General features: G+C 44.5%; 1 protein-coding gene across 1 annotated transcript; it reads right to left on the bottom strand.

The window, feature by feature from the left end:
• Positions 1-35933: 35933 nt before the first annotated feature.
• LOC106596505 (reticulocalbin-1) lies at positions 35934-54032 on the bottom strand. The gene is made up of 6 exons (XM_045708267.1): positions 53509-54032; positions 52172-52365; positions 50783-50961; positions 39075-39135; positions 38169-38368; positions 35934-37368 (listed from the first exon to the last, which is right to left on the bottom strand). Exons 1-6 carry the CDS (start codon positions 53733-53735, stop codon positions 37261-37263), a joined length of 969 nt encoding a protein of 322 aa, XP_045564223.1. The 5' UTR covers positions 53736-54032; the 3' UTR covers positions 35934-37260.
• Positions 54033-72089: the final 18057 nt, after the last annotated feature.

Below are 72089 nucleotides of genomic sequence, written 5' to 3' on the forward strand. Positions count from 1 at the left end.
TGTATGGCTCTGTGTGGGTTAACGATGAGGGCTGCTGTATGGCTCTGTAGGGGTTAATGATGAGGGCTGCTGTATGACTCTGTGTGGGTTAATGATGAGGGCTGCTGTATGGCTCTGTGTGGGTTAATGATGAGGGCTGTTGTATGACCCTGTGTGGGTTAATGATGAGGGCTGCTGTATGGCTTTGTGTGGGTTAATGATGAAGGCTGCTGTATGACTCTGTGTGGGTTAATGATGAGGGCTGCTGTATGGCTCTGTGTGGGTTAATGATGAGGGCTGCTGTATGGCTCTGTGTGGGTTAATGATGAGGGCTGCTGTATGGCTCTGTGTGGGTTAATGATGAGGGCTGCTGTATGGCTTTGTGTGGGTTAATGATGAGGGCTGCTGTATGGCTCTGTGTGGGTTAACGATGAGGGCTGCTGTATGGCTCTGTGTGGGTTAATGATGAGGGCTGCTGTATGGCTCTGTGTGGGTTAATGATGAGGGCTGCTGTATGGCTCTGTGTGGGTTAACGATGAGGGCTGCTGTATGGCTCTGTGGGGGTTAATGATGAGGGCTGCTGTATGGCTCTGTGTGGGTTAACGATGAGGGCTGCTGTATGGCTCTGTGTGGGTTAATGATGAGGGCTGCTGTATGGCTCTGTGTGGGTTAATGATGAGGGCTGCTGTATGGCTCTGTGTGGGTTAATGATGAGGGCTGCTGTATGGCTCTGTGTGGGTTAATGATAAGGGCTGCTGTATGGCTCTGTGTGGGTTAATGATGAGGGCTGCTGTATGGCTCTGTGTGGGTTAATGATGAGGGCTGCTGTATGGCTCTGTGTGGGTTAATGATGAGGGCTGCTGTATGGCTCTGTGTGGGTTAACGATGAGGGCTGCTGTATGGCTCTGTGTGGGTTAATGATGAGGGCTGCTGTATGGCTGTGTGTGGGTTAATGATGAAGGCTGCTGTATGGCTCTGTGTGGGTTAATGATGAGGGCTGCTGTATGGCTCTGTGTGGGTTAACGATGAGGGCTGCTGTATGGCTCTGTGTGGGTTAATGATGAGGGCTGCTGTATGGCTCTGTGTGGGTTAATGATGAGGGCTGCTGTATGGCTCTGTGTGGGTTAATGATGAGGGCTGCTGTATGGCTCTGTGTGGGTTAATGATGAGGGCTGCTGTATGGCTCTGTGTGGGTTAATGATGAGGGCTGCTGTATGGCTCTGTGTGGGTTAACGATGAGGGCTGCTGTATGGCTCTGTGTGGGTTAATGATGAGGGCTGCTGTATGGCTCTGTGTGGGTTAATGATGAGGGCTGCTGTATGGCTCTGTGTGGGTTAATGATGAGGGCTGCTGTATGACTCTGTGTGGGTTAATGATGAGGGCTGCTGTATGGCTTTGTGTGGGTTAATGATGAGGGCTGCTGTATGACTCTGTGTGGGTTAATGATGAGGGCTGCTGTATGACTCTGTGTGGGTTAATGATGAGGGCTGCTGTATGGCTCTGTGTGGGTTAATGATGAGGGCTGCTGTATGGCTCTGTGTGGGTTAATGATGAGGGCTGCTGTATGGCTCTGTGTGGGTTAATGATGAGGGCTGCTGTATGACTCTGTGGGGGTTAATGATGAGGGCTGCTGTACGGCTCTGTGGGGGTTAATGATGAGGGCTGCTGTACGGCTCTGTGGGGGTTAATGATGAGGGCTGCTGTATGGCTCTGTGGGGGTTAATGATGAGGGCTGCTGTACGGCTCTGTGGGGGTTAATGGTGAGGGCTGCTGTATGGCTCTGTGTGGGTTAATGATGAGGGCTGCTGTATGGCACTGTGTGGGTTAACGATGAGGGCTGCTGTATGGCTCTGTGGGGGTTAATGATGAGGGCTGCTGTATGACTCTGTGTGGGTTAATGATGAGGGCTGCTGTATGGCTCTGTGTGGGTTAATGATGAGGGCTGTTGTATGACCCTGTGTGGGTTAATGATGAGGGCTGCTGTATGGCTTTGTGTGGGTTAATGATGAAGGCTGCTGTATGACTCTGTGTGGGTTAATGATGAGGGCTGCTGTATGGCTCTGTGTGGGTTAACGATGAGGGCTGCTGTATGGCTCTGTGTGGGTTAATGATGAGGGCTGCTGTATGGCTCTGTGTGGGTTAATGATGAGGGCTGCTGTATGGCTCTGTGTGGGTTAACGATGAGGGCTGCTGTATGGCTCTGTGGGGGGTTAATGATGAGGGCTGCTGTATGGCTCTGTGTGGGTTAACGATGAGGGCTGCTGTATGGCTCTGTGTGGGTTAATGATGAGGGCTGCTGTATGGCTCTGTGTGGGTTAATGATGAGGGCTGCTGTATGGCTCTGTGTGGGTTAATGATGAGGGCTGCTGTATGGCTCTGTGTGGGTTAATGATAAGGGCTGCTGTATGGCTCTGTGTGGGTTAATGATGAGGGCTGCTGTATGGCTCTGTGTGGGTTAATGATGAGGGCTGCTGTATGGCTCTGTGTGGGTTAATGATGAGGGCTGCTGTATGGCTCTGTGTGGGTTAACGATGAGGGCTGCTGTATGGCTCTGTGTGGGTTAATGATGAGGGCTGCTGTATGGCTTTGTGTGGGTTAATGATGAAGGCTGCTGTATGACTCTGTGTGGGTTAATGATGAGGGCTGCTGTATGGCTCTGTGTGGGTTAACGATGAGGGCTGCTGTATGGCTCTGTGTGGGTTAATGATGAGGGCTGCTGTATGGCTCTGTGTGGGTTAACGATGAGGGCTGCTGTACGGCTCTGTGTGGGTTAATGATGAGGGCTGCTGTATGGCTCTGTGTGGGTTAATGATGAGGGCTGCTGTACGGCTCTGTGTGGGTTAATGATGAGGGCTGCTGTATGGCTCTGTGTGGGTTAATGATGAGGGCTGCTGTATGGCTCTGTGTGGGTTAATGATGAGGGCTGCTGTATGACTCTGTGTGGGTTAATGATGAGGGCTGCTGTATGGCTCTGTGTGGGTTAATGATGAGGGCTGCTGTATGGCTCTGTGGGGGTTAATGATGAGGGCTGCTGTATGGCTCTGTGTGGGTTAATGATGAGGGCTGCTGTATGGCTCTGTGTGGGTTAACGATGAGGGCTGCTGTATGGCTCTGTGTGGGTTAATGATGAGGGCTGCTGTATGGCTCTGTGTGGGTTAACGATGAGGGCTGCTGTACGACTCTGTGGGGGTTAATGATGAGGGCTGCTGTATGGCTTTGTGTGGGTTAATGATGAGGGCTGCTGTACGGCTCTGTGTGGGTTAATGATGAGGGCTGCTGTATGGCTCTGTGTGGGTTAATGATGAGGGCTGCTGTATGACTCTGTGTGGGTTAATGATGAGGGCTGCTGTATGACTCTGTGTGGGTTAATGATGAGGGCTGCTGTATGGCTCTGTGTGGGTTAATGATGAGGGCTGCTGTATGGCTCTGTGGGGGTTAATGATGAGGGCTGCTGTATGGCTCTGTGTGGGTTAATGATGAGGGCTGCTGTATGGCTCTGTGTGGGTTAATGATGAGGGCTGCTGTATGGCTCTGTGTGGGTTAATGATGAGGGCTGCTGTATGGCTCTGTGTGGGTTAATGATGAGGGCTGCTGTATGACTCTGTGTGGGTTAATGATGAGGGCTGCTGTATGGCTCTGTGTGGGTTAATGATGAGGGCTGCTGTATGGCTCTGTGTGGGTTAATGATGAGGGCTGCTGTATGGCTCTGTGTGGGTTAATGATGAGGGCTTTTGCCCTCAGAAGAGCCTGAATTCGTCAGGACATGGACTCTAGAAGGTATCAAAAGCGTTCCAAAGGGATGCTGGTCCATTTTGACTCCAATGCTTCCCACAGTTGTGTCATGTTGGCTGGATGTCCTTTGAGTGGTGGACCATTCTTGATACACATGGGAAACTGTTGAGCGTGAAATACCCAGCAGCGTTGCAGTTCTGTTACAAACCAGTGCGCCTGGCACCTACTACCATACCCTGTTCAAAGACACTTAAATCTTTTGTCTTCCCCATTCACCCTCTGAATGGCACACACACAATCCATATCTCAAGTGTCTCAAGGCTTAAAAATCCTTCTTTAACCTGTCTCCTCCCATTCATCTACACTGATTGAAGTGGATTTAACAAGTGACATCAATAAGGGATAATATCTTTGAGCTGTATTCACCTGGTCAGTCTATTTCATGGAAAGAGCAGGTGTTCATAATGTTTTGTCCACTCAGTGTATATACTGGCTTATAATTGTAATAACTCTTAAAACCTGGCCATCAGGCTGATTACATGGTACAGACAGAAACACACACACGTACACAGGCACACACACACACACACACACACATTCTTTACACAACTCCACCGCCTGAATCATTTCTGAGATGGACATGGATACACGCCAAACTAAACTAGAAATATTAAAATGGCAGCCTTCTATGTCTGGGTCATGGGTCAGTCATTTGAAGCCGGGGCTGGTGTGATCTGGGTTAATATCTCTGGGGGGGTTTCTCTCTGCTAATCCCACTGTACTCTGATTAAGCAGTGCTTCTCTTTGGTCTGTCTCTGTGGGGGTACCAGTATGGAGGGAGAGATCAGAAGAAGACAGAGGAGTCTAGAGTTTTACCAAGTTTTATCCAGTCCAATACACCCCCAGCAGGAGACTGACTGCAGGGAGCAGAGAGGCTCCAATACACCCCCAGCAGGAGACTGATGCAGGGAGCAGAGAGGCTCCAATACACCCCCAGCAGGAGACTGATGCAGGGAGCAGAGAGGCTCCAATACACCCCCAGCAGGAGACTGATGCAGGGAGCAGAGAGGCTCCAATACACCCCCAGCAGGAGACTGATGCAGGAAGCAAAGAGGCTCCAATACACCCCCAGCAGGAGACTGACTACAGGGAGCAGAGAGGCTCCAATACACACCCAGCAGGAGACTGACTACAGGGAGCAGAGAGGCTCCAATACACCCCAAGCAGGAGACTGACTAAAAGGAGCAGAGAGGCTCCAATACACCCCCAGCAGGAGACTGATGCAGGGAGCAGAGAGGCTCCAATACACCCCCAGCAGGAGACTGACTGCAGGGAGCAGAGAGGCTCCAATACACCTCCAGCAGGAGACTGATGCAGGGAGCAGAGAGGCTCCAATACACCCCCAGCAGGAGACTGATGCAGGGAGCAGAGAGGCTCCAATACACCCCCAGCAGGAGACTGATGCAGGGAGCAGAGAGGCTCCAATACACCCCCAGCAGGAGACTGATGCAGGGAGCAGAGAGGCTCCAATACACCCCCAGCAGGAGACTGATTGCAGGGAGCAGAGAGGCTCCAATACACCCCCAGCAGGAGACTGATGCAGGGAGCAGAGAGGCTCCAATACACCCCCAGCAGGAGACTGCCTGCAGGGAGCAGAGAGGCTCCAATACACCTCCAGCAGGAGACTGACTAAAAGGAGCAGAGAGGCTCCAATACACCCCCAGCAGGAGACTGCCTGCAGGGAGCAGAGAGGCTCCAATACACCCCCAGCAGGAGACTGCCTGCAGGGAGCAGAGAGGCTCCAATACACCCCCAGCAGGAGACTGCCTGCAGGGAGCAGAGAGGCTCCAATACACCTCCAGCAGGAGACTGATGCAGGGAGCAGAGAGGCTCCAATACACCCCCAGTAGGAGACTGACGCAGGGAGCAGAGAGGCTCCAATACACCCCCAGCAGGAGACTGATGCAGGGAACAGAGAGGCTCCAATACACCCCCAGCAGGAGACTGATGCAGGGAACAGAGAGGCTCCAATACACCCCCAGCAGGAGACTGATGCAGGGAGCAGAGAGGCTCCAATACACCCCCAGCAGGAGACTGACTGCAGGGAGCAGAGAGGCTCCAATACAACCCCAGCAGGAGACTGATGCAGGGAGCAGAGAGGATCCAATTCACCCCCAGCAGGAGACTGATGCAGGGAGCAGAGAGGCTCCAATACACCCCCAGCAGGAGACTGATTGCAGGGAGCAGAGAGGCTCCAATACACCCCCAGCAGGAGACTGATTGCAGGGAGCAGAGAGGCTCCAATACACCCCCAGCAGGAGACTGATGCAGGAAGCAGAGAGGCTCCAATACACCCCCAGCAGGAGACTCACTGCAGGGAGCAGAGAGGCTCCAATACACCCCAAGCAGGAGACTGACTAAAAGGAGCAGAGAGGCTCCAATACACCCCCAGCAGGAGACTGATGCAGGGAGCAGAGAGGCTCCAATACACCCCCAGCAGGAGACTGACTGCAGGGAGCAGAGAGGCTCAAATACACCCCCAGCAGGAGACTGATGCAGGGAGCAGAGAGGCTCCAATACACCCCCAGCAGTAGACTGATGCAGGGAGCAGAGAGGCTCCAATACACCCCCAGCAGGAGACTGATGCAGGGAGCAGAGAGGCTCCAATACACCCCCAGCAGGAGACTGATGCAGGGAGCAGAGAGGCTCCAATACACCCCCAGCAGGAGACTGACTGCAGGGAGCAGAGAGGCTCCAATACACCCCCAGCAGGAGACTGACTGCAGGGAGCAGATAGGCTCCAATACACCCCCAGCAGGAGGCTGATGCAGGGAGCAGAGAGGCTCCAATAGACCCCCAGCAGGAGACTGATGCAGGGAGCAGAGAGGCTCCAATACACCCCCAGCAGGAGACTGATGCAGGGAGCAGAGAGGCTCCAATACACCCCCAGCAGGAGACTGACTGCAGGGAGCAGAGAGGCTCCAATACACCCCCAGCAGGAGAATGATGCAGGGAGCAGAGAGGCTCCAATACACCCCCAGCAGGAGACTGATGCAGGGAGCAGAGAGGCTACAATACACCCCCAGCAGGAGACTGACTGCAGGGACCAGAGAGGCTCCAATACACCCCCAGCAGGAGACTGACGCAGGGAGCAGAGAGGCTCCAATACACCCCCAGCAGGAGACTGATGCAGGGAGCAGAGAGGCTCCAATACACCCCCAGCAGGAGACTGACTACAGGGAGCAGAGAGGCTCCAATACACCCCAAGCAGGAGACTGATGCAGGGAGCAGAGAGGCTCCAATACACCCCCAGCAGGAGACTGATGCCGGGAGCAGAGAGGCTCCAATACACCTCCAGCAGGAGACTGCCTGCAGGGAGCAGAGAGGCTCCAATACACCCCCAGCAGGAGACTGATGCAGGGAGCAGAGAGGCTCCAATACACCCCCAGCAGGAGACTGATACAGGGAGCAGAGAGGCTCCAATACACCCCCAGCAGGAGACTGATGCAGGGAGCAGAGAGGCTCCAATACACCCCCAGCAGGAGACTGATGCAGGGAGCAGAGAGGCTCCAATACACCCCCAGCAGGAGACTGATGCAGGGAGCAGAGAGGCTCCAATACACCCCCAGCAGTAGACTGACTGCAGGGAGCAGAGAGGCTCCAATACACCCCCAGCAGGAGACTGATGCAGGGAGCAGAGAGGCTCCAATACACCCCCAGCAGGAGACTGCCTGCAGGGAGCAGAGAGGCTCCAATACACCCCCAGCAGGAGACTGATGCAGGAAGCAGAGAGGCTCCAATACACCCCCAGCAGGAGACTGATGCAGGGAGCAGAGAGGCTCCAATACACCCCCAGCAGGAGACTGATGCAGGGAGCAGAGAGGCTACAATACACCCCCAGCAGGAGACTGACTGCAGCGACCAGAGACGCTCCAATACACCCCCAGCAAGAGACTGATGCAGGGAGCAGAGAGGCTCCAATACACCCCAAGCAGGAGACTGATGCAGGGAGCAGAGAGGCTCCAATACACCCCCAGCAGGAGACTGATGCAGGGAGCAGAGAGGCTCCAATACACCCCCAGCAGGAGACTGACTACAGGGAGCAGAGAGGCTCCAATACACCCCCAGCAGGAGACTGATGCCGGCGAGCAGAGAGGCTCCAATACACCCCCAGCAGGATACTGACTGCAGGGAGCAGAGAGGCTCCAATACACCCCCAGCAGGAGACTGATGCAGGGAGCAGAGAGGCTCCAATACACCCCCAGCAGGAGACTGATGCAGGGAGCAGAGAGGCTCCAATACACCCCCAGCAGGATACTGACTGCAGGGAGCAGAGAGGCTCCAATACACCCCCAGCAGGAGACTGATGCAGGGAGCAGAGAGGCTCCAATACACCCCCAGCAGGAGACTGATGCAGGGAGCAGAGAGGCTCCAATACACCCCCAGCAGGAGACTGATGCAGGGAGCAGAGAGGCTCCAATACACCCCCAGCAGGAGACTGATGCAGGGAGCAGAGAGGCTCCAATACACCCCCAGCAGGAGACTGATGCAGGGAGCAGAGAGGCTCCAATACACCCCCAGCAGGAGACTGATGCAGGGAGCAGAGAGGCTCCAATACACCCCCAGCAGGAGACTGATGCAGGGAGCAGAGAGGCTCCAATACACCCCCAGCAGGAGACTGATGCAGGGAGCAGAGAGGCTCCAATACTCCCCCCAGCAGGAGACTGATGCAGGGAGCAGAGAGGCTCCAATACACCCCCAGCAGGAGACTGATGCAGGGAGCAGAGAGGCTCCAATACACCCCCAGCAGGAGACTGATGCAGGGAGCAGAGAGGCTCCAATACACCCCCAGCAGGAGACTGATGCAGGGAGCAGAGAGGCTCCAATACACCCCCAGCAGGAGACTGATGCAGGGAGCAGAGAGGCTCCAATACACCCCCAGCAGGAGACTGATGCAGGGAGCAGAGAGGCTCCAATACACCCCCAGCAGGAGACTGATGCAGGGAGCAGAGAGGCTCCAATACACCCCCAGCAGGAGACTGATGCAGGGAGCAGAGAGGCTCCAATACTCCTCCAGCAGGAGACTGATGCAGGGAGCAGAGAGGCTCCAATACACCCCCAGCAGGAGACTGATGCAGGGAGCAGAGAGGCTCCAACACACCCCCAGCAGGAGACTGATGCAGGGAGCAGAGAGGCTCCAATACACCCCCCAGCAGGAGACTGATGCAGGGAGCAGAGAGGCTCCAATACACCCCCAGCAGGAGACTGACTGCAGGGAGCAGAGAGGCTCCAATACACCCCCAGCAGGAGACTGATGCAGGGAGCAGAGAGGCTCCAATACACCCCCAGCAGGAGACTGACTGCAGGGAGCAGAGAGGCTCCAATACACCCCCAGCAGGAGACTGATGCAGGGAGCAGAGAGGCTCCAATACACCCCCAGCAGGAGACTGATTGCAGGGAGCAGAGAGGCTCCAATACACCCCCAGCAGGAGACTGACTACAGGGAGCAGAGAGGCTCCAATACACCCCCAGCAGGAGACTGATGCAGGGAGCAGAGAGGCTCCAATACACCCCCAGCAGGAGACTGATGCAGGGAGCAGAGAGGCTCCAATACACCCCCAGCAGGAGACTGCCTGCAGGGAGCAGAGAGGCTCCAATACACCTCCAGCAGGAGACTGATGCAGGGAGCAGAGAGGCTCCAATACACCCCCAGCAGGAGACTGATGCAGGGAGCAGAGAGGCCCCAATACACCCCCAGCAGGAGACTGATGCAGGGAGCAGAGAGGCTCCAATACACCCCCAGCAGGAGACTGATGCAGGGAGCAGAGAGGCTCCAATACACCCCCAGCAGGAGACTGATGCAGGGAGCAGAGAGGCTCCAATACACCCCCAGCAGGAGACTGACTGCAGGGAGCAGAGAGGCTCCAATACACCCCCAGCAGGAGACTGATGCAGGGAGCAGAGAGGCTCCAATACACCCCCAGCAGGAGACTGACTGCAGGGAGCAGAGAGGCTCCAATACACACCCAGCAGGAGACTGATGCAGGGAGCAGAGAGGCTCCAATACACCCCCAGCATTAGACTGATGCAGGGAGCAGAGAGGCTCCAATACACCCGCAGCAGGAGACTGATGCAGGGAGCAGAGAGGCTCCAATACACCCCCAGTAGGAGACTGATGCAGGGAGCAGAGAGGCTACAATACACCCCCAGCAGGAGACTGACTGCAGGGACCAGAGAGGCTCCAATACACCCCCAGCAGGAGACTGATGCAGGGAGCAGAGAGGCTCCAATACACCCCCAGCAGGAGACTGATGCAGGGAGCAGAGAGGCTCCAATACACCCCCAGCAGGAGACTGATGCAGGGAGCAGAGAGGCTCCAATACACCCCCAGCAGGAGACTGATGCAGGGAGCAGAGAGGCTCAGATACACCCCCAGCAGGAGACTGATGCAGGGAGCAGAGAGGCTCCAATACACCCCCAGCAGGAGACTGATGCTGGGAGCAGAGAGGCTCCAATACACCCCCAGCAGGAGACTGATGCAGGGAGCAGAGAGGCTCCAATACACCCCCAGCAGGAGACTGATGCAGGGAGCAGAGAGGCTCCAATACACCCCCAGCAGGAGACTGATGCAGGGAGCAGAGAGGCTCCAATACACCCCCAGCAGGAGACTGATGCAGGGAGCAGAGAGGCTCCAATACACCCCCAGCAGGAGACTGATGCAGGGAGCAAAGAGGCTCCAATACAGCATCAGCAGGAGACTGATGCAGGGAGCAGAGAGGCTCCAATACACCCCCAGCAGGAGACTGACTACAGGGAGCAGAGAGGCTCCAATACACCCCCAGCAGGAGACTGACTGCAGGGAGCAGAGAGGCTCCAATACACCCTCAGCAGGAGACTGATGCAGGGAGCAGAGAGGCTCCAATACACCCCCAGCAGTAGACTGATGCAGGGAGCAGAGAGGCTCCAATACACCCCCAGCAGGAGACTGATGCAGGGAGCAGAGAGGTACTACACCAGGTGTAATTTACTATTGAGAGTAGTACACCAGGTGTAGTTTACTATTGAGAGTAGTACACCAGGTGTAATTTACTACTGAGAGTCGTACACCAGGTGTAATTTACTACTGAGAGTAGTACACCAGGTTTAATTTACTACTGAGAGTAGTACACCAGGTGTAATTTACTACTGAGATTAGTACACCAGGTGTAATTTACTACTGAGAGCAGTACACCAGGTGTAATTTACTATTGAGAGTAGTACACCAGGTGTAATTTACTACTGAGAGCAGTACACCAGGTGTAATTTACTACTGAGAGTAGTACACCAGGTGTAATTTACTACTGAGAGTAGTACACCAGGTGTAATTTACTACTGAGAGTAGTACACCAGGTGTAATTTACTACTGAGAGTAGTACACCAGGTGTAATTTACTACTGAGAGTAGTACACCAGGTGTAATTTACTACTGAGAGTAGTACACCAGGTGTAATTTACTATTGAGAGTAGTACACCAGTTGTAATTTACTACTGAGAGTAGTACACCAGGTGTAATTTACTATTGAGAGTAGTACACCAGGTGTAATTTACTACTGAGAGTAGTACACCAGGTGTAATTTACTACTGAGAGTAGTACACCAGGTGTAATTTACTACTGAGAGTAGTACACCAGGTGTAATTTACTATTGAGAGTAGTACACCAGGTGTAATTTACTACTGAGAGTAGTACACCAGGTTTAATTTACTACTGAGAGTAGTACACCAGGTGTAATTTACTATTGAGAGTAGTACACCAGGTGTAATTTACTACTGAGAGTAGTACACCAGGTGTAATTTACTACTGAGAGTAGTACACCAGGTGTAATTTACTACTGAGAGTAGTACACCAGGTGTAATTTACTACTGAGAGTAGTACACCAGGTGTAATTTACTACTGAGAGTAGTACACCAGGTGTAATTTACTACTGAGAGTAGTACACCAGGTGTAATTTACTACTGAGAGTAGTACACCAGGTGTAATTTACTACTGAGAGTAGTACACCAGGTGTAATTTACTACTGAGAGTAGTACACCAGGTGTAATTTACTACTGAGAGTAGTACACCAGGTGTAATTTACTACTGAGAGTAGTACACCAGGTGTAATTTACTACTGAGAGTAGTACACCAGGTGTAATTTACTACTGAGAGTAGTACACCAGGTGTAATTTACTACTGAGAGTAGTACACCAGGTGTAATTTACTACTGAGAGTAGTACACCAGGTGTAATTTACTACTGAGAGTAGTACACCAGGTGTAATTTACTACTGAGAGTAGTACACCAGGTGTAATTTACTACTGAGAGTAGTACACCAGGTGTAATTTACTACTGAGAGTAGTACACCAGGTGTAATTTACTACTGAGAGTAGTACACCAGGTGTAATTTACTACTGAGAGTAGTACACCAGGTTTAATTTACTACTGAGAGTCGTACACCAGGTGTAATTTACTACTGAGAGTAGTACACCAGGTGTAATTTACTACTGAGAATAGTACACCAGGTGTAATTTCTAATTGTGGTTGTGCATCGTTCATCAGTTTTTCTCTTGTTCTGTCAGTCACTGACAGTCACTGAATTAGCCATATCAGCTCACAATGTTTTGATAGTCTAGCCAGCTATCTAAACTTGTAGTAATCATGGCTGAATACCGCTGGGGCACACAGCCGACGTGCCCAGGGCCGCTGACCTCCAGGGGGCCCCATTGATTTCGTTAGTCATTCTCACTCAGATATCAAAGTAGCATGGCATAATTCATGGTAAAATGTGTAGAATTGCGAGAAGAAATTGCTTTAACATTTCAAAAATGTCTATCTGCCCCATGGCAAAATGAGTTGAATTGCATGAAATGTGTTATAAAATTGTAACATTTGTTCTCCTCCCTATGGCAAAAATGTGTAGAATTGCAAAAAAAATGCTTTAAAAATGCAACATTATTCTACACCCCATGGCAAAATCTTGGTTAGTGCCCTCAAAAGGCCCTGATCACACACACCGTAAAAGACATGGACCTTAACCTTCTTCCATTGATCCAGCTATTTTCCAGTCGACTGGAATGTCAGTGGGTTGAGGAGCAGAGCAGGTCCTGGTGTAAATCAGAGGTTATAGAACTGAACCAGTCGACTGGAATGTCAGTGGGTTGAGGAGCAGAGCAGGTCCTGGTGTAAATCAGAGGTTATAGAACTGAACCAGCCGACTGGAATGTCAGTGGGTTGAGGAGCAGAGCAGGTCCTGGTATAAATCAGAGGTTATAGAACTGAACCAGTCGACTGGAATGTCAGTGGGTCGAGGAGCAGAGCAGGTTCTGGTGTAAATCAGAGGTTTTAGAACTGATCTATTGACAACACTGTTCTCAATGAGGCGACAAGAAGCCTAGCGGTTAAGAGCGTTGGGCCAGTAACCGAATGGTTTCTAGTTCGAATCCCCGACTAGGTAAACAATCTTTCTATGTGTGTTTGAGCAAGGCACTTAACCCTAATTGCTCCTGTAAGTTCGCTCTGGATATGTAAAATGTCTTCAGTAGGTTTTGCACCCAGACTGACAACATGACCATTTCCGACAGGTAATACTGTATAACATGTACCTGATCTTAATGTATACTGTACTTAATGTATACTGTACTTCATGTATACTGTACTTCATGTATACTGTACTTAAATGTATACTGTACTGAATGTATACTGTACTTCATGCATACTGTACTTCATGTATACTGTACTTCAACTGTGACATAGCGAAGTGCAATTCCATGGAAATTTGCAAAGAGAAATCTGGTATGAACATCCTGCTGATGATCAAGTACAGTCCCCAGTATCCCTTTTTGCATATACAGTTGAAGTTGGAAGTTTACATACACCTTAGCCAAATACATTTAAACTCAGTTTTTCACAATTCCTGACATTTAATCCTAGTAAAACTTTCCTGTCTTAGGTCAGTTAGGATCACCACTATATTTTAAGAAAGTGAAATGTCAGAATAATAGTAGAGAGAATGATTTATTTCAGCTTTTATTTCTTTCATCACATTCCCAGTGGGTCAGAAGTTTACATACACTCAATTAGTATTTGGTAGCATTGCCTTTAAATTGTTTAACTTGGGTCAAATGTTTCAGGTAGCCTTCCACAAGCTTCCCACAATAAGTTGGGTGAATTTTGGCCCATCCCTCCTGACAGAGCTGGTGTAACTGAGTCAGGTTTGTAGGCCTCCTTGCTCGCACACGCTTTTTCAGTTCTGCCCAAAAATGTTCTATGGGATTGAGGTCAGAGCTTTGTGATGGCCACTCCAATACCTTGACTTTGTTGTCCTTAAACCATTTTGCCACAACTTGGAAGTATGCTTGGTGTTACGGCCCCTCCTCTGCAGTGCAGGGGCGGTTCCTCCTGCAGGCAGAGGAGGGTCGTTAGTGATTGGCGCCACCTGGGCTCAGGGTATTTAAACTGCTTCACTAACCAATCTTCTCTCTCTCTCTCTGCTCCTCCAGGTATGATCCTGTTTTGTTTGTGCCTTTGTAGTTTTACGTAGTTTCCACTCAGTCATATCCACACACACAGATTCATGCATCCCTGCACTTTACATACACCCTACATTATGACATTTCCACACCTCATTCCTTTTTCTTTGTTTAAAGTTATAGTTTTTGGTTTATAATAAAGAACCTTTTTGATTGGCCTATACCTGTTGTTCGTGTCCCCTCATTTTTGCCACAGGCTATGAGCCGGCCTGTGTCATGTGGGGGCTCGTCCGTAAGTTAAAGTTAATTGTACTTCAGTCTTACTTTAGTATTTTAGTTCACTTTAACATTTTGTCATAGTTGGTTAAGGTTTTGTCTAGATTGTCTTTGCTTTATTGTTGATATGTTTGTTTATTTGTAATTTGGCTTATTTGACTATTGTTTTATAGTTAACTTGGGTTAGTTTAGTTCAGACTGCCATTTTTTTTTTTGAGGGGATTGTTTTGGTTGGGCCAATATTGTTGGAGAGAGTGTTGAGAGCCATGTGTTCTTTTGGTTCAGTTAGCTTGGTAGTTAAATTTGGTTAGCAATTCACTCTGGGTTTTTCTGGGTTTTTGTTCAAGTGGGAGTCCTCTCCTGTTCAGGCTTATCAGCGAGTGTCAATCGGAGGCTCGTGGTGTTTTTGTATTAGGTGGCAGTGAACGTGGGTAGAGCTTCCCTTTTCCCCTACATCGGCTCGGGAGCACCTCCGTGGTTATGGGGGGGCCGCCAGGTTTGGTTGTCTTTTCCACTCCACTGGTTTTGTGTGCATAAAACCCCACCACATGTGACTGCACGAAGACCAGGGCCAGTTAGTTAGTTGTTTTTGGAGGATAGTGGGGTGTGGCTCCTGTCCTTGACCCAGACTGACAGCAGGTGAGTTGTGTATTTTTGTAATAGTTGTATTGGTTGAGGAAAATGTCTTCCATTCTGAGTAGTTTTGTTCAAGCTCCTTCAGAGGTAGCCTTAGAGTTGTCTACTAAGGAGCAGTTAATTGAAATTGCTGAACATTATCAGATTGAGATTGTTGATAAAAAAATGTAAGAGACTGTTAAAGCTAAATTAAAGCAGGGTCTTAAGAAAATAGGTGTTTTTTGGGGGTCAGTCTGCTAGTCGTGCGGGTACAAGTTTTTAGTCTAGCCCTTCATTAACTTTTGAGCAGCAGAGGGAGCTGTTGCAAATGCAGTTGGAGATAGCGAGATTGAGAAATGCTAATAGACCAGAAGGACTACCACAGTTTGATGTTTCACAGAATCTTCGTTTCTTGCCTAAATTTGATGAGTCAGATCCAGACACATACTTTGTTTTATTTGAGCGTATTGCGGAAGCTAGAGCTTGGTCTGATTTGGACATGACTATGTTGTTGCAATGTGTACTTACATGTAAAGCACGTGAGGCTTTTGCAGCACTGAGTGTAGCTGACAGTAAAGTGTATGCTAAAGTTAAATTGGGCAGTTCTGAATGTCTACTAACTTGTGACAGAGGCATATCGTCAACGTTTTCGTTACAGGAAAAAGTTAGATTCACAAACCTATTCTGAGTTTGTTCGTGATTTGACTTCTGCATTTAATCGTTGGTGTACAGCTTCTGAAGTTAGTACTTTTGAGGGTCTATCTAATTTGATTGTGTTAGAAGAGTTCAAAGATTCTGTGTGACCAGGTTGCTACATACATGAATGAACGTAAAGTTAAGTCTCCAAGTGATGCAGCAGTCCTTACAAACGAGTACAGGCTAACACATAAAAGCCATTTTGAGTCAAACAGTGACATGTACCATAAAAATAACTTTACTTCTAGGAATAGTAGGTCACCTTTTTTGGAGCTTCTTTCCAAAGGCCTCAGCAGAAGTTTGGGTCTGGAGGACTTAAAGCACCGGTTAATGCTAATACCTGTCGCTACTGTTTAGTTGAAGGACATTGGAAGAAAGATTGTCCTCTACTTAAATCAAAAAAGTCAAGTTAAACCTGCTGTGATGGCAGCTCCTGTTACAGCCTCTGATCACCAGGGTGAGCTTTTTCAGCCACTAGTTGAGTTTGATTCTCAGTCTTCTCACTGTGATTTTTCAGCCTTTATTTCAGATGGTGTAGTGTCCCTGGTAGATGGCAACCGAAATGTTTCAATCAAGATCTTAAGAGACACTGGAGTTTTAGATTATTTTATTCTGGAATCTGTTTTGCCGTTCTCTAAGGAGTCTGATACTGGCAGTTGTGTAATGGTACGTGGTATGGGTTTAGTTCCATTCTCTTCTCCTTTACATGAAGTTACCCTAAAATGTGGTCTGGTAGAGGGTGATGTAGATGTTGGGGTTAGACCCCAGTTGCCAGTAGAGGGAGTCCACATGATTTTGGGGAATGACTTGGCAGGTAGTAAGGTGTGGGCAGATGGCAAACTAAACATCTTTACGAAGCAACCTTCAGTGTCCCCAGCAAGGGTATCTCCATATCGCAACTGTGTGTCTCCTGAGGTATTTCCAGTTTGTGCTGTTACCTGCGCTGCCTCTCGTAATAAGGTTGAGAGTAAGCCAGAAAGTCTTGAGTTGCCAGTCAAACTTCAGACAGAACAGTTGACTAGTTCTAGAGATTCATTGATGGCTGAGCAAAAGGCTGATACTACCTTGGCTACTCTGTTTGATAAAGTTGTTCCTGATACAGTGGTGAGGAATAGTGCTCAGTGTTATTTTCTTCTTGATGGGCTGTTGGTTAGGAAATGGGTTCCACACTATGATCAGGGTCTAGAGGAACCAGTCTTTCAAATAGTTGTACCTACTACTTTGCGAAATAAAGTGTTGCAAACTTCACATGGTGATGTGGCAGGTCATATGGGTGTTCGTAAAACTTGCGATCGCATACTCTGTTATTTTTTTCTGGCCACGTTTAAAGCGGGATGTAGCTCAGTTTATTAAAACTTGTCATACGTGTCAGCGCACAAGCAAGCCAAACCAGGTTGTAAAGCCAGCACCTTTGTATCCAATACCAGCCGTAGGGCAACCTTTTGAGCATCTTATTATTGATTGTGTTGGGCCTTTACCAAGGTCCAAGTCAGGTCATGGCTACTTATTAACTTTTGTGTAAAGCAACTAGATATCCGGCAGCTTTTTCCTTGCGTACCGTAACTTCAAAATCAGTAGTTAAAACGTTAACTCAATTTATTTCAACATTTGGGATTCCAAACATCATCCAGTCAGATCAGGGGTCTAACTTTACCTCCCATTTATTTGCTCAGGTTCTCAAACAGCTTAAAGTTAAACACAATAAGTCTACTGCATTCCATGCCCAGAGTCAGGGAGCTTTGGAACGTTTTCATCAAACTTTAAAATCCTTGCTTCGTGCATACTGTACAGAACTGTCTGCAGATTGGGAGGAGGGGTTACCTTGGCTGTTACTAGCTGCTCGTGAAGTAGTGCAGGAAAGCACAGGGTTTAGCCCAAATGACTTAGTGTTTGGTCATAAGGTGCGTGGGCCTTCAGAGTGCTGCAGGATGGTTGTTTGCCTGAGGAACCACCTCCGAACCTTATTGACTATGTAAATGGTTTTAGGTTGAAGTTGTATAGGGCTGGTGAACTGGCGAAAGAAACTAACATTTTCTCAACAGAAAATGAAACTGAAGTATGACGGACAGGCTGAGCTGCATGAGTTTTGTCTCGGTGATCGTGTACTTGCTCTTCTGCCTTTTGTAAGTTCACCTTTTCAAGAGGTCCTTTACTCTGGTCCTTTCACTGTGTTGCGCAAAGTGTCAGATTTGAACTATCTTATTGAAACCCATGGTCATAGGAAGTCCTCTAAATTATGTGATGTGAACCTGTTAAAATGTTATCACTCCCGTGATCTAAGCAAAGTGGAAGGCACTCCAGCAGTGAGGTCAGCATTGACTGCTGCTCCAGTCACTGCATCTTGTGGCTTTAACTTTGTGGAGGGGGGAGAAGAGGAGGTAGTTAGGGTTTCGGATGAGGTCTTACAAGGTCGGTTGAAAAACTCCCAGACTTTGCAAAACCTTGGGGTTTTGGTAGATCATTTAGACTCTGAGAAATGTGATGACATGGTAGCTCTTATTAGAAACTACCCTGTTTTGTTTTCTGACACTCTATTGAAAACCCATTTAATTGAGCATGACATAGACATCGGAGATGCTAAGCCTATCAAACAGAGATTTTATCGTGTATCTGAGGAGAAGAGACTGCAATTGGAAACAGAGGTGCAGTATATGTTGGACAATGGTATTGCGGAGCCATGTTGTTCAAATTGGGCTTCACCCTGTCATCTGGTCAAAAAGTCTGATTCCACTTTCAGCACTGATTATAGAAAAGTTAACAATGTTACGAAAGCAGACCTTTACCCTCTTCCTAGGATGGAGGACTGTATTGATCAAGTTGGGTCAGCAAAGTATGTTAGCAAATTTGATCTTTTAAAGGGATATTGGCAAGTACCCCTTACCAAAAGAGCTTGTGAGATTGCTGCCTTTCATAACTCCATCTGGTTTGTTCTCTTATAAAGTGATGCCTTTCGGCTTGCGGAATGCGCCAGCCACCTTACAGAGGCTGATGAATCGGGTGGTCTCAGGTCTGGAAGGGTGTGCCGGGTATTTGGACGACGTGGTCGTCTACTCAGACTCCTGGGAGGAGCATCCGCAGTAGACTTGTCACAGGCCGGCTCATAGCCTGTGGCAAAAATGAGGGGACACGAACAACCGGTATAGGCCAATCAAAAAGGTTCTTTATTATAAACCAAAAACTATAACTTTAAAGAAAGAAAAAGGAATGAGGTGTGGAAATGTCATAATGTAGGGTGTATGTAAAGTGCAGGGATGCATGAATCTGTGTGTGAATATGACTGAGTGGAAACTACGTAAAACTACAAAGTAACAAACAAAACAGGATCATACCTGGAGGAGCAGAGAGAGAGAGAAGATTGGTTAGTGAAGCAGTTTAAATACCCTGAGCCCAGGTGGCGCCAATCACTAACGACCCTCCTCTGCCTGCAGGAGGAATCGCCCCTGCACTGCAGAGGGGCCGTGACATTGGGGTCATTGTCCATTTGGAAGACCCCTTTGCGACCCAGCTTAACTTTCTGACTGATGTCTTGAGATATTGCTTCAATATATCCACAGAATTTTCTTTCCTCATGATGCCATCTATTTTGTGAAGTGCACCAGTCCCTCCTGCAGCAAAGCACCCCCAAAACATGATGCTTCCACCCCGGTTGGGATGGTGTTCTTCAGCTTGCAAGCCTCTCCCCTTTTCCACCAAACATAATGACGGTCATTATGGCCAAACAGTTCTATTTTTGTTTCATCAGACCAGAGGACATTTCTCCAAAAAGTACGATCTTTGTCCCCATGTGCAGTTGCAAACCGTAGTCTGGCTTTTTTATGCCAGTTTTGGAGCAGTGGCTTCTTCCTTGCAGGTTATGTCGATATAGGACTCGTTTTACTGTGGATATAGATACTTTTGTACTGGTTTCCTCCAGCATCTTCACAAAGTCCTTTGCTGTTGTTCTGGGATTGATTTGCACTTTTCGCACCAAAGTACGTTCATCTCTAGGAGACAGAATGCGTCTCCTTCCTGAGCGGTATGATGGCTGCGTGCTCCCATGGTGTTTATACTTGCGTACTATTGTTTGTACAGATGAACGTGGTACCTTCAGGCATTTGGAAATTGCTTCCAAGGATGAACCAGACTTGTGGAGGTCTACAATTCTTTTTCTGGGGTCTTGGCTGATTTCTTTTGATTTTCCCATGATGTCAAGCAAAGAGGCACTGAGTTTGAAGGTAGGCCTTGAAATGCATCCACAGGTACAACTTCAAATGACTCAAATGATGTCAATTAGCCTATCAGAAGCTTCTAAAGCAGTGACATAATTTTCTGGAATTTTCCAAGCTGTTTAAAGGCACAGTTAACTTAGTGTATGTAAACTTCTGACCCACTGGAATTGTGATACAGTGAAGTAATCTGTCTGTAAACAATTGTTGGAAAAATTACTTGTGTCATGCACAAAGTAGATGTCCTAACCGACTTGCCCAAACTATAGTTTGTTAACAAGAAATTTGTGGAGTGGTTGAAAAACGCGTTTTAATGACTCCAACCTAAGTGTATGTAAACTTCCAACTTCAACTATAGGTACCATAAATGAGTGTGTTAGATGAGAGCTGTGGCAGATGGTTCCCTATGTCCTGCTACCATTGGCCAATGGGGGGCTGATAAGGCATAGTTAGTTAGATTACCTTTAACACGGACAGTTATTCTCAACATTAAATATTCTGTTTTCTGAAACGGACAGTAATTCTCTCACAACCAATCTAAACAAAAGTATAACCACCATTTAAATGAATTGATGTTTTAATTATTCACCACATGAATTCAGAAGCACGCTGCATGGTGATAATAAATCCATAAGTCATTGGAATAACAATGATTGAAGACTCCCTTAAATTCTGCCTTGAATTTTCTAAGAATAAGGTATCAGTGCTCAGGTTAAGGATCCGGTTTATTTTGATTTGAATTTCACAGCAGATTTGAATGCCTCCCATTTGGCATTTTTCACCTTCTCTTTGACCTTGTGATCCTTCGCTTTCACCTTATCCTTGGCGTTTTCATCTCTTAATCTTCTTCTTCTTCGGTCCATCATCCCTTCTTCCAGGGTCCTCTTCCTGCTCTCCGTCCATCTGTGTGTCCCCTCCTCCAAGCTCCATAGCTCGTGAAAAACAGAGGACAGTGTCTAAATATGACATACTTTCAGAAGATCAGTGTTCAGACTGGGACAATGGAGTGGTAAATCCTCTCAGAAGATCAGTGTTCAGACTGGGACAATGGAGTGGTAAATCCTCTCGGAAGATCAGTGTTCAGACTGGAACAATGGAGTGGGACGATTTCAGGGCAATGAAGAAACACTCAAACTTTAGCACGCTGTATTATTCTATACAGACACAGAACAAAAGAAGGCTTCTGAAGTTTATAATTTCCACTCTGAATTCAGACCTGATTTTCCCTTATGAAAAATATATCAACACGTACACAAATGTCCATTAATTATAATCCACATAATAATGCACATTTCCTGTTGCTGCAGAATTATTAAAAATGTAATCTTGTAGCAAACTGGCTCAAATTAAGATCCTACATCTGTACACACCAAGACAGTTGTGAAGAGGGCACGACAAAGCCCATTCCCCCTGAGGGAACTAAATAGATTTGGCATGGGTCCTGAGATCCTCAAAAGGTTCCACAGCTGCAACATCGAGAGCATCCTGACAGGTTGCATCACTGAAAAGTACGGCAATTGCTCGGCCTCCGACCGCAAGGCACTACAGAGGGTAGTGCGTACGGCCCAGTACATCACTGGGGCAAAGCTGCCTGCCATTCAGGACCTCTACACCAGGCGGTGTCAGAGGAAGGCCCTAAAAATTGTCAAAGACCCCACCCACCCCAGTCATAGACTGTTCTCTCTACAACCGCATGGCAAGCGGTACCGGAGTACCAAATCTAGGACAAAAAAGGCTTCTCAACATTTTCTACCCCCAAGCCACAAGACTCCTGAACAGGAAACCAAATGGTTACCTGGACTATCTGCATTGTGTGCCCCCCCCCAACCCCTCTTTTACGCTGCTGCTACTCTCTGTTTATCATATATGCATAGTCACTGTAACTACACATTCATGTACATACTACCTCAATCAGCCTGACTAACCGGTCTCTGGATATAACCTTGGTACTGTTATTTTCAAATGTCTTTTTACTGTTTTATTTCTTTGCTTACACACACACACACACACACACACCTTTTTTTCACACTATTGGTTAGAGCCTGTAAGTAAGCATTTCACTGTTGTATTCGGCGCACGTGACAAATAAACTTTGATTGGATATGTGTATGCAAAATGCCATCCTTCAGATTATGCCCAGACACATGCAGAGCTACACCAACAGAAGGCACTATCAAGAGCTGTCTCCATGCTCACTGAAGCATTAGTTGTATTCCCAGACACGTTTCCCCCTCTGGGCTGGCTCCCCTGTGCTGGGCTGCTGCTCCATAGTCTGAAGGCCTGGGGGGCGCTTGGTATTCCCTATGGTAGACTGGGGAACCTGAGGGGCTATTGGGGCTTTGGGACTGTAGGGTCAGATGCAGCCTGGGAGGGTTACATTCTCACACAGGGAGGAGAGATGGGGGAGGGATGGAGGGAAGACAGGAGAGGAAATCACCTTGAGTCTGTCGCAGAAAAAAGGAACAATGGGATGGACCCTAGAGAGAGGGCACAGATACATATACACACACAAACAAACGCACGCTCACACACACACACACACACACACACACACACACAAACACTATTACATTCTGATATATGGCACTCTTTTCTCTCCTTTCTCATCTTGCCTCCTCTCGTCTCCTCTCATCTCGTCTTCTCCTTTCTCCTCCTCGTCTTCTCTCATCTCGCCTTCTCATCTCGTCTTCTCTCCTTTCTCCTCTCGTCTTCTCTCCTTTCTCCTCTCGTCTTCTCTCCTTTCTCCTCTCGTCTTCTCTCCTTTCTCCTCTCGTCTTCTCTCCTTCCTCCTCTCGTCTTCTCTCCTTTCTCCTCTCGTCTTCTCTCCTTTCTCCTCTCGTCTTTCATTTCTCCTCCTCTCGTCTCGTCTTTCATTTCTCCTCATCTCGCCTCTTGTGGAGGATGCTAGGCTGAAATAAGATTAGATGTGTTTCCATCATGTGAGACATCAGATCACAGGACCCTGCTTCCTGAAGATGGAGGGAGGGATGGAAAACGAGACATTGGGCTGGATTCAATCCGTATCGTGGAAGTTCCGCGTTGAAGCCTGATTCACATTTAAAGGAAATATTCCTGTGTTAGTGGAGACCTCATTCGGGGTAAAAGCTGCATATGTCGGCTCAATCGGATAGAGGGATTAGAGTGATGGAGGGATAGAAAGATAGCGTGATTGAGCAAGAGGAGGGATAGATAGATGGAGGGATAGATGGATGGAGGGATAGAAGGATGAGGGATGGAGGGAGGAAGAGGAGGGATGGAGGGATATGGATAGAGGGATGGAGGGATAGAGGGATGGAGGGATCGAAGAATGGAGGGCATCCTATAGTAAGGCTATAAGGCCATAAGAAGAAAATGCTCACCCAGAAGAAGCGCTCCTGGCGGCCGGGGACTTTAATGCAAGCAAACAAATCAGTTTTACCAAATTTTTACCAGCATGTCACATGTGCAAGCAGGGGGAAAAAAATCCTAGACCACCTTCACTCCACACACACAGAGATGCATACAAAGCTCTACCCCGCCCTCCATTTGGCAAATCTGACCATAATTCTATCCTCCTGATTCCTGCTTACAAGCAAAAACTAAAGCAGGAAGTACCAGTGACTCGCTCAATACGGAAGTGGTCAAATGAAGCGGATGCTACACTACAGGACCGTTTTGCTAGCACAGACTGTAATATGTTCCGGGATTCATCCAGTGGCATTGAGGAATACATCACCTCAGTCATCGGCTTCATCAATAAGTGCATCGATGACGTCGTCCCCACAGTGACTGTACATACATATCCCAACCAGAAGCCATGGATTACAGGCAACATCCGCATCGAGCTAAAGGCTAGAGCTGCCGCTTTCAAGGAGCGGGAGACTGCCCTCAGATGAACCATCAAACAAGCAAAACGTCAATACAGGATTATGATTGAATCCTACTGCACCAGCTCAGCATTCAACACCATAGTGCCCACGAAGCTCATCACTAAGCTAAGGACTCTGGGAGTAAACACCTCCCTCTGCAACTGGATCCTGGACTTCCTGACAGGCCACCCCCAGGTGGTATGAGTAGGCAACAACACATCTGCCACGGCGGGCCGAACAGGCCCCCATTAACATCGACGGGGCTGTAGTGGAGCGGGTCGAGAGTTTCAAGTTCCTTGGTGTCCACATCACCAACAAACTATCATGGTCCAAACATACCAAGACAGTCATGAAGAGGGCACGACAAAACCTTTTCCCCCTCAGAAGACTGAAAAGATTTGGCATACAGTGCCTTGCGAAAGTATTCGGCCCCCCTTGAACTTTTTGACCTTTTGCCACATTTCAGGCTTCAAACATAAAGATATAAAACTGTAATTTTTTGTGAAGAATCAACAACAAGTGGGACACAATTATGAAGTGGAACGAAATTTATTGGATATTTCAAACTTATTTAACAAATAAAAACTGAAAAATTGGGCGTGCAAAATTATTTAGCCCCTTTACTTTCAGTGCAGCAAACTCTCTCCAGAAGTTCAGTGAGGATCTCTGTATGATCCAATGTTGACCTAACTGACTAATGATGATAAATAGAATCCACCTGTGTGTAATCAAGTCTCCGTATAAATGCACCTGCTCTGTGATAGTCTCAGAGGTCCGTTTAAAGTGCAGAGAGCATCATGAAGAACAAGGAACACACCAGGCAGGTCCGAGATACTGTTGTGGAGAAGTTTAAAGCCGGATTTGGATACAAAAAGATTTCCCAAGCTTTAAACATCCCAAGGAGCACTGTGCAAGCGATAATATTGAAATGGAAGGAGTATCAGACCACTGCAAATCTACGAAGACCCGGCCGTCCCTCTAAACTTTCAGCTCATACAAGGAGAAGACTGATCAGAAATGCAGCCAAGAGGCCCATGATCACTCTGGATGAACTGCAGAGATCTACAGCTGAGGTGGGAGACTCTGTCCATAGGACAACAATCAGTCGTATACTGCACAAATCTGGCCTTTATGGAAGAGTGGCAAGAAGAAAGCCATTTCTTAAAGATATCCATAAAAAGTGTCGTTTAAAGTTTGCCACTAGCCACCTGGGAGACACACCAAACATGTGGAAGAAGGTGCTCTGGTCAGATGAAACCAAAATCGAACTTTTTGGCAACAATGCAAAACGTTATGTTTGGCGTAAAAGCAACACAGCTCCTCACCCTGAGCACACCATCCCCACTGTCAAACATGGTGGTGGCAGCATCATGGTTTGGGCCTGCTTTTCTTCAGCAGGGGCAGGGAAGATGGTTAAAATTGATGGGAAGATGGATGGAGCCAAATACAGGACCATTCTGGAAGAAAATCTGATGGAGTCTGCAAAAGACCTGAGACTGGGACGGAGATTTGTCTTCCAACAAGACAATGATCCAAAACATAAAGCAAAATCTACAATGGAATGGTTCACAAATAAACATATTCAGGCGTTAGAATGGCCAAGTCAAAGTCCAGACCTGAATCCAATCGAGAATCTGTGGAAAGAACTGAAAACTGCTGTTCACAAACGCTCTCCATCCAACCTCACTGAGCTCGAGCTGTTTTGCAAGGAGGAATGGGCAAAAATTTCAGTCTCTCGATGTGCAAAACTGATAGAGACATACCCCAAGCGACTTACAGCTGTAATCGCAGAAAAAGGTGGCGCTACAAAGTATGAACTTAAGGGGGCTGAATAATTTAGCACGCCCAATTTTTCTGTTTTTTATTTGTTAAAAAAGTTTGAAATATCCAATAAATTTCGTTCCACTTCATGATTGTGTCCCACTTGTTGTTGATTCTTCACAAAAAATACAGTTTTATAGCTTTATGTTTGAAGCCTGAAATGTGGCAAAAGGTCGAAAAGTTCAAGGGGGCCGAATACTTTCGCAAGGCACTGTAGGTCCCCAGATCCTCAAAAGGTTCTACAGCTGCACCATCGAGAGCATCCTGACTGGTTGCATCACCGCCTGGTAAGGCAACTGCTCGGCATCCGATTGTAAGGCCCTACAGAGGGTAGTGCATATGGCCCAATACATCACTGGGGCCAAGCTTCCTGCCATCCAGGACCTATATAATAGGCGGCGTCAGAGGAAAGCCCATAAAATTGTCAGAGACTACAGTCACCGGAGTTATAGAATGTTTTCTCTGCTACCGCACGGCAAGCGGTACCGGAGCGCCAAGTCTAGGACCAAAAGGCTCCTCAACAGCTTCTACCCCCAAGCCATAAGACTGCTGAAAAATTCATAAAATTGCCACCGGACAATTTACATTGAACCCCCCCTTTTGTACACTCACTGTTTGTTTGTTACCTATGCATAGTCACTTCGTCCCCACCTACATGTACAGATTACCTCAAATAACCTGTACCCCCGCAAACTGACTTGGACCGGTGCCCCTGTATATAGCCTCGTTATTGTTATTCTTATTGTGTTACTTTTTATTTTATCCTACTTGGTAAATATTTTCTTCTTCTTGAACTGCACTGTTGGTTAAGGGCTTGTAAATAAGCGTTTCACTGCAAAGTCTACACTTGTTGTATTTGGCGCATGTGGCAAATCAAATTAGATTTGATAGAGGGATGGATGGATAGAGGGATGGATGGATAGAGGGATGGATGGATAGAGGGAGGGATGGAGGGATGGAGGGATGGAGGGATAGAGAGTGTGAGGGATAGAGAGTGTGAGGGATAGAGAGTGTGAGGGATAGAGAGTGTGAGGGATAGAGAGAGTGAGGGATAGAGAGAGTGAGGAGAGATGGAAGGATGGAAGGATAGAGGGATAGAGGGATTGAGGGATAGATGAGGGATGGAGGGATATAGGGATGAGGGATGGAGGGATGGAGGGATGAGGGATGAGGGATGGAGGGATATAGGGATGGAGGGATGGAGGGAAAGAGGGATGGAGGGATAGAGAGATGGAGGGATAGAGAGATGGAGGGATGGAGGGAAAGAGGGATGGAGAGATGAGGGATAGAGGAAGATGTGGATTGTCCAAAAAGGTCTAGACAAAGTTTCTCTCTCATACAGAAATAGATTTGATATGATTTTTATTTTGCAATGTTTTCCAACCAAACAAACTAACTTATGTATCCTGATCACATGCTTTTGGAATCTAATCATGCACTTCTGTAGTTAGATCATGTGCAAGGAAAGTTTCAGTGTTATCCTCCTAGGTAATAAGTGAAGAACGGAGTTAGAGGGAATAAATGAATAAGTGGGGTAGAAGCTTTATGAACTGAACCCAAGTCCCTCTGAACAAGGTCTAAAATGACTTCATTTCTCCACAGCCAGACAGAAATAATTAATACCAACTCACTGGGTTTATGGCTTCTACATGGAAATGTTTTGCCACTAAAGTTCCTCTCCCTAATTGTGCAGTCATTATTGGAGGAGTCCCTATCTACACAGCCTTGATGGCCACATAACAACTCATGATGTATAGACAGGGCTTTCCATAATAGGCGGGGGTGTTAAACTCATGATGTACAGACGGGTAAAATTGTAAGACAGGCTGAGATGCACTTCCATATTTTCTCCACTAGATGGAGTAAAGTCCTATAATGGTACAGGGTCATTCTGAGTAAAGTCCTATAAGGGAGAGATACAGGGTCATTCTGACTAAAGTCCTATAAGGGAGAGATACAGGGTCATTCTGACTAAAGCCCTATAAGGGAGAGATACAGGGTCATTCTGAGTAAAGTCCTATAAGGGAGAGATACAGGGTCATTCTGAGTAAAGTCCTATAATGGAGAGATACAGGGTCATTCTGAGTAAAGTCCTATAAGTCCTGAGTAAAGTCCTATAAGGGAGAGATACAGGGTCATTCTGACTAAAGTCCTATAAGGGAGAGATACAGGGTCATTCTGACTTCTCTCAGTATTGAGATCTCTCCACAAGTGACATAAAGGATTGATACCTCCACTTCAGACTTTGACGTCAAAAACTTAAAACACGCAAACCCAAGATTTGACGGAACATGGCCCCGTCCATCGTCCCTTTGATACGGTGATGTTGTCCTGTCCCCTTAGCAGAAAAACACCCCCTAAGCATAATGTTTCCACCTCCATGTTTGACGGTGGGGATGGTGTTCTTGGGGTCATAGGCAGCATTCCTCCTCCTCCAAACACAGCAAGTTGAGTTGATGCCAAAGAGCTCCATTTTGGTCTCATCTGACCACAACACTTTCACCCAGTTCTCCTCTGAATCATTCAGATGTTCATTGGCAAACTTCAGACGTGCTTTCTTGAGCAGGGGGACCTTGCGGGCGCTGCAGGATTTCAGTCCTTCACGGCGTAGTGTGTTACCAATTATTTTCTTGGTGACCATGGTCCTAGCTGCCTTGAGATCGTTGACAAGATCCTCCCGTGTAGTTCTGGGCTGATTCCTCACCGTTCTCATGATCATTGCAACTCCACGAGGTGAGATCTTGCATGGAGCCCCAGGGAGATTGACAGTTCTTTTGCGTTTTCTTCCATTTGCGAATAATCGCACCAACTGTTGTCACCTTCTCACCAAGCTGCTTGGCGATGGTCTTGTAGCCCATTCCAGCCTTGTGTAGGTCTACAATCTTGTCCCTGACATCCTTGGAGAGTTCTTTGGTCTCGGCCATGGTGGAGAGTTTGGAATCTGATTGATTGATTGCTTCTGTGGATAGGTATCTTTTACACAGGTAACAAACTGAGATTAGGAGCACTCCCTTTAAGAGTGTGCTCCTAATGTCAGCTCATTACCTGTATAAAAGACACCTGGGAGCCAGAAATCTTTCTGATTGAGAGGGGGTCAAATACTTATTTACCTCATTAAAATGCAAATCAACTTATAACATTTTTTACATGCGTTTTTCTGGATTTTCTTGTTATTCTGTCTCTCACTGTTCAAATAAACCTACCATTAAAATGATAGACTGATCATTTCTTTGTCAGTGGGCAAACGTACAAAATCAGCAGGAGATCAAATACTTTTTTCCCTCACTGTATGGTTCACTGTGGCTTCGATTCAGCATGAACCATTATTTGGCCTGGAGCTAGCGCCAAGACTGAGGTTCTCTCATCTGTCTCTTCACTGAGGAGCTTAACCTTATTTAATACAGCCTATATGACACATACAACGTCTTGACCAAATAACTTGATATATAATGGAAAGATAAAACGTGTATTCTTGCTTGTGAGTTTGAGGGGCTGACAGCATTAATATGCCCATTACCCCCCTCCTCCACCTCACCCACAGTGCTCAATATCATCACTGGAGAAGGGCTGTTCCATAAAGACACTCATATGAGAGCCCTCTGAGAGCATGCCTGTACACACACACACAGTGTGAATGATTAGGGACTTCTTTCAAACAGCAGGCTGTTAAACATAACTGCGAGGTGAGCGTACAAAGAAACATGTGAATATACCAAACAACATATTGAACTACTTAGTATTTTCATACCGTGATGATTTAAATACTGACTCCAGACCTCAAATGATTTATTAAATCACAGAAAAACCAACCATTACAAAGTGTAATGTCTCTCTTTATGAAGACCCAGGAGGAGGTAGGACATTCAGATATCACTCCAGGGACTTATATTTGTTCCTATTTCCATATTCCACAGTGGCAGGTAGCCTAGCAGTTAAGAGTGTTGGGCCAGTAGCCGAAAGGTTGCTGGTTTGAATCCCTGAGCCGACTAGGTGAAAAATCTGTCGATATGTCCTTGACCAAGGCACTTATCCAGAGCGATTTACAGGAGCAATTAGGGTTAAGTGTCTTAAGTGTCTAAAATATATTTTAAAAAAAATACAATTACTCAAAATTGGTCTGTAATGTCAGACATTCAACTGTATCCCTAAACTAATCTCACCTAGCTACCACAATATGAAACTAACGGCGTCACCTAGCTACCACAATATGAAACTAACGGCGTCACCTAGCTACCACAATATGAAACTAACGGCGTCACGTAGCTACCACAATATGAAACTAACGGCGTCACGTAGCTACCACAATATGAAACTAACCATGTCACCTAGCTACCACAATATGAAACTAACGGCGTCACCTAGCTACCACAATATGAAACTAACGGCGTCACCTGGCTACCACAATATGAAACTAACGGCGTCACCTAGCTACCACAATATGAAACTAACGGCGTCACCTAGCTACCACAATATGAAACTAACGGCGTCACCTAGCTACCACAATATGAAACTAACCGCGTCACCTAGCTACCACAATATGAAACTAACCGCGTCACCTAGCTACCACAATATGAAACTAACCATGTCACCTAGCTACCACAATATGAAACTAACGGCGTCACCTAGCTACCACAATATGAAACTAACGGCGTCACCTAGCTACCACAATATGAAACTAACCATGTCACCTAGCTACCACAATATAAAACTAACCGCGTCACCTAGCTACCACAATATGAAACTAACCATGTCACCTAGCTACCACAATATGAAACTAACCACGGCGTCACCTAGCTACCACAATATGAAACTAACGCCGTCACCTAGCTACCACAATATGAAACTAACCCCGCGCGTCACCTAGCTACCACAATATGAAACTAACCACTGTCACCTAGCTACCACAATATGAAACTAACCGCGTCACCTAGCTACCACAATATGAAACTAACCGCGTCACCTAGCTACCAGAATATTAAAAACTAACCATGTCACCTAGCTACCACAATATGAAACTAACGGCGTCACCTAGCTACCACAATATGAAACTAACCATGTCACCTAGCTACCACAATATGAAACTAACGGCATCACCTAGCTACCACAATATGAAACTAACCATGTCACCTAGCTACCACAATATGAAACTAACCATGTCACCTAGCTACCACAATATGAAACTAACCATGTCACCTAGCTACCACAATATGAAACTAACCATGTCACCTAGCTACCACAATATGAAACTAACCCCGTCACCTAGCTACCACAATATGAAACTAACCGCGTCACCTAGCTACCACAATATGAAACTAACCATGTCACCTAGCTACCACAATATGAAACTAACCCCGTCACCTAGCTACCACAATATTAAAAAGTAACCATGTCACCTAGCTACCACAATATGAAACTAACCACGTCACCTAGCTACCACAATATGAAACTAACCGTGTCACCTAGCTTCCACAATATGAAACTAAACCACCACCTCGAGACACCTAGCTTCCACAATATGAAACTAAACCACCACCTCGAGACACCTAGCTTCCACAATATGAAACTAAACCACCACCTCGAGACACCTAGCTTCCACAATATTAAACTAAACCACCACCTCCAGACACCTAGCTTCCACAATATGAAACTAAACCACCACCTCGAGACACCTAGCTTCCACAATATTAAACTAAACCACCACCTCCAGACACCTAGCTTCCACAATATGAAACTAAACCACCACCTCGAGACACCTAGCTTCCACAATATTAAACTAAACCACCACCTCGATACACCTAGCTTCCACAATATTAAACTAAACCACCACCGAGACACCTAGCTTCCACAATATTAAACTAAACCACCACCTTAACATACCTAGCTTCCACAATATGAAACTAAACCACCACCTCGAGACACCTAGCTTCCACAATATTAAACTAAACCACCACCTCGAGACACCTAGCTTCCACAATATGAAACTAAACCACCACCTCCAGACACCTAGCTTCCACAATATTAAACTAAACCACCACCTCCAGACACCTAGCTTCCACAATATTAAACTAAACCACCACCTCGAGACACCTAGCTTCCACAATATTAAACTAAACCACCACCTCGAGACACCTAGCTTCCACAATATTAAACTAAACCACCACCTCGAGACACCTAGCTTCCACAATATTAAACTAAACCACCACCTCGAGACACCTAGCTTCCACAATATTAAACTAAACCACCACCTTAACATACCTAGCTTCCACAATATGAAACTAAACCACCACCTTAAGATACCTAGCTTCCACAATATGAAACTAAACCACCACCTTAAGATACCTAGCTTCCACAATATGAAACTAAACCACCACCTCGAGACACCTAGCTTCCACAATATGAAACTAAACCACCACCTTAAGATACCTAGCTTCCACAATATTAAACTAAACCACCACCTCCAGACACCTAGCTTCCACAATATTAAACTAAACCACCACCTTAACATACCTAGCTTCCACAATATGAAACTAAACCACCACCTCGAGACACCTAGCTTCCACAATATGAAACTAAACCACCACCTCGAGATACCTAGCTTCCACAATATGAAACTAAACCACCACCTCGAGATACCTAGCTTCCACAATATGAAACTAAACCACCACCTCGAGATACCTAGCTTCCACAATATTAAACTAAACCACCACCTCGACACCTAGCTTCCACAATATTAAACTAAACCACCACCTCCAGACACCTAGCTTCCACAATATGAAACTAAACCACCACCTCGAGACACCTAGCTTCCACAATATTAAACTAAACCACCACCTCCAGACACCTAGCTTCCACAATATTAAACTAAACCACCACCTCGAGACACCTAGCTTCCACAATATGAAACTAAACCACCACCTCCAGACACCTAGCTTCCACAATATGAAACTAAACCACCACCTCGAGACACCTAGCTTCCACAATATTAAACTAAACCACCACCTCCAGACACCTAGCTTCCACAATATGAAACTAAACCACCACCTCCAGACACCTAGCTTCCACAATATTAAACTAAACCACCACCTCCAGACACCTAGCTTCCACAATATTAAACTAAACCACCACCTCGAGACACCTAGCTTCCACAATATGAAACTAAACCACCACCTCGAGACACCTAGCTTCCACAATATTAAACTAAACCACCACCTCCAGACACCTAGCTTCCACAATATGAAACTAAACCACCACCTCCAGACACCTAGCTTCCACAATATTAAACTAAACCACCACCTCCAGACACCTAGCTTCCACAATATGAAACTAAACCACCACCTCGAGACACCTAGCTTCCACAATATTAAACTAAACCACCACCTCCAGACACCTAGCTTCCACAATATGAAACTAAACCACCACCGAGACACCTAGCTTCCACAATATTAAACTAAACCACCACCTCCAGACACCTAGCTTCCACAATATGAAACTAAACCACCACCTCCGAGACACCTAGCTTCCACAATATTAAACTAAACCACCACCTCAAGACACCTAGCTTCCACAATATGAAACTAAACCACCACCTCCAGACACCTAGCTTCCACAATATTAAACTAAACCACCACCTCAAGACACCTAGCTTCCACAATATGAAACTAAACCACCACCTCGAGACACCTAGCTTCCACAATATTAAACTAAACCACCACCTCCAGACACCTAGCTTCCACAATATTAAACTAAACCACCACCTCGAGACACCTAGCTTCCACAATATTAAACTAAACCACCACCTCGAGACACCTAGCTTCCACAATATTAAACTAAACCACCACCTCGAGACACCTAGCTTCCACAATATGAAACTAAACCACCACCTCCAGACACCTAGCTTCCACAATATTAAACTAAACCACCACCTCCAGACAACTAGCTTCAACAATATTAAACCTCCTCAAAGACATTCAGTGCCTTATCCCCATTCCAGAGTGCCTGGTAAGAAATGCTATCATACAAGATTACTTGTTATTCTATGGCGTTCTATAGAATCTGCAACAAGGCCCTCTATTAAAACAGAATGACAGCCTAACACACACAGTACACAGCCATCTCTAGTTCCTAATGAGCTTCATCACATTGGTCCCGCTCCACTTGTCATGCTAACGGACACACATGTATCCATCCGTATATTCCACATGAGAGGACAGAGGGGACAGACCATGCTGGGTGGCTTTCTCAGTTACATTGGAGAGTTCCACAGGAACAGCCAGGAGCAACTGTACTCAGATTCACCCTATCCCTGCTAACAGTGTGTGTGTGTTTCAATTAGTCAGTGACAGTGTCAACAGAATACCCGTATGCCTCGCGTTTTAACACTCACTCACTCAGTCAAATAGACAGACGTACAAATATTAGTGGAGGCGTGCCAACGAACCGGCAAGCACGCGCACACACACACACACACACACACACACACACACACACACACACACACACACACACACACACACACACACACACACACACACACACACACACACACACACACACACACACACACACACACACACACACACTTCAGTGACCTGTAGTGGAAAATCAGTTAGCAAGTCAGTGGCCCTGTGGACAGTTTGGCCTGTAGCCAAGCAGTAGCAGCCAGTAAGCTGGTTGGTCTCACACACAAGGACTGATATTTAACAGGTACACCTGTAGCTACAGGCTAAGGGTCTTAACAGGCCTCCAGTAGCTGTAATGGTGGGAAATGACAGGCTGTTTGAGTCATCCAAGTCAATAGAATGACTTGTTAAGCTTTGATCCACAGCTGTGCTGAGTGCTCGCCTGTGTCAGAGAGAAATAGAAAGTGTGAGAGTAAGACTAAGAACAAGAGGAGAGAAAGAAAATAGTGTGAGTGAGACTAAGAACAAGAGGAGAGAAAGAAAATAGTGTGAGTGAGACTAAGAACAAGAGGAGAGAAAGAAAATAGTGTGAGTGAGACTAAGAACAAGAGGAGAGAAAGAAAATAGCGTGAGAGTGAGACTAACTGCTAGTGGTGTTTATACACCAGAGAGAGACAGAGAGAGAGACAGAGAGAGACAGAGAGAAAGAGACACACTGACAGAGAGACACAGACAGACAGAGACACACTGACAGAGAGACACAGACAGAGAAAGACGCAGACAGACAGAAAGACAGAGAGAAAGACAGACAGACAGAGAAAAAACTTAAAGCCTATTTTGTGTGTGGGATGTGAAAGGTGTTTAAATTGGTGTTTGTTTCTCTGTGTGTTTGTCCTGCTTGAAATGATACCCAATCTCTCCAGCTCTCTGCCAGACCGTGTTCATGACTGTACCCTTTCCCAGGCCCTAAACTCAAACAAGAGGTACCAATCCTACAACTGAGCTTAGCAGAGACCTAAATGGAACAACTTGTAACAGCAGATCTTCCTGTCTGGGTTGGCGCCCCCCCTTGGGTTGTGCCGTGGCGGAGATCTTTGTGGGCTATACTCGGCCTTGTCTCAGGATGGTAAGTTGGTGGTTGTAGACATCCCTCTAGTGGTGTGGGGGCTGTGCTTTAGCAAAGTGGGTGGGGTTATATCCTGCCATCGGATGTGGCCAGTGTCTCCTGACCCCTCCTGTCTCAGCCTCCAGTATTTATGCTGCAGTAGTTTATGCGTCAGGGGGCTAGGGTCAGTCTGTTATATCTGGAGTATTTCTCCTGTCTTATCCGGTGTCCTGTGTGAATTTAAGTATGCTCTCTCTCTTTCTCTCTCTTGGAGGACCTGAGCCCTAGGACCATGCCTCAGGACTACCTGGCCTGATGACTCCTTGCTGTCCCCAGTCCACCTGGCCGTGCTGCTGCTCCAGTTTCAACTGTTCTGCCTGCGGCTATGGAACCCTGACCTGTTCACCGGACGTGCTACCTGTCCCAGACCTGCCGTTTTCAACTCTCTAGAGACAGCAGGAGCGGTAGAGATACTCTCATTGATTGGCTATGAAAAGCCAACTGCCATTTACTCCTGAGGTGCTGACCTGTTGCACCCTCGACAACTACTGTGATTATTATTTGACCATGCTCTGTTATAATCTCCACCCGGCACAGCCAGAAGAGGACTGGCCACCCCTCATAGCCTGGTTCCTCTCTAGGTTTCTTCCTAGGTTTTTGCCTTTCTAGGGAGTTTTTCCTAGCCACCGTGCTTCTACACCTGCATTGCTTGCTGTTTGGGGTTTTAGGCTGGGTTTCTGTACAGCCCTTTGAGATACCAGCTGATGTAAGAAGGGCTTTATAAATTAATTTAATTTGAGAAAAACCTTGGCTTAACTTCTTATACAGAGAAAAAAAAGGTACATAGAAAAAAAGATGTGGGTCATCATATAATTACAAATTAGACAAGAATGGGAAAATGTGTTTCTTTTTCTAAAACATTAATATACACAAGGGAGTACATTTGGCATGGTACAAGAGGAAGTGATCTAACAGGAAGTCCTATCTTACAACGTGAACAATAGTGTCAATATGAGAAGCAGCTTTGAGGTAACGGAGGACACACATACAGTACACTGGAACCCCTCTTCTCCTGCGTTTCAAGTCATTTTACATCACTCTAAAACTCCCATTTCCATAACAATGAAAAGGCAAAAATTACATTTTCATCATGACAATAGCCTGGTTATTTTGCATGTAACTCATATTACATTTTCACACAGGCAGGCCTTTAGTGTATAAAAACAAACAAGCGAACAAAGCAAAAGTGAATAAAATGAATGTTCACAGACTGTATTGGGAAAAGATGCGTGCAAAGAGCATATCATTAAGATGGGTGTTAGTAACAGATCCTAAAACATTTTACAACAGAAAGCTCGCAAATCCAAGAGCACTTCAAAAAATATGTCATTTATAAAAATAGTCTTTACTGGCCAGCAAAACAACATCTGTGTCCACTGTATAAAAACAAAGTGTGTAGTGATATCTGACAAGTTAAACAAGTAGGCAGCCTTCATAAACGCTATAAACACCCATTGACCTCTGTCTAACTATTATACCTCCCAGGCTTCTTCGCCTCCTCAAGTTAAATGACTAAATAAATAGAATTTGAGTAAGTATTCTAGGCTGTGCTTTGTTTTCACATTGGAACCACAATCAAATATTCCTGACGATCAACCCTATGTTCTCATCTCCGCTAAAATCATGTAAGGTTTAAAGAAAAGACAATATAAGGGAAATGATCAAACGGTCAAAGATGGTCATGTGATGATGGCTGTGTATAGAGATGTAAAAGGACGCTAAGCCAGATGGGAGTCTGGCTGATTAGCAACGTCAACGGCAGTCGCACAGAGGTTGGGTGTGGTAAATCTCTGTTCCTAAATGTCAGAAACAGGACCAAACCCGGTCCAGCCGCTCAGGAGGACCTCGTCCGTCAGTGGTAGGAACAGACCATTCCTTGGCCCCTCCCCTCGGGGGGGTACTGCAGTGTTGGAACTATGTTTGTGTTCAACTGATGACATTTAGCAGGATAAGGCTGAGGACCAGACAAGTTTGTGGTCGAGGTTGACGATGCTCAGTTGAGGTCCGACCGACCTGCCACAAACACAACAATAAACTCTGCTCAGAGTTCATCATGGTTCTTGGTCAGATCTTCTCCATAGTTGGTGGCCTGACTTCCTACAAACATGTTCCAGTTCTCCAGGATCTCCTCCTTGGTCAGCATTGTGTCCTGAGGAGAGAGAACCCAGTCAGGTTTACATAGTTCTTTAGTAGTAGGATATCTTATAGACTAACACTTGAATTTCAATTCCTCCATTTTGACAGCTAAGACATGATAAAAAAGTATTAACTCAGGCTCTTTATCTTACATATTATTACCAGCCAGAAAATTGGTAAAGAGGAGTGAAAACTTAAACAATCGTTGGGAATCATATTGGTCTGACTCGTAGACTAGGATATAGGATCAGTACCCTGTCCTGGTCTGACTCGTAGACTAGGATATAGGATCAGTACCCTGTCCTGGTCTGACTCGTAGACTAGGATATAGGATCAGTACCCTGTCCTGGTCTGACTCGTAGACTAGGATATAGGATCAGTACCCTGTCCTGGTCTGACTCGTAGACTAGGTTATAGGATCAGTACCTTGTCCTGGTCTGACTCGTAGACTAGGTTATAGGATCAGTACCCTGTCCTGGTCTGACTCGTAGACTAGGATATAGGATCAGTACCCTGTCCTGGTCTGACTCGTAGACTAGGATATAGGATCAGTACCCTGTCCTGGTCTGACTCGTAGACTAGGTTATAGGATCAGTACCCTGTCCTGGTCTGACTCGTAGACTACGTTATAGGATCAGTACCTTGTCCTGGTCTGATTCGTAGACTAGGTTATAGGATCAGTACCTTGTCCTGGTCTGACTCGTAGACTAGGTTATAGGATCAGTACCTTGTCCTGGTCTGATTCGTAGACTAGGTTATAGGATCAGTACCCTGTCCTGGTCTGATTCGTAGACTACGTTATAGGATCAGTACCTTGTCCTGGTCTGATTCGTAGACCAGGTGTCGGGCCTCTGCCATGGCGTGATCGTAGTCCTGGGGCAGGATCCAGTGGCGAATCTCTGCCACGTCCATCTTTCCGTCCTTGTTCAGGTCCCTGAAGTCAGAGAACTGGTCCCGCTCCGTTCTGACCCAGTCTGGTTCTGGACCCCCCTCCTCATGGGAAAACATGTCCGCTGCAATGACACAGGAACATATAGGATGACATACTCAAAGAAGGTCAAAAAGTGAACACTTTGTTTAAAAGTATGCTTATAAACCGTAACTAAATAGTTTGTTAACCATTAGTAAAAATGTTGTAAATCATCGTTCGTTCATGTGCTCATTTGCATTCCCTGTATAAGCCATTTACTATAAGGACCTGTAATCAAAACTCTATAGAACTAATGGTTACCAAGCAAGCTATGTAATGTTTCTAAGCAGTTTCTATGTGGATATTCCTTCAAAAACGCAACCAAAAATGAACAGTGAAATCCTAGAATAGGCAGACGGAGACTAAGTCAGCAGACTGCAGCGTCATAGCAGAGCTTTCCCAAAGCAACCAACAAACAGGCCTTTGATTCCTAATCAGGTCACAGAGCTCATGGGGTTGCCTACATCTTGTGTTAGGAACTCTTCCTCTAGACTAGAAGACCCAGGAGGATACTAACACCAAACCTTGTAAACACTTCCAATATACCATAAGAACATGATATAGTTTGTGAAGAAAATAATTACAAATTGGTTAAAAATAGTTTTGCATTAAAATGAGGGTAAAAAAAAAGGAAATTCCGCTGAAAAAGGAGAGAAAAATGAAGTGAGTGAAAATGACCTGTAACCGGTGTTCATGAAGGGTTAGTCTTCTGATGCAGTGTTAACCCCAGTCACGCCTCCCCAACTCACCAATATACTCATCCTCGTCCACATGTCCGTCTCCATTCTTATCAATGTCCTCCAGGGTCTCCTGCACGCAAACACAGGCAATGATGTCATAAAAGGGGGACACAGAGGTCAACAGCAGTGGGACTCTCACTACTGACAGTAATAAAAGATAAAACACACAGCCCCAGGCAGTATGAGTCGAGCTACGAGGCTCTGCTTACAGATCAGCTAACTGCCTGGATTGGAGACGATGTCGGTTTTCAGAGATGAGATTTTAGCCACTTCTTTAAGAGCAATCTATGGTTGCTTTACTTGTGCAATTTTAGATATATCTAACCATCTGTTTATCTGGAGGAATGGATTGTATATACAGTGCATTAGGAAAGTATTCAGACCCCTTGACTTTTTCCACATTTTGTTACTTTACAGCCTTATTCTAAAATGGACTAAATAGTTGTTTTCCCCCCACAACCAATCTACACGCAATAACCCATAATGACAAACCAAAAACAAGTTTTTAGAAATTTTAGCAAATGTATAAAAAAAAAACGAAACAAAAAATAACAAATATTACATTTACATAAGTATTCAGACCATTTACTCTGTACTTTGTTGAAGCACCTTTAGCAGCAATTACAGCCTCAAGTCTTCTTGGGTATGATGCTACAAGCTTGGCACACCTGTATTTGGGGAGTTTCTCCCATTCTTCTCTGCAGATCCTCTCAAGCTGTGTCAGGTTGGATGGGGAGCGTCACTGCACAGCTATTTTCAGGTCTCTCAAGAGATGTTCGATCGGGTTCAAGTCCGGGCTCTGGCTGGGCCACTCAAGAACATTGAGACTTGTCCCAAAGCCACTCCTGTGTTGTCTTGGCTGTGTGCTTCGGGTCGTTGTCCTGTTGGAAGGTGAACCCTCGACCCAGTGAGGTCCGCTCTGGAGCAGGTTTTCATCAAGAATCTCTCTGTATTTTGCTCCGTTCATCTTTCCTTCGATCCTGGCTAGTCTCCCAGTCCCTGCCGCTGAAAAACATCCCCACAGCATGATGCTGCCACCACCGAGCTTCACCGTAGGGATGGTACCAGGATTCCTCCAGACGTGACACTTGGCATTCAGGCCAAAGAGTTCAATCTCCAAGCAGGCTGTCATGTGCCTTTTACTGAGGAGTGGCTTCCGTCTGGCCACTCAACCATAAATGCATGATTGGTGGAGTGCTGCAGAGATGGTAGTCCTTCTGGAAGGTTCTCCCATCTCCAAAGAGGAACTCTGGAGCTCTGTCAGAGCGACCATTGGGTTCTTGGTCACCTCCCTGACCAAGGCCATTCTCCCCTGATTGCTCAGTTTGGCTGGGTGGCCAGCTCTAGGAAGAGTCTTGGTGGTTCCAAACTTCTTCCATTTAAGAATGATGGAGGACACTGTGTTCTTGGGGATGTTCAATGCTGCTGACATTTTTTGGTACCCTTCCCCAGATTTGTACCTCGACACAATCCTGTCTCGGAGCGCTACGGCAATTCCTTCCACCTCATGGCTTGGTTTTTGCTCTGATATGCACTGTCAACTGTGGGACCTTATATAGACGTGTGTGTGCCCTTCCAAATCATGTTCAAATCAATTGAATTTACCCCAGGTGGACTCCATTCAAGTTGTAGAAAATCTCAAGGATGATCAATGGAAACAGGATGCACCTGAGCTCAATTTCAAGTCTTATAGCAAAGGTTCTGAATGCTTACGTAAATAAGGAATCTGTTTTTGGTTTTTTTTTAATATACATTTGCTAAAATTTCTAAAAACCTATTTTTGCTTTGTCATTATGGTTTATTATGTGTAGATTGATGAGGAACCTTTTTTATTGAATCCATTTTAGAATAAGGCTGTAACGTAACAAAATGTGGAAAAAGTAGAGGTCTGAATACTTTCTGAATGCATTGTATGGTGTAGATGATTTTAAAGTTGTGTGCCATCCCTATACAGTCTCTTAGGTGTGTTTACAGAGCCTCAACTCATCTTGTCAACACTGCACAATCGTTGTGTTCCCTCGTTTGGGATTTAACTTATGACTGTCTCTCTAAGGTTGTAGCAGTTGTTAAGAGAAACAGACGCCTCACAAGTCCTCAGCAGTCGCACTACGCTTCGCTCCACAGGTAATATTACACTTCATTACAACGGTTTGATTTGTTTGATCTGAGCAATTTTTCTTAGCTAGCTACATAGCCGTCTTTGTATCAAAGATAATTGTGTAGTTTAGAGTAATTATCGAGGTTAGCTATCTTCGTCCTCCTAACGTAGTCATCACTGCTAGCTAGCTAGTCAACACTGCTAGCTAGCCAACCAGCCAACTTCTACCGACTAGCAGCACTGTAGAAACTATTACATTACAACGGAACGACTTGATTAGTGTAGTGTTAGTGTTAGTTAGCCAGCTACATAGTTATCTTTACGGTCTTTGCATCGAAGATAATTGTGTAGTTAGAGTAATTATCGAGGCTAGCTAGCCAGCCGCAACGCCAGACTTAGTCAACACACCTAGTCATCATTAGCCCACTGCTAGCTAGCCAACCGTTACCGACTAGCAGCGCTGTAGATACTAATACTTTACAACGGAACGATTTGACTAGTGCAGTGTTAGCTAGCTAGCTACATAGTTGTCTTTGTCATAGCTTGATAATTGTGTAGTTTAGTAATTATTGAGGTTAGCTAGCCAGCTATTTCCGTCCCCCGCGACGCCATTTTTCCAAACCCAGCCAACTATTACCGACGAGCAGCATTGTAGAAACTAAATACATTACAAAGGAACGTCTTGATTAGTGTTATGTTAGCTAGCTACAAAGTTGCTTTTGTATCATGACAAGGTGTAGTACTGAAACTATCGAGGTTACCTAGCCAGCTACACGTTCAAAGTCAACAACGCAGCCACTGCTAGCTAGCCTACTCCACCTGCCAGCAGTACTGTATCATTTTCGTCATTTTAGTCAATAAGATTTTTGCAACGTAAGCTTAACTTTCCGAACATTCGAGACGTGTAGTCCACTTGTCATTCCAATCTCCTTTGCATTAGCGTAGCCTCTTCTGTAGCTTGTCAACTATGTGTCTGTCTATCCCTGTTCTCTCCTCTCTGCACAGGCCATACAAACGCTCCACACCGCGTGGCCGCTGCCACTCTAACCTGGTGGTCCCAGCGCGCACGACCCACGTGGAGTTCCAGGTCTCCGGCAGCCTCTGGAACTGCCGGTCTGCGGCCAACAAGGCTGAGTTCATCTCAGCCTATGCTACCCTCCAGGCCCTAGACTTCCTGGCGCTGACGGAAACATGGATTACCACAGATAACACTGCTACTCCTACTGCTCTCTCCTCGTCTGCCCACGTGTTCTCGCATACCCCTAGAGCATCGAGCCAGCGGGGTGGTGGCACTGGAATCCTCATCTCTCCCAAGTGGACATTCTCTCTTTCTCCCCTGACCCATCTGTCTATCTCCTCATTTGAATTCCATGCTGTCACAGTCACCAGCCCTTTCAAGCTTAACATCCTTATCATTTATCGCCCTCCAGGTTCCCTTGGAGAGTTCATCAATGAGCTTGACGCCTTGATAAGTTCCTTTCCTGAGGATGGCTCACCTCTCACAGTTCTGGGTGACTTTAACCTCCCCACGTCTACCTTTGACTCATTCCTCTCTGCCTCCTTCTTTCCACTCCTCTCCTCTTTTGACCTCACCCTCTCACCTTCCCCCCCTACTCACAAGGCAGGCAATACGCTTGACCTCATCTTCACTAGATGCTGTTCTTCCACTAATCTCATTGCAACTCCCCTCCAAGTCTCTGACCACTACCTTGTATCCTTTTCCCTCTCGCTTTCATCCAACACTTCTCACTCTGCCCCTACTCGGATGGTATTGCGCCGTCCCAACCTTCGCTCTCTCTCTCCCGCTACTCTCTCCTCTTCCATCCTATCATCGCTTCCCTCTGCTCAAACCTTCTCCAACCTATCTCCTGATTCTGCCTCCTCAACCCTCCTCTCCTCCCTCTCTGCATCCTTTGATATTCTCTGTCCCCTATCCTCCAGGCCGGCTCGGTCCTCCCCGCCTGCTCCGTGGCTCGACGACTCACTGCGAGCTCACAGAACAGGGCTCCAGGCAGCCGAGCGGAAATTGGTCGAAAACTCGCCTCCCTGCGGACCTGGCATCCTTTCACTCCCTCCTCTCTACATTTTCCTCTTCTGTCTCTGCTGCTAAAGCCACTTTCTACCACTCTAAATTCCAAGCATCTGCCTCTAACCCTAGGAAGCTCTTTGCTACCTTCTCCTCCCTCCTGAATCCTCCTCCCCCTCCTCCTCCCTCTCTGCGGATGACTTCGTCAACCATTTTGAAAAGAAGGTTAACGACATCCGATCCTCGTTTGCTAAGTCAAACGACACCGCTGGTCCTGCTCACACTGCCCTACCCTGTGCTTTGACCTCTTTCTCCCCTCTCTCTCCAGATGAAATCTCGCGTCTTGTGACGGCCGGCCGCCCAACAACCTGCCCACTTGACCCTATCCCCTCCTCTCTTCTCCAGACCATTTCCGGAGACCTTCTCCCCTACCTCACCTCGCTCATCAACTCATCCTTGACCGCTGGCTACGTCCCTTCCGTCTTCAAGAGAGCGAGAGTTGCACCCCTTCTGAAAAAATCTACACTCGATCCCTCCGATGTCAACAACTACAGACCAGTATCCCTTCTTTCTTTTCTCTCCAAAACTCTTGAACGTGCCGTCCTTGGCCAGCTCTCTCAGAATGACCTTCTTGATCCTAATCAGTCAGGTTTCAAGACTGGGCATTCAACTGAGACTGCTCTTCTCTGTGTCACGGAGGCTCTCCGCACTGCTAAAGCTAACTCTCTCTCCTCTGCTCTCAACCTTCTAGACCTATCTGCTGCCTTTGATACTGTGAAACATCAGATCCTCCTCTCCACCCTCTCCGAGCTGGGCATCTCCGGCGCGGCCCACGCTTGGATTGCGTCCTACCTGACAGGTCGCTCCTACCAGGTGGCGTGGCGAGAATCTGTCTCCGCACCACGTGCTCTCACCACTGGTGTCCCCCAGGGCTCTGTTCTAGGCCCTCACCTATTCTCGCTATACACCAAGTCTCTTGGCTCTGTCATATCCTCACATGGTCTCTCCTATCATTGCTATGCAGACGACACACAATTAATCTTCTCCTTTCCCCCTTCTGACAACCAGGTGGCGAATCGCATCTCTGCATGTCTGGCAGACATATCAGTGTGGATGACGGATCACCACCTCAAGCTGAACCTCGACAAGACGGAGCTGCTCTTCCTCCCGGGGAAGGACTGCCCGTTCCATGATCTCGCCATCACGGTTGACAACTCCCTTGTGTCCTCCTCCCAGAGTGCTAAGAGCCTCGGTGTGACCCTGGACAACACCCTGTCGTTCTCCACTAACATCAAGGCGGTGACCCGATCCTGTAGGTTCATGCTCTACAACATTCGCAGAGTACGACCCTGCCTCACACAGGAAGCGGCGCAGGTCCTAATCCAGGCACTTGTCATCTCCCGTCTGGATTACTGCAACTCGCTGTTGGCTGGGCTCCCTGCCTGTGCCATTAAACCCCTACAACTCATCCAGAACGCCGCAGCCCGTCTGGTGTTCAACCTTCCCAAGTTCTCTCATGTCACCCCGCTCCTCCGCTCTCTCCACTGGCTTCCAGTTGAAGCTCGCATCCGCTACAAGACCATGGTGCTTGCCTACGGAGCTGTGAGGGGAACGGCACCTCCGTACCTTCAGGCTCTGATCAGGCCCTACAACCAAACAAGGGCACTGCGTTCATCCACCTCTGGCCTGCTCGCCTCCCTACCTCTGAGGAAGCACAGTTCCCGCTCAGCCCAGTCAAAACTGTTCGCTGCTCTGGCACCCCAATGGTGGAACAAGCTCCCTCACGACGCCAGGACAGCGGAGTCAATCACCACCTTCCGGAGACACCTGAAACCCCACCTCTTTAAGGAATACCTGGGATAGGATAAAGATATCCTTCTAACCCCCCCCTAAAAGATTTAGATGCACTATTGTAACGTGGTTGTTCCACTGGATATTATAAGGTGAATGCATCAATTTGTAAGTCACTCTGGATAAGAGCGTCTGCTAAATGACTTAAATGTCTGCTAAATGACTTAAAAACTGTCTCTCTAAGGTTGTAGCAGTTGTTAAGAGAGAGGATATGTCATGACTGCCTCCCAAATGCCCCGTTTACATCGTGACGCATTTCATTACTCCGTACGTCATATTCACCGAGTCTTGCCCCGCTACTGAACGGACCAGTGTAGTGTTTTGTAAGGCAAGATGGAGGACACCCTCTCTCCTCAGAGATAGCATTTATTTTGGGATATTGCAAAATATGACATTTTATTCAAGACAGGATAAATATATTGTTTCAGGTGATAAAACATGTTTTGTTTCTTTACTTTTTCCTCAACTTGTTTCTCTAACTTTATAGCAAGTCAAGCAAGCCAAGAGTGTTTATGGGTAATGTGAACGAGGCTTAAGGTTGTAACTTTAGCAGTTGTTATTAGAGCAGTATGTCATCACTACCTCAAAATGCAGTCACCCCCCTTACCAGCCAACATAGCTTCACACAAAAACACACCATGTTTCAAGCAGGTTATAAATGCCCCTGGTGAAGCCTACTGAAAGATTAAAGACCACTTACCCTGGGGAGTGGATGACTAATAATAAACAACATGTGTTATTAAAAATATGGAACATAATGAATATAGACCTCTCCATAGCAGGACTCATCCAGGATATCTCCTCTACAACACCAGTAGTATAGGGGTTCATCTCCTCTACAACACCAGTAGTATAGGGGTTCATCTTCGCTACAACACCAGTAGTATAGGGGTTCATCTCCGCTACAACCCCAGTAGTATAGGGGTTCATCTCCCCTACAACCCCAGTAGTATAGGGGTTCATCTCCTCTACAACCCCAGTAGTATAGGGGTTCATCTCCTCTACAACCCCAGTAGTATAGGGGTTCATCTCCTCTACAACCCCAGTAGTATAGGGGTTCATCTCCTCTACAACCCCAGTAGTATAGGGGTTCATCTCCTCTACAACCCCAGTAGTATAGGGGTTCATCTCCGCTACAACCCCAGTAGTATAGGGGTTCATCTCCGCTACAACCCCAGTAGTATAGGGGTTCATCTCCGCTACAACCCCAGTAGTATAGGGGTTCATCTCCCCTACAACCCCAGTAGTATAGGGGTTCATCTCCGCTACAACCCCAGTAGTATAGGGGTTCATCTCCTCTACAACACCAGTAGTATAGGGGTTCATCTCCGCTACAACACCAGTAGTATAGGGGTTCATCTCCTCTACAACACCAGTAGTATAGGGGTTCATCTCCTCTACAACCCCAGTAGTATAGGGGTTCATCTCCTCTACAACCCCAGTAGTATAGGGGTTCATCTCCGCTACAACCCCAGTAGTATAGGGGTTCATCTCCCCTACAACCCCAGTAGTATAGGGGTTCATCTCCCCTACAACCCCAGTAGTATAGGGGTTCATCTCCGCTACAACCCCAGTAGTATAGGGGTTCATCTCCGCTACAACCCCAGTAGTATAGGGGTTCATCTCCCGCTACAACCCCAGTAGTATAGGGGTTCATCTCCCCTACAACCCCAGTAGTATAGGGGTTCATCTCCGCTACAACCCCAGTAGTATAGGGGTTCATCTCCGCTACAACACCAGTAGTATAGGGGTTCATCTCCTCTACAACACCAGTAGTATAGGGGTTCATCTCCTCTACAACACCAGTAGTATAGGGGTTCATCTCCTCTACAACCCCAGTAGTATAGGGGTTCATCTCCGCTACAACCCCAGTAGTATAGGGGTTCATCTCCCCTACAACCCCAGTAGTATAGGGGTTCATCTCCCCTACAACCCCAGTAGTATAGGGGTTCATCTCCGCTACAACCCCAGTAGTATAGGGGTTCATCTCCGCTACAACCCCAGTAGTATAGGGGTTCATCTCCCCTACAACCCCAGTAGTATAGGGGTTCATCTCCCCTACAACCCCAGTAGTATGGGGTTCATCTCCGCTACAACCCCAGTAGTATAGGGGTTCATCTCCGCTACAACCCCAGTAGTATAGGGGTTCATCTCCGCTACAACCCCAGTAGTATAGGGGTTCATCTCCGCTACAACCCCAGTAGTATAGGGGTTCATCTCCCCTACAACCCCAGTAGTATAGGGGTTCATCTCCCCTACAACCCCAGTAGTATAGGGGTTCATCTCCCCTACAACCCCAGTAGTATAGGGGTTCATCTCCGCTACAACCCCAGTAGTATAGGGGTTCATCTCCGCTACAACCCCAGTAGTATAGGGGTTCATCTCCGCTACAACCCCAGTAGTATAGGGGTTCATCTCCGCTACAACACCAGTAGTATAGGGGTTCATCTCCTCTACAACACCAGTAGTATAGGGGTTCATCTCCTCTACAACACCAGTAGTATAGGGGTTCATCTCCTCTACAACACCAGTAGTATAGGGGTTCATCTCCTCTACAACACCAGTAGTATAGGGGTTCATCTCCGCTACAACCCCAGTAGTATAGGGGTTCATCTCCGCTACAACCCCAGTAGTATAGGGGTTCATCTCCGCTACAACACCAGTAGTATAGGGGTTCATCTCCCCTACAACACCAGTAGTATAGGGGTTCATCTCCCCTACAACACCAGTAGTATAGGGGTTCATCTCCCCTACAACACCAGTAGTATAGGGGTCCATCTCCCCTACAACCCCAGTAGTATAGGGGTCCATCTCCCCTACAACCCCAGTAGTATAGGGGTCCATCTCCCCTACAACCCCAGTAGTATAGGGGTTCATCTCCCCTACAACCCCAGTAGTATAGGGGTTCATCTCCCTACAACCCCAGTAGTATAGGGGTTCATCTCCCTACAACCCCAGTAGTATAGGGGTTCATCTCCCCTACAACCCCAGTAGTATAGGGGTTCATCTCCGCTACAACCCCAGTAGTATAGGGGTTCATCTCCGCTACAACCCCAGTAGTATAGGGGTTCATCTCCGCTACAACCCCAGTAGTATAGGGGTTCATCTCCGCTACAACACCAGTAGTATAGGGGTTCATCTCCGCTACAACACCAGTAGTATAGGGGTTCATCTCCGCTACAACACCAGTAGTATAGGGGTTCATCTCCGCTACAACACCAGTAGTATAGGGGTTCATCTCCTCTACAACACCAGTAGTATAGGGGTTCATCTCCTCCACAACACCAGTAGTATAGGGGTTCATCTCCTCTACAACACCAGTAGTATAGGGGTTCATCTCCTCTACAACACCAGTAGTATAGGGGTTCATCTCCTCTACAACACCAGTAGTATAGGGGTTCATCTCCTCCACAACACCAGTAGTATAGGGGTTCATCTCCTCTACAACACTTGAGTGTTATAGGGGTTATGGGCCCACTATGGTAGGGAGGAGGCACGTCAAATTACCCAATAATAACAACATGGATGTGATTTAACGTCATGGCTTGGGTCTTCCTCTGAAAGACTGCCCCTATTGACTACAACCACAAGGTGTGATCACCACAATCAATGAAGACAACACTGCCCAAGCAGCAACCCAGAAACATTTCTGAAAAATGAACCATCAATAATTAACTCAGTCAAATGGGTATTACAGTTTTTATGAAGACAGAAGCCTAGTGCATTAGTTTCTCCATGTTTGCCAGAAGACTGTTCAGCGCTGTCAGTTTTATATTTAAGTGGCATGGGTCGGTTTGTCCCACTAGACCTGTTCCAAAAAATCTACACATTTTTTCCAGGCTGAGTAAAGTGTCATTAGAGAGCGGGATCTGAATGCAGAGCACTCCTAGTGGGACATCATCAGACAGAAACAGATTTCACAGAAACTCTCATCTGTTCCAAGAATTAGAAAACATTTTCGGAAAGCCAGTCAACTCATCTATAGAGTACGATGAGGAGTTTTCAATACAGCTTTAAACTCTTCACATAACTCAGGTTTTAAAGCTGCTTCTCAAATACACCCCTGATTTACTACGTTTCACTTAACCTGTTATGGCTAGGGGGCAGTATTTTCACGGCTGGATAAAAAACGTACCCGATTTAATCTGGTTAATACTCCTGCCCAGTAACTAGAATATGCATATAATTATTGGCTTTGGATAGAAAACACTCCAAAGTTTCTAAAACTGTTTGAATGGTGTCTGTGAGTATAACAGAACTCAAATGGCAGGTCAAAACCTGAGAGATTCCTTTACAGGAAGTGGCCTGTCTGACCATTTCTTGAACTTCTTTGCCATCTCTATCTTTTACAAAGGATATCTGCTCTAACGTGACACTTCCTACGTCTTCCATGGGCGCTCAGAGCCCGGGAAAAACCTGAATGTCGTCATCCCAGCCCCAGGCTGAAACACATTATCGCCTTTCAAGTGGCCGATCAAGGGACTGTGGGCTTAGGCGAGTGCCCTGGCCGCCCCCGTCTTTGTGATTTTTCCTCTGTTTGCCGAAAAGGAGATTCCCGGTCGGAATATTATCGCTTTTTTACAAGATTGCATAAAAATTGATTTTAAACAGCGGTTGACATGCTTCGAAGTACGGTAATGGAATATTTAGAATTTTTTTGTCACGAATTGCGCCATGCGCACGACCCTGATTTACCATTTCGGATAGTGTCTGGGACGCACGAACAAAACGCCGCTATTCGGATATAACGATGGATTATTTTGGACCAAACCAACATTTGTTATTGAAGTAGCAGTCCTGGGAGTGCATTCTGACGAAGACAACAAAAGGTAATCAAACTTTTATAATAGTAAATCTGATTTTGGTGAAGGCTAAACTTGCCGGGTGTCTAAATAGCTAGCCCGTGATGGCTGGGCTATGTACTTAGAATATTGCAAAATGTGCTTTCACCAAAAAGCTATTTTAAAATCGGACATATCGAGTGCATAGAGGAGTTCTGTATCTATAATTCTTAAAATAATTGTTATGCTTTTTGTGAACGTTTATCGTGAGTAATTTAGTAAATTGTTAGCAAATTCCCGGAAGTTTGCGGGGGTATGCTAGTTCTGAACGTCACATGCTAATGTAAAAAGCTGGTTTTTGATATAAATATGAACTTGATTGAACAAAACATGCATGTATTGTATAACATAATGTCCTAGGTGTGTCATCTGATGAAGATCATCAAAGGTTAGTGCTGCATTTAGCTGTCTTCTGGGTTTTTGTGACATTATATGCTAGCTTGAAAAATGGGTGTCTGATTATTTCTGGCTTGGTACTCTGCTGACATAATCTAATGTTTTGCTTTCGCTGTAAAGCCTTTTTGAAATCGGACAGTGTGGTTAGATAAAGGAGAGTCTTGTCTTTAAAATGCTGTGAAATAGTCATATGTTTGAAAAATTGAAGTTTTTGTATTTTTGAGGAATTTGTAATTCGCGCCACGCCTATCATTGGATATTGGAGCAGGTGTTCCGCTAGCGGAACGTCTAGATGTAAGAGGTTAATCTTAATCCAGAAGAAGTTAGAGGTTCTCAAATCAGTTTTCTAGGCTGCTGTGGAGTTTGCGGTTTGTCTATCTACTGATACACTACCATAACCCACGTGAGAGTTTCTGCATTAGCCAACTCATTTCTGCTAACTCAGCAATAACAGGCTGGCATCCAGGCCAACACTAGACATTTCAGTGCAGAATGGAACACTAACCAGGACCACGATGTCCTTCATGTGGTCAAACTCCTCTGGGTGGAGGAAGGAGGTGAACTCTTCTCTATCAGCTGCCAGGTCTCCATCCAGATCAGCTGTTTGAAATCTCCTCTCGTCCCTGGGCAGCATCTTCTTAAAGCTGAACTGGTCTGTGGCCTCTTCAAACTCCTCTGGGTTAGCTTGGAGGAAAGACAAACAACTGTAGTAGAGCTGCTGGCTTAAATAACTAGGTTGGTCATGAATCTGGATGGAAGGTGTGATATTGTTAGCTGTCACACATGAGAGAGGAGAGAGGGGCCATGGGTCGGCCAACCAGAGAGGGGCCATGGGTCGGCCAACCAGAGAGGGGCCATGGGTCGGCCAACCAGAGAGGGGCCATGGGTCGGCCAACCAGAGAGGGGCCATGGGTCGGCCAACCAGAGAGGAGAGAGGGGCCATGGGTCGGCCAACCAGAGAGGAGAGAGGGGCCATGGGTCGGCCAACCAGAGAGGAGAGAGGGGCCATGGGTCGGCCAACCAGAGAGGAGAGAGGGGCCACAGTCGGTCAACCAGAGAGGAGAGAGGGGCTATGGGTCGGTCAACCAGAGAGGAGAGAGGGGCTATGGGTCGGCCAACCAGAGAGGAGAGAGGGGCCACAGGTCGGTCAACCAGAGAGGAGAGAGGGGCTATGGGTCGGTCAACCAGAGAGGAGAGAGGGGCTATGGGTCGGCCAACCAGAGAGGAGAGAGGGGCCATGGGTCGGCCAACCAGAGAGGAGAGAGGGGCCATGGGTCGGCCAACCAGAGAGGAGAGAGGGGCTATGGGTCGGACAACCAGAGAGGAGAGAGGGGCCATGGGTCGGACAACCAGAGAGGAGAGAGGTGAGGATTTGCTTGAATCCTTAGTCATATCATATCTGACAGAACATGTCATAAGCAGGTCATATCATATCTGACAGAACATGTCATAAGCAGGTCATATCATATCTGACAGAACATGTCATAAGCAGGTCATATCATATCTGACAGAACATGTCATAAGCAGGTCATATCATATCTGACAGAACATGTCATAAGCAGGTCATATCATATCTGACAGAACATGTCATAAGCAGGTCATATCATATCTGACAGAACATGTCATAAGCAGGTCATATCATATCTGACAGAACATGTCATAAGCAGGTCATATCATATCTGACAGAACATGTCATAAGCAGGTCATATCATATCTGACAGAACATGTCATAAGCAGGTCATATCATATCTGACAGAACATGTCATAAGCAGGTCATATCATATCTGACAGAACATGTCATAAGCAGGTCATATCATATCTGACAGAACATGTCATAAGCAGGTCATATCATATCTGACAGAACATGTCATAAGCAGGTCATATCATATCTTACACAGGTAGTAGCCATAGGTAGCCTGCTTGTACTCATCCCACGAGATCTTGTTGTCTTTGTTGAGGTCGTAATCCGTCCACACCTTGGCCACGTTCTCATAGACGTAACGCTTCTGCACCCGCTTGATCCAGGCCTTCAGTTCAGTGATGGTGACATAGCCATCTCCATCACTGTCTATCCGGTCCACTATCTTACTGTGGGATACAGAGGACACAAACAGTACTATAGTCTATCATTCATTTCCTTTCATTATAATGCATAGCCATACATAGATGCAGTTTAATATAACGGGCCATATATTTCCTTTAGAAAAAGAAACAGAGACATGAGTTGATGTCTTCAGTGACATAAGTAAGCAGTTATTCTAGCAACACAACACTATCAGTTTATACATAGTCAGCCAGCCATGAGAGAATAAAAACCTATTGAGTTACATGTTTGCTTTGGGAGGAACTTGTGCCTAAATAATATTGAGAGTCTGTTCTATTTAGGAAGTTAGTTTTCCACCAACTAGAGTAAACGGGTTTATATCCATCTTGGTTGCCACGTTGTGATGTTAAGAGGGTCCTCCCACTCAACGCCATTCAGGAAAGGGAATTCTCAGGGAGAAGCCCAACCACACAACCTACGCCCATTTCAGCCAACGTGTGTAACATAGAGCCAACATGTCATCTGAGCAGTGGTAAAGATGAAACGGAACCACAGGAAGCAGGACAGGTCTCTCTATGAAAGAGCACACCGAGACAGTGTAGTTGACACGTTCCACGGGTTCCAACACACATTTAAAACCCACGAACAACATTCTGTCCGTGGTTCTCAACTTTTATCCAACTCTCTCAACACCACAAAACTTCCTCTTGCTTCTTTAATGCATTATCCATAATTAAGAACTACACTCTGCAATTATAATATGACCGGGGAATGTGTGCGAGCGAATAGCACTCGCTCTACATTTAAAAGCGTAATAATGCACCGTTATATCATGCGGGTCTGCTGGCATGCAAATGTCTCAGGCACCACTTGGGCGAGTTGTGAAATTTTAATAACCCAAAGCCAAGAGAACACGAAATACATTAACAGGAATATGCGACTATTGTGACCCACATCTTTGGAGATGTGTGACAATAGCCCACATTACGCACAAGAGGTTGGTTGCGTCACCATCGCCTGCGCTCCAGATATAGACCCTCGCGACGCAACGACACCAACGTCAAGCGTTATCAGAGAATAATGGAACTGAGGAGAACCGAATAAACTGTCATCTTTCAACTACTTTTGAACTTTAGTGACCCTGCATTGTATCACGTGTATCTCTAGTCTTTTCAGGGGAACCTTACCCAAGCCTGTCTTTGCTCTCCTCCGGGGTAAGCTGGTCGAAGGTAGTAGCGTCCTCCTTTCCCAGAAAGGCCTCATGATCGAATTGGAAGCTCTGGTTGTCTTCGTTGGCTTGCTTAATGAGTTCTAACGGGTCGTGGTGGACGCGCTCTTTTCTTAGCGTTGGTTTACCGAGCACTACACAAGAGCAGAGGAGCAGAACGCACACGTAGCTGTACACGTCCATCATTGGGTGTTTGGAGACAGACCTGCTGTTGCGGAGTGAGCCGTATTTAGCCCGCTGCTACAAATGTAGCCAATTTGTTACAAGTCTGCTGAGGCGAAATAAAACAACAGCGCAAGCTGGCTACTTTCTTACTTTGAGGAGCGCAACAATGTTGCTGAAACGCGGCATCCAAGCGTCAAGTCTTGCACTAAACTCTATGTGCATTTAAATACATTACACGGGTCACTTCAGACCAGTACAGCCCGCCCCAGGTCGTATTTTCGTTTCAAACATGCCCGGCTGGTTACCACGGGACACCACAGAGCTCAACCTAGCGAGGTTGCTTCCTATTTCACGTACAACCATTCACATATTCGCTTTCAGCGCTGGTTCAGCCTCACTCATTGTTAGTGTCTCTGCCATTGGTCCACGGGCTGTCTGTAACACGAGATGACTATGGGCGCCACGTTGCAAGATGACACGTAAACCTGCCGTAGAACTCTCACGCATTTTTTGAGGGTCTGACAAAAATAGTTGTGTCCCTCCTTAATCACTTTGTTGTCTCCCTGTTTTACTGATATGGGTATGTTTATGTTCTCTCTCACTCTCTCAATTTTCAATTGAATTCAATTGTATCTCTCTCTCTGTGTGTGTGTGTGTGTGTGTGTGTGTGTGTGTGTGTGTGTGTGTGTGTGTGTGTGTGTGTGTGTGTGTTTTCTTCAGAATATATTAGACTATTGATTTAACATAACAAATGCACAAACAGCAGAAGTCCACAAAGCAGGATACCATACCCATCATATTTGACACTTGTAGGGGCCCCGGTCTTTAGCTGAAGACAGCATTAAAACAGCTCATGGTTATTATCATGACAGGCATTGAGACATAGATAGGACAAATAGCATCATATTATTATTATTTCACATTTACATTTCAGTCATTTAGCAGACACTTATCCAGAGTGACTTACAGTAGTGAGAGAATACATTCTTTTTTGTACTTTTTGTATTTCAATATGTTTTAACATGCAATAGGAGAGTCTGTGTACCCTGGAAACAACTCGCTGACAGCTCCTCCCTAATCTCCATTTGTAGGGAGGAGAACATTTATTTTGTCATTCAGCATTAGCATAATAAGCCCAACACATGGAACTTAGCTTTTTTGCATAAACTGTACATCCCAGTGTTTTATTATAAAGGACCCTGGGGCTAACTGGCCTTTTTATTTAATTCATGAATAGTTAATGTATTTAAATTAGTCTTGCCCGGTCAATTTGAATCAGAGTGTCGTAGCGAGATATGATGATACACAGATGTGTTTTCTCCCAGTAAGATGCCTCCCTCTCTCACTCCCCTCCCTCCCTCCCCCTCTCCATCTCCCTCTCTCACTCCCTCCCTCTCTCCCTCCCCCTCTCCATCTCCCTCCCCCCTCTCCATCTCCCTCTCTCTCTCCAACTATCTCTCTCTCTCTCTCTCTCTCTCTCCCTCTGTCACTCCCTCCCCCTATCCATCTCCCTCTCTCTCTCCTCTCTCTCTCTCTGTCACTTCCTCCCCCTATCCATCTCCCTCTCTCTCTCCTTCTCTCTCTCTCTCTCTCTCTGTCACTCCCTCCCCCTCTCCCTCTCCAACTCTCTCTCTCTCCCTCGCTCCCTCCCCATCCCTCCCCCATCCCTCCCTCCATCCCTCCCTCCCTCTCTTCCTCTTGCACCTGAATGTACAGAAGTGTTCAGCCATGATTGTTGCGGGGTAATTGTTACTTCCTAATTACAGTTTCCTCAGAGCTATATGTTCACGTCCATGCCAGTTCTGGAGAGATCGGTGATGTCTGGGGTTCTAGTATAATGAATTCAATTTCAAAATAGGGGTTTTAATTGAACTTATTGAAGTTGAATTGAATTAGATTGATGGATTAAATTGTTATGACATATACATTCACAAAACAAACATATTATAGACTAACACAGTTTATGGCTGTACTGTGTTATGGTATTCTATGTTGTTCTTTTGTTTTTGTCTCCAAAGTGGAGACGAAGAGGAGGAAGGGAGTGGGTAGAAGGAGGGAGAGAGAGGGGGGATGGAGGGATGGATGGATGGAGAGGGAGGGAGGGAGCGAGGTAGAGAGATAAAAAAGAGAGAGAGAGAAAGAGAGGGGAGATGGAGGGAAAGAGCGAGAGAGAGAGAGAGCGAGAGAGAGAGAGGGAGGGAGATGGAGGGAGAGTGAGAGAGAGAGCGAGCGAGCGAGCGAGAGGGAGAGCAAGAGGGAGATGGAGGGAGGGAGAGAGAGAGAGAGAGAGAGAGAGAGAGGGGGGAGAGAGGGAGATGGTGAGAGAGAGAGGGAGAGAGGGAGATGGAGAGAGTGGGAGAGAGGGAGATGGAGGGAGAGTGAGAAAGAGAGAGCGAGAGGGAGGGAGAGTGAGAGAGAGAGAGAGAGAGAGAGAGAGAGAAAGAGAGGGAGATGGAGGGAGAGTGAGAGAGAGGGGAGATGAGGGAGAGTGAGAGAGATGGAGGGAGAGTGAGAGAGGGAGATGGAGGGACAGTGAGAGAGAGAGAGGGGGAGATGAGGGACAGTGAGAGAGAGAGAGGGGGAGATGAGGGAGAGTGAGAGATATTATTATTTGTAATTATTTACACATTATTTATTACTCGGCTTAACGTTTATATATTATTAATTTATATCGCTACATATTACTTATTACTACTTCGGTTACCACGCATTGTTTCATTATTACTTTTACACCATTATGCATTTCATTATATTTATTTTTTTACATCATTACAATACGTACATGCATTATGCTAATCACTTATTAATCATTATTTATTATTATTTACACTTTATTTAACTTATTTATTACTTATTATATATTATTTATTTAATCAATATTTACATATGTCTCGTATTTATATATTACATTTATTATTTATATATTTAACTATATTGCTTATTATTAATATTTACCGCCATTACACACACTATTTTCACACCGCTACTATACATTTGCTATTAATTTATTTTCATTATTAATTTTATATTTATTGATAAGCATTAACTTTATTGTTTGTCATTACGTCATTAATATTCATTAATACTGACTGATTATTATTATTATATATACTTCTCTATCTTACATTACTATATATTTACACCTATTTATTTATTATTTATTATTAGAATCTTATTTTTATCATTATATATTATTTATTATTATTATTTTTACACTTTATTTGGTTAATATCTTTAATACAACATATTATCTTATTATTTACACTATATTATTACTCCTTGTATTTTTATTACTTATTATTAATATTATATTATTTACACCCTATCTATTACTTCATTAATATTATTTTTTGTCATTTACTTCATTACTATTCACATTCACTACTATTTTTGTCATTTCATTATTACTACACCTTATTTTTACTTATTAATATTATTACACCCTATTATGTTACTTTTAATATCTTATTTTTACTTAATATTATTATTTTGTCTTATTTCATTTATTATTTATTATTATTATTTTTACACTTATTTTTATTTTGCCATATTATTTACATATTATTACACTGATGCATATTTTATTATTACTATTATTACACATATCTATTATTACTTATTATTATTACACACATTTACACCATTTCATTACCAATATTTTAATAATTTACTTTAACGCCATTAATATTCACGTTCATTTTGTCACTTATTACACCCATTCATTACTTCACATTATTACTTATTATTAATATTTTACTTTCAACGCTTTCACACATGCTACACTCATTTAACGCCTAATAATATTATTTTTTTTACACTCATTAATATTTCATTATTATTATTTACACTATTTTATTATTTCACACACATGCACACTATTATTATTTTTACACTCCATTACTTATTATTTTTATTTTATCAGACGACATATTTACATATTTATTTACACTATTATTGGCTTACATATTACACTTATTATTTACTACATGCACAAACATTTACACATATTAATTTATTTATTTACATTGGCTATTTACACTTTATTTAATATTTATTATTTTACACGATCTTTTAATGCTTATTTACACTTATTATTTATTGCTTATTTAGCTTATTTATTTATTTATTTATTTATTTATTTATTTGGTTTATTATTTGCTTATTTATACGATGCATATTTACATATTATTTACACGATGGCTTACATATATACATTTTATTTTTATTACATATATATATATTATCCGTACATGGAGGGACAGTAAGAGAGAGAGGGGAGATGGAGGGAAAGTGAGAGGGAGGGGGGGAGATGGAGGGAGAGCAGAGAGAGAGAGAGAGAGAGAGAGGGGACATGGAGGAGAGGAGAGAGGGAGAGAGGGAGATGGAGGGAGAGGAGAGTGAGAGAGAGAGAGAGAGAGAGAGGGAGATGGAGGGAGAGTGAGGAGAGGAGAGAGAGAAAGGGGGAGAGATGGAGGGAGAGTGAGAGAGAGAGAGGGGGAGATGGAGGGAGAGGAGTGAGTGAGTGAGTGAGTGAGTGAGTGAGGAGGAGTGAGTGAGTGAGTGAGTGAGAGAGAGAGAGGGGGGAGATGATATTATTACATACACGCGCACATTTTATTATTATATCATTGAGTTATTTTTACACTTTATTTTAACGCCACTACACACATACACACATTTACACTGATGTTTACATATTACACTGCCAACGCTTTACACCGTTATTGCGCCCACACCTAGCCCATCGCTTATTATTACCACATACACTTTACTTATTATATGTTATCTTATTTACTTATTATTTTATTATTTTTTTACACCTTATTTATTATTTATTTATTTATTTTAGTTTACATATACATTTACACTTATTTATTACTTATTATTATTATTCATTATTGGCTTTACACTTTATTTACACACATTTTCAATATTTACGATCCATTTGCTATTACTTCATTACACATGCTATTAACTTTATTTACTAATATTTTTTGTTCATTTTACTTACTTCATTTCATTTATTTCATTTCATTTCATTTCACTATTTACTTGGCTTCATTTCATTACCACACACACATTTTACACTCCACTTATTACTTATTACTATTTTTACACCTTTACACACATATTTTTACACCATTTACACACATATTTTCTATGTTTTGCTTAACGCTTTACATTATTACATACATATATACATATTATTATACACTTTATTTTTTAACGTTTTATTTAATATTACACTTTATTAACATTTCACACCACAAAATTTAATTGTTCATCGCTTCACACATCGCTATTAATACTTTTACCATCTTACTTCATTATTGGCTAATAATTATTTTTATTGACTTATTTGGCTTATTATTATTACTTTCATTACTTATTAACTTTATTTTGTCATTTATTATTATTGTTTAATTATTATTTTCGCCCATTATTATTATTACACTTATTTACATTTACATATTATTATTTAGATTTATTTATACATATTAATTTATTAATTAATTTTTACACCTGGAGGGAGAGTGAGAGAGAGAGAGAGGGAGATGGAGGGAGAGAGTGAGAGAGAGAGAGAGAGAGAGGGAGATGGAGGGAGAGTGAGAGAGAGAGAGAGAGAGAGGGAGATGAAAGGAGAGGGAGAGAGAGAGAGTGAGATGGAGGGAGATTGAGAGAGAGATAGAGAGAGTGGCAGATGGAGGAAGAGTGAGAGAGAGAGAGAGAGGAGACAGAGGAAAGGAGAGAGAGATAGAGAGAGGCAGATGTGAGGGAGAGTGAGTATATATATATATATATATATATTATTTATGAACATGAGAGAGAGAGAGGGAGAGAGAGAGGGAGACTGAGGTAAGTGAGAGAGTGAGAGAGGAGATGAGAGAGAGAGAGGGAGATGGAGGAGAGGAGAGAGAGAGATGAGGGAGAGTGAGAGAGGGAGAGGGAGAGAGAGGGGGAGATGGAGGGAGAGGAGAGAGGAGATGAGGGACAGTGAGAGAGAGAGAGGGGAGATGGAGGGAGAGTGAGAGAGAGAGAGAGAGAGAGAGAGGGAGACTGAGGCAAGGTAGAGAGTGAGAGAGGGAGAGATGGAGAGAGAGTGAGAGAGAGGGAGATGGAGGGATTATTATTAATTATTATTAATTTTACACTTATTTATTTATTATTATTTATTATCTTACTTTTTAACGCTTCATTATTATTGTTATTATCTTATTGTTTCATTTATTTACTATTTATTTATTTGGCTTCATTTATTTCATTTATCATTTACTACATTTAACACTATTTTTATTATTTATTATTACTTTATTATTGACTTATTTATCATTTGGCTATTATTATTATTACTATTACTTACACATACATTTTACATCTTATTTTATTATTTACATATTTATTACATTACACATAACACTATTTATTTATTTATTTACATATACGTCACACACATATTATCCATTTGGAGAGTGAGAGAGGGAGAGTGAGAGAGAGACAGAGGAGAGAGAGAGGGAGAGGGAGAGAGAGAGGGCGAGATGGAGGGAGAGTGAGAGAGGGAGATGGAGGGACAGGAGAGAGAGAGGGGGAGATGGAGGGAGAGGAGGAGTGAGGAGGAGTGGGAGAGAGAGAGAGAGGGGAGATGTGGGAGAGTAAGAGAGAGAGGGGGAGATTAGGGAGAGAAGAGAGAGATGGAGGGACAGGAGAGAGAGGAGAGAGAGAGGGAGATGAGGGAGAGTGGGAGATGGAGGGAGAGTGAGAGAGGAGAGAGGGAGATGGAGGGACAGTGAGAGAGAGAGGGGGAGATGGAGGGAGAGTGAGGAGGAGGAGTGAGGAGTGAGGAGTGGAGCAGTGAGTGAGTGAGGGGAGATGAGGGAGAGAGAGAGAGAGAGGGGGAGATGAGGAGAGTGAGAGAGAGGGGAGATGAGGGAGAGTGAGAGAGAGAGGGGGAGATGGAGGAGAGTGAGAGAGAGAGAGTGTAGATGGAGGCACAGTGAGAGAGAGAGAGAGAGAGGTAGATGGAGGGACAGTGAGAGAGAGAGAGGAGATGGAGGAAGAGTGAGAGGAGAGAGAGGGGGAGATGGAGGGAGAGGAGAGAGAGAGGGGGAGATGGAGGGAGAGAGAGAGAGAGAGAGGAGATGGAGGATTACTTATATTATTTATTGCTATTTACGACTTTATTTAATACTTACATTTGTCATCTATTAATTACTTAGTTTCCTCATTATTATTATTTTTGACCTATATGTTTGTTATTATACACACACACACGCACATCCATTTTAATACTATTAATATTTTTCATTACATTATTTAATCTTATTTACTTCATTACACATTACTTAATATCTTCATTTTCATTGGTCCACACACACACATCTTCATTAACTTATTTTCATTACTACATTATTTTTTACACTTATTTATTATTTTTACATCTTATTTTTATTACTTATTATTAATTACACCAGATGACATTTACATATTATTATTACATGCATACCTTATTATTATTTACGTTATTATGCTATTATTTATTATTATTTATTATTCATTATCATTATTGTCAATATTTTACATCATATTTCATTACTTAATTACACATATTTTTACACCTTATTTACGCTTAACATGCCATTATCACACACTTATTGTATTATTACACTTACTTTCATTGCTTCATATTACACACACACATGGTCACACACATTATTATTACTTTTACACTATTTTTCCACATATTTCATATTATTATCTTATTTGATATTTCATATTATTCTATTACATATGACTATTTCTTATTTATTTTATTATTTATTATACACATCTATATTTACTTATTGCTTATTATTATTAATACACCATTTTTAATATTTCACACACACATGCACTTTACTTCATTACTTCATTACTACACATTATCATTAATTTTATTTATTGCTTCCACATACAATATTTTGTTAATGACCCTTACTTTATCGCCATTCACACACAATATTTTTTTTCACACTTATCTTCACTTATTATTACTTTGTCACCAGACGGTCATTGCTACTTGCTACTTTACTTACAACATTTTTTCCTCATACATATTCTTACATCCATTTTACTTACACACACATTATTTACACCTTATTTATTACTTATTTATTACATACACGATATTTACATCATGGTTAATCTTATTTTTGTAATTTACACACATACACACACACATTTTTTCAACATCTTATTTTTGGTCATTTGCACGTTTATTAATACTTTAATCTTATTTTTCATTTCATTAATATTACCACACATTACTTTACATCTTATTTTACTACTACTTCACACACACACAACACACACAAACATATTTTTTACACCTTATTCATTACTTCATTATTAATATTACTTACATCACATTAATATTTTATTTTATTTCATATTATTATATTATTTAATATTGTTGTCTTATTATTATTATTTTTACATTTTATTTTTATTTCTACATACATCGATGCGCTTTACATATTGAGAGAGAGAGAGAGGAGATGGAGGAGAGTGAGAGAGTGAGAGAGAGAGAGAGAGAGAGAGAGAGATGGGAGGAGAGTGAGAGGGAGAGTGAGAGAGAGAGGGATGAGGGAGAGTGAGAAAGGGAGAGGGAGAGAGAGAGGGGAGATGGAGGAGAATGAGAGAGGAGATGGAGGGACAGGAGAGAGAGAGAGGGGAGATGAGGGAGAGTGAGAGAGATGGAGGAGAGGAGAGAGGGAGAGAGGAGATGGAGGGACAGCAGAGAGAGAGGGGAGATGAGGGAGAGTGAGAGAGAAAGATGGGGAGAGGAGAGAGAGGGAGATGAGGAGAGTGATAGAGAGGGAGATGAGGGAGATATAACATATGATGCACACTATTTCATACTTACTTTACTTTATCGCACCATTTTTATTTCATTACCTATTTGCCATTAATCTACTACTACTTCACACAACATTTCACACCATTTTACTTCATTAATACTTTACGCCACACCATTTTTACTACTTCACACACATTTACGACCCATTTTCATCACTACTATCATTCATTTTACACCCTATTTATCATTATGATTATTGATCTTATTATCTGCTCACATTTGTTAATTATTATTACTTATTTCATTTCATTTATTTATTTATTTATTTATCATTTATTTATTTATTTATTTATTTATGATCATATTATTTACTATTATGTATACGATTTTGACATGCCATATATCGAGCACTATTTTTTACACACATACATGTTACATCTTATTTGTCATTTACACATGCCATTTACACTATTTTGACCGCTTATATATGCACACTTTATTTATTATTTATACACATATATGAACATACATGAGCATACATTTACACGCATGCGCATTACATATTTACACTTTATTTACATGCATTTAAGACGGACACGTTTATGTATATCGGCCAGGCTTATTTATTTATTTATTTATTTATTTATTTATTTATTTATTTATTTATTTATTTATTACTTATTTATTATTTACACTATTGGTCATTATTATTGCCACACTCACTTTGTTGTTTTCACCGCATATTGCCCATATCTATTCATTACACGATGCACACTTTATTTAATACTTATTATTGTCATTCACTTTACTTTAACGTTTACTACATATTATTATTGTCTTTGCACATCTTATTTTTTATCTTCATTATTATTATTATTATTTATTATCTTATTTACTTATTATTATTTACACTTTATTTTTATTACTTCACATATTATTATTATTCATATTTATTATTATTATATTAACGATGCATATTTATTTTTAGTTTCATATTTACATATATATACATATATAAGTATCGTTTTATTCATTTACATATTATTATTATTTAATAATTTATTTATTATTCTTATTACTTACACACACACACACACATTTTTACAATCTCATTTTACTTCATTTTCACACTTCATTTCACACACACACATTTACACCACGCATTACTTCACACAATACGCACACCTTACTTCATTTACTCATTTCATTTCATTTCCATTTCATTTCATTTCATTTCATTTTACTACTTCATTTCATTTGGCCTTCATTTCATTTACGCATTTACACACACACATGCACACCCATACACATGCACACTATGCACATTTACATGCATACTTTGATGCCACATATATATTATTTTACATTTTATTTATCGCCATATTATTATTAACACTTTATTTAATGCTTATTGGCATACGCACATTTTATTTAACGTTTAATATTATTATTACATATTTGCACACTTTAAATTAACGCTTACACTAATATTATTATTATTGATCTTACTATTATTATTATTATTATTTACATCTTATTTGGCTTACATACACTCATTATTATTTATTTATTGGCTTATATTTCTGATCGTTGTCTGCACTATTATTACACTATATTTACACTTATTTATTTACATATATATATACATACATGCCACATTTTATACATAGTTTGCTATATATTGCATTTATTTAACGTTTAATATTATTATTATTATTACCTTACTTTATTACTTACATACATACATATTTTATTAATTTGCGCCTGACGTTTATTAATATTATTATTATTGTTATTACCTTATTTATTATTATTATTATTACACTTATTTTTGTATTTAATATTATTATGTTCACATATATTAATTTACTAGCGCCTTCATTTGATTTGCTTGTTATTGGTTCCTTATTATGCACATCTGATGGCTTATATTATTATTATTATTATTGCCACACTTATTATTATTTACATATTATTTATTATTTTATTTTAACGTTTACATATACATATACACTTGAGGAGAGGAGAGAGAGAGCGAGAGAGAGAGGAGATGGAGGAGAGTGAGAGAGAGAGATGGAGGGAGATGGAGGGAGATTGAGAGAGAGAGAGAGAGAGAGGAGATGGAGGGAGAGTGAGAGGGAGATGGAGGGAGAGTGAGAGAGAGAGAGAGAGAGGGAGATGGAGGGAGAGTGAGAGAGAGGGGAGAAGGAGGGAGAGTGAGAGAGAGAGGGGAGATGGAGGGAGAGTGAGAGAGAGGGAGAGAGGTAGATTGAGGACAGTGAGAGAGAGAGAGGTAGATGGAGGGACATGAGAGAGAGGAGATGGAGGAGAGTGAGAGTGATGCTTTTACACTTTATTTATTTCATACACACATTTATTTTTACGGCCACACACATACACATGTTACACTTACTTTAATACTTATTCATTACTTTTTATTATTATTAATTACTTAATATTTCATTACTTATTGTTTACATATTTCTCATTATTATTATTACATATTACACCTTATTTTATTTCATTATTCACACATTTACACCTTATCGGCATTTACACATTATCAATAACTAATACCATTTACTTCTACACACTTTTACACTTATTTACTTACACACACACATATTTACACCTTATTTATTATCATACATATATAGAGAGAGAGAGGGAGAGATGGAGGGAGAGTGAGAGAGAGAGAGAGAGGGAGATGAGGGAGAGTGAGAGAGAGAGAGAGAGAGAGGAGATGAGGAAAGGAGAGAGGGAGAGAGGGGAGATGGAGGGAGAGGAGAGAGAGAGAGGTGGGAGATGGAGGGAGAGTGAGAGCAGAGAGAGAGAGGGAGAGATGGAGGAGAGGAGAGAGAGAGAGAGAGAGAGGGAGAAAGAGGGAGAGTGAGAGAGAGAGAGAGAGAGAGAGGGAGATGGAGGGGAGAGTGAGAGAGAGAGAGAGAGAGAGAGAAGGAGATAGAGGGAGATGGAGGGAGAGTGAGAGAGAGAGAGAGAGAGAGAGAGATGGAGAGAGAGAGGGGAGAGATGGAGGGAGAGTGAGAGAGAGAGAGAGAGAGAGGGAGATGGAGGGTAAGTGAGAGAGTGAGAGAGAGAGAGAGAGAGAGGGAGATGGAGGGAGAGGAGAGAGAGTGAGAGAGAGAGAGAGATGGAGGGAGAGTGAGAGAGGGAGAGTGAGAGAGAGAGATGAGGGGAGAGTGAGAGAGTGGGAGAGGGAGAGAGAGGAGATGGAGGGACAGTGAGAGAGAGAGGGGGAGATGAGGGAGAGTGAGAGAGATGACAGAGAGAGAGAGGGGGAGATGAGGGACAGTGAGAGAGAGGAGATGAGGAGAGTGAGACAGAGGGGGAGATGAGAGAGAGAGAGGGGGAGATGAGGAGAGTGAGAGAGAGAGAGGGGAGATGAGGGAGAGTGAGAGAGCGAGGGGGAGATGAGGGAGAGTGAGAGAGAGAGGGGAGATGAGGGAGAGTGAGAGAGAGAGGGGGAGATGAGGGAGAGTGAGAGAGGAGGGATAGATGAGAGAGTGAGAGAGGGAGGGGAGATGAGGGAGAGTGAAAGAGAGAGGGGAGAAGGAGGGTGAGTGAGAGAGAGGGGGAGATGGAGGGAGAGTGAGAGAGAGAGAGAGAGCGAGAGTGAGAGAGAGAGGAGATGGAGGAGGAGGAGAGTGAGTGTGAGAGAGAAGAGAGGGGGAACTGGAGGAGAGTGAGAGAGAGAGAGAGGGAGAGGGAGGAGAGGAGAGTGAGAGAGAGAGAGGGGAGATGGAGGGAGAGGAGGAGAGAGGAGAGGAGAGAGAGAGAGAGGGGGAGATGGAGGAGAGTGAGAGAGAGAGAGGGGGGAGATGGAGGGAGAGTGAGTGAGTGAGGAGTGAGTGAGGAGTGAGTAAGGAGTGAGGGAGTGAGGGAGTGAGGAGTGAGGAGAGAGAGGGGGAGATGAGGGAGAGTGAGAGAGAGAGAGATGAGGGAGAGGAGAGAGAGAGGGGAGATGGAGGAGAGAGAGAGAGGGAGAGGAGGGACAGTGAGAGAGAGAGAGAGAGAGGGATGGAGGGACAGTGAGAGAGAGAGAGAGGGAGATGGTGGGACAGTGAGAGGAGAGAGGGGAGATGAAGGAGCCAGTGGGAGAGAGAGAGAGGGGGAGATGGAGGGAGAGAGAGAGAGAGGGAGAGAGGAGATGGAGGGAGAGAGTGAGAGTGAGATTGAGAGAGAGGAAAGTGAGAGAGAGAGAGGGGGAGATGAGGAAAGTGAGAGAGAGAGAGAGAGAGGGGGAGATGGAGGGAGAGGGGAGAGAGAGGGAGATGGAGGGAGAGTGAGAGAGAGAGAGAGAGGAGATGGAGGGGAGATCGAGAGAGAGAGAGAGAGAGGGAGATGGAGGAGAGTGAGAGAGAGAGAGAGAGGAGATGGAGGGAGAGGAGAGAGAGAGGGAGATAGAGGAGAGAGAGGGAGATGGAGGGAGAGTGAGAGAGAGAGAGGGAGATGAGGGAGAGAGAGAGAGAGGGAGATGGAGGACAGTGAGAGAGAGAGAGAGAGAGAGAGAGAGAGAGAGAGGAGATGGAGGGTAAGTGAGAGAGTGAGAGAGAGAGAGGGAGATGGAGGGAGCGAGAGAGTGAGAGAGAGAGAGAGAGATGGGAGGAGAGGAGAGAGGAGATGGAGGGACAGTGAGAGAGAGAGAGAGAGGGGAGATGAGGAGAGTGAGAGAGAGAGAGGGGAGATGAGGAGAGGAGTGGAGAAAGGAGGAGGAGTGAGGAGTGAGTGAGTGAGTGAGGAGTGAGTGAGGAGTGGGAGGAGTGAGAGAGAGGGGAGATGAGGGAGAGTGAGAGAGAGAGGGGGAGACAAGAGGGAGAGTGAGAGAGAGAGGGGGAGATGGAGGGAGAGAGAGAGAGAGAGGGAGATGGAGGGACAGTGGAGAGAGAGAGAGAGAGAGGAGATGGAGGACAGGAGAGAGAGAGAGGGAGATGGAGGGACAGTGAGAGGGAGAGAGGAGATGGAAGGACAGGACAGAGAGAGAGAGAGGGGAGATGGAGGGAGAGAGAGAGAGGGAGAGAGGAGAGGAGGAGAGGAGAGTGAGATTGAGAGAGAGGAAAGTGAGAGAGAGAGAGGGGAGATGGAGGGAGAGTGAGAGAGAGAGAGAGAGAGAGAGAGGGGGAGATGGAGGGAGAGTGAGAGAGAGGGAGATGGAGGGAGAGTGAGAGAGAGAGAGAGAGAGGGAGATGGAGGGAGATTGAGAGAGAGAGAGAGAGAGAGAGAGAGAGGGAGATGGAGGGAGAGTGAGAGAGAGAGAGAGAGGGAGATGAGGAGAGTGAGAGAGAGAGGGAGATAGAGTGAGAGAGAGAGGGAGATGAGGGAGAGTGAGAGAGAGAGAGATGGAGAGAGAGAGAGGAGAGGGAGAGAGAGGGAGAGAGAGAGAGAGAGAGAGAGAGAGGGAGATGGAGGGTAAGTGAGAGAGCAGAGAGAGAGAGAGGGAGATGGAGGAGAGTGAGAGAGTGAGAGAGAGAGAGAGAGAGATAGAGGGAGAGAGAGAGGGAGATGGAGGACAGTGAGAGAGAGAGAGAGAGGGGAGATGGAGGGAGAGAGTGAGGAGTGAGTGAGTGAGGAGTGAGTGAGAAGTGAGGAGAGAGAGAGGGGAGATGAGGGAGAGTAAGAGAGAGGGGAGATCATACGCCTACACCTTACTTAACGCCATTATTACTTCATATTATTACTTTACATCTATTTATTTACACACAGCTTTTACACCATTTTGTCATTCATTACACATTTTTATTAACTATTACTATTATTTTTTTATTATCTTACTACTTCATTACTCCACACACACACACATTATTTTATTAATCTACTCATTTCATTTACTTCATTACATTATTTTTTTTTGTTTGATCTTATTTTTACATCATTATTTATTATTTTGACGACATTTATTTATTTATTTCATTTCATTTGGTTTATTTACTTATTTATTTATTTGTTTACTTATTTCATTTATTTACTATTATTATGCACACTATTTACAGTGAGAGAGAGGAGATGAGAGAGAGAGAGGAGATGGAGGAGAGAGAGAGAGAGGGAGATGGAGGGACAGTGAGAGAGAGAGAGAGAGAGAGAGAGAGAGAGAGAGAGAGGAGATGGAGGGAGCAGGTAGAGAGAGAGAGGGGGAGATGGAGACAGTGAGACAGAGAGAGAAGGAGATGGAAGGACAGTGAGAGATAGAGAGAGGGAGATGGAGGGAGAGAGAGAGAGAGAGAGGGGGGGATGGAGGGAGAGTGAGAGAGAGAGGGAGAGAGGAGATGGAGGGAGAGTGAGAGTGAGAGTGAGAGAGAGGGAAAGGAGAGAGAGAGAGAGGGGAGATGGAGGAGAGTGAGAGAGAGAGAGAGAGAGAGGGGGGGAGATGGAGGAGAGAGAGAGGGAGAGAGGAAAGAGAGTGAGAGAGAGAGGGGGGAGATGGAGGGAGAGTGAGAGAGAGAGAGGGGAGTTTGAGGGAGAGGAGAGTGGGAGTGAGGAGTGAGGAGTGAGTGAGGAGTGAGGAGGAGTGAGGAGAGAGAGAGAGGGGAGATGAGAGAGGAGAGAGAGAGAGAGGGAGATGAGAGAGAGAGAGGAGATGGAGGGAGAGAGAGAGAGAGGAGATGGAGGACAGTGAGAGAGAGAGAGAGAGAGAGAGAGAGAGAGAGGGAGATGGAGGGACAGTGAGAGAGAGAGAGGGGAGATGGAGGGACAGTGAGACAGAGAGAGAAGGAGATGGAAGGACAGTGAGAGATAGGGAGAGGGTGATGGAGGGAGAGAGAGAGAGAGAGAGGGGGAGATGGAGGAGAGTGAGAGAGAGAGGGAGAGAGGGAGTTGGAGGAGAGTGAGAGTGAGAGGAGAGAGAGGGAAAGGAGAGAGAGAGAGAGGGGGAGATGGAGGGAGAGTGAGAGAGAGAGAGAGAGAGGGGGAGATGGAGGGAGAGAGAGAGGGAGAGAGGATTGAGGAGAGTGGGAGAGAGAGAGAGTGGGAGATGGAGGAGAGTGAGAGGAGAGAGAGAGAGAGGGAGATGGAGGGAGAGTGAGAGAGAGAGAGAGAGAGAGGAGATGGAAGGAGAGTGAGAGAGAGAGAGGGAGATGGAGGAGATTGGAGAGAGAGAGAGAGAGGTAGATGGAGGGAAAGGAGAGAGAGAGAGAGAGAGAGGGAGATGGAGGGACAGTGAGAGAGAGAGAGGGAGAGGAGGGAGAGTGAGAGAGAGAGAGGGAGATGGAGGGAGAGGAGAGAGAGAGAGAGATGGAGAGAGAGAGAGGGAGATGGAGGGAGAGGAGAGAGAGAGAGAAAGGAGATGGAGGGTAAGGAGAGGCGAGAGAGGAGATGGAGAGAGAGTGAGAGATATTATAGCGTTTTATTTATTTATTTACACCATTTATTTATTACTATTACTTATATTTCATTAACTTATTTACTTATTATTTACACCATTTAACTTTCATTATTACACATTATTAACATCTGCCATTATTTCATTATCGGCTCATTCATTCATTTCCACTACTTCATTTCATTCATTTATCATTTGGTTTCACACATGCCATTAATTATTACTTCACATTTATTATTTTTACACTTATTTACTTCTATTATTATTATTATTCATTATTTACATATTTACACTGATTACACGACATATTTATCACAGAGGAGATGGAGGGAGAGGAGAGAGTGAGAGAGAGAGAGAGAGAGACTTGAGGGAGAGTGAGAGGGAGAGTGAGAGAGAGACATGAGGGAGAGAGAGAGGGAGAGGGAGAGAGAGAGGGCGAGATGGAGGGAGAGTGAGAGAGGGAGGGACAGGGAGAGAGAGAGGGGAGATGGAGGGAGAGTGAAGGGAGGAAGGAGTGAGGAGAGAGTGAGGAGTGGGAGGGAGAGAGAGAGAGGGGAGATGGGAGAGTAAGAGAGAGAGGGGAGATTAGGGAGTAAGGGAGAGAGATGAGGGACAGTGAGAGAGAGAGTGAGAGAGGGAGAGGAGATGAGGGAGAGGAGAGAGAGAGGGGAGATGAGGGAGAGTGGGAGATGGAGGAGAGTGAGAGGTTTGGAGAGAGGGGAGATGGAGGGACAGTGAGAGAGAGGGGAGATGGAGGAGAGTGAGGAGGTGAGGAGGAGGGGAGACATGAGGGAGAGTGAGAGAGAGGGGGAGATGAGGGAGAGTGAGAGAGAGAGGGGAGATGAGGGAGAGTGAGAGAGAGAGGGGAGATGGAGGGAGAGAGAGAGGGAGAGGTAGATGGAGGCACAGTGAGAGAGAGAGAGGTAGATGGAGGGACAGAGAGAAAGAGAGGGAGACGGATATATGATATTTATTGAGTATACCACAAGCGGCTTAATACATACACTTTATTTACACATACATATTATTTTTATCTTATTTTATTACTTATTACATTTATCACACACACATCCTATTTATTACTTATTACATTACGTTTACACCACTCATTTACTTATTACTTTACATTATTATTATTTACCAATCATGTCATTATATTTTTACACTTTACTTTAACGTTTGTCATTATTATTAATTTTATTTATTACTATTTATTTATTTATTTATTTATATATTTATTACTTATTTACATATACATATATACGTATATTACACATATAAGACCATATTACGCCTAATATACACTTTATTTAACGCTTATTATTATTACTTAATATTTTTATTACTGACTGACACACAATATTCATTAATCATTATTTCATTAACTTACATTATCATTATTATTTCATTATTTAACTTATTTGACCTTTCTATATTATTACATTATTTACACTTATTTATTTCATTTGCCTACTTCATTACTTCATTTCATTTCATTCATTTCACTATTTATTTATTATTAACTATTTCATATTACTTCATTACTTTAAACTACTTCATTACTTCACATTATTATTATTTACACTATTTATTACTTATTATTATTTACACTTATTTATCATTTATTATTTACATACATATTATTATGCCATATTTTTTACACTTATTTTTTATTACTTACTAACATTAATATTATTGCTTTATTGATCTTGTTTTTTATTACTTACATACTTATTACATATTACGTCACATTTTTATTACCTTTATTTTGTCATTTCATTATATTATTATTATTTTTTATTAATCTTATATTATCATAATATTATTATTAATATTATTTTGATCTTATTTTTATCATTTTTACACATATTATTAATATTATTACTTTTATTAACTTATTACTTACATATTATTATTACTATTATCATATTATTATTTATTATTATTTATTATTATTATATGATCTGACATACATATTTACACTTTTATTTATTATTTATTATTATTATTTACACAGATGCGCTTCTTATTTACACATATACATATACACTTATTTTTATTATTTATTTCATATTACACACATTACATATTATTAATTCATTTTTTTGGCTTTCATTATTACTATTGTCACACATACACTATTTTGTTACTTCATTTTTTGGTCATTTACACATTTTTTTACATCTTATTTTACTGTCCACATGAATTT

This window comes from Salmo salar, chromosome ssa26, assembly GCF_905237065.1.
Source record: "Salmo salar chromosome ssa26, Ssal_v3.1, whole genome shotgun sequence".
NCBI classification, from domain to species: Eukaryota; Metazoa; Chordata; class Actinopteri; order Salmoniformes; family Salmonidae; genus Salmo; species Salmo salar.

Excerpts from the sequence above, each read along its gene's own strand:
- LOC106596505 (XM_045708267.1), bottom strand. The coding sequence starts at position 53,735 with ATGATGGACGTGTACAGCTACGTGTGCGTTCTGCTCCTCTGCTCTTGT. Across the intron at positions 38,369-39,074 it reads GGACGAGGATGAGTATATTG|CGGACATGTTTTCCCATGAG; the intron begins GTGAGTTGGGGA and ends GTGTCATTGCAG. Across the intron at positions 37,369-38,168 it reads ACGAATCAGACCAGGACAAG|GACACAATGCTGACCAAGGA; the intron begins GTACTGATCCTA and ends CTCTCTCCTCAG.